The sequence below is a fragment of the Gavia stellata genome, chromosome 38, assembly GCF_030936135.1.
Source record: "Gavia stellata isolate bGavSte3 chromosome 38, bGavSte3.hap2, whole genome shotgun sequence".
Lineage (NCBI taxonomy): Eukaryota > Metazoa > Chordata > Aves > Gaviiformes > Gaviidae > Gavia > Gavia stellata.
The window spans coordinates 941,722-996,844 of NC_082631.1; the positions used below are offsets into that span (position 1 = coordinate 941,722).

At 51.5% G+C, this 55,123-nt stretch overlaps 1 protein-coding gene across 1 annotated transcript; it reads left to right on the forward strand.

Moving 5' to 3' along the window:
- The first annotated feature begins 5,312 nt into the window (after window positions 1–5,312).
- Window positions 5,313–25,674, forward strand: AKAP8 (A-kinase anchoring protein 8). The gene is made up of 14 exons (XM_059833065.1): window positions 5,313–5,406; window positions 11,195–11,233; window positions 11,917–11,949; window positions 13,626–13,914; window positions 14,845–15,451; window positions 15,880–16,024; window positions 16,427–16,471; window positions 18,487–18,583; window positions 19,247–19,388; window positions 20,056–20,149; window positions 21,050–21,180; window positions 21,549–21,644; window positions 24,860–25,428; window positions 25,657–25,674. The coding sequence occupies exons 1-13, from the start codon at window positions 5,313–5,315 to the stop codon at window positions 25,406–25,408; spliced, it is 2,361 nt and encodes a 786-aa protein (XP_059689048.1). The 3' UTR covers window positions 25,409–25,428; window positions 25,657–25,674.
- Window positions 25,675–55,123: the final 29,449 nt, after the last annotated feature.

The window sequence follows — 55,123 nt, forward strand, 5'->3', positions numbered from 1 at the left end:
AGGTTTGTAAGACTGGATTTAAATTTGTATGAAAGAAGTTTCCCCCAGCGATGGGCAGAAAGGGAGATTTAAGCATTAACATAAAGACAAAAGTGCTCCTGACCTCAAACTCTTTCCTCCAGCGCGGGTCCCTGGTGGCAGCGACTTGCCAGATGCTTCAGCCATGCCTGTGAAGTTCTCCGTGAGCTAACGAGATGGAGAGATGGACAAGACGAGCTCCGTGAGAGGGAACATCTCACCTGCTTCGTGCTAGGAAGATTTATTACCCATGAAACTACCAAGTTCCGGTCCTGAAGCGTTTATCCCAGGCAGAGGCAGGCATGGCCCACTCGCCTTCCCGAGTGGTGAACCCCTGTCCTGCAGACGGCCATTGCAAACCAATCCTGGAAGATTCTTTTCCAAACGTAATTAATACCCTGAGTCACTAAATAGCTCGTCGGCGCTGTAACGAATTTACCTTGTTCCCGCTTGTGCGGGTATGGCTTGATCCCGAGGTCGACCCTGCGAGCTGTTGGGTGTCGAGGGAGTCGGCCGCCGCTTGCTTCCACCTTTTCTGTGGGTTTAATCAGACATCTACCAGTTTGGGGGGTGTTTTAGCATGTTAAGCCTGATCCCCCAGATCTCGCTTTGATGCGTGTTCGAGCTCAGAGCAGCTTAATCACCCTTGAGCGCTGTCAGTGCGCTGCGGGGACGAACCGTGTGCCTTGGAGGATGCTGGTGTGGCGCTGGGGGATAATTGTGAAGGCTGTGAAAGAGGAGAAGGGGGTGCAGGGTTAGAAAGCTGCCTCAGAAGCGTAATCTTCACACGTTTTTGCTTTGAAGGCAGACGGGCGTTCAGCTAGCCACCATCATCTGTTCAAATTTAGCCTGTGCCAAGAAAAAGAGAGTCTCAATTCTGTTGCTTTTTACAGCTGCTGGTTTTTCCTCCGCATTCAGCAGAGCTCTGTGGTGATTTCCAGGTTTCCTCCTGTTTTTCCTCTCTGTAGAAAGTCTCCTATGTAGATTTAATTAGCTGGTCCCATCCTGATGAAAACAACTGGGCCTGGCTTTGTTGAAGTGTTAAGACTGTGTGCTCTGCTTGCCTTTTACTGTGTTTGAGGACTGATGTTTGAATTGGGGTGGAGTTGCAGAAAGCGTTATAGGGAAATACCTTTGATTTAAGGTTTACTTAAGAAAATGAAGATTCTTTAATCGCAGTAGGCATCTGTAACCTTAAATATTGGGTCCTGAAAGCGGCAAGATCTCCGTGAGCCAGCCATTCTTTTTAAAAACAGACAAAACCCACCTTTATTTGTAATATAGTGAGTTACACCTTCCTTATACCTGCCCCTTTCTGCTTTATTTCCTTAATTCCCCCTTTCTGCTGTCCGTATTTCTCTAACACGCCATTATACTGCCTTGAGAAAGGAATTTTGAGAAGAGGGACCACCCAGGGGTGCAGGTTGTGTGTTAAATATGGAGTTTGGGAGAAGACTCCTCACCTCCTGGGCAGCAGGGTCGGCAGCTCTTCCTGTCCGCTTTCACTCGCTCCAGAAGCGTTGACGTCGATCAAAACATCTGCAGAACTTCCAGCAGGGAACAGCGAGTCAAATTTGGGCTGCTTGCCTGTTGTTTTTTTTCCACCCTGATTATTAACAAGGGGAGGGGAAATCGGCTGTCAGCATGGAAGAACAATTAGTAATTAATTTCCTTCTTGCGTAATTGGGTCACAGCCCAAGGGAGGTTACCTTGGTGTGTGTTCCTGAAGTTTGGGTTGGAAAGAATATCTCTCCTCGTAGCAGAACCCATCTTCCCCTTGCAGACCTGAATTTTTATCCCTTCGACAACTGCTTTTCAGGTCGATTAACAGGCACGTTTTGGATTTCGGACACTCCCCCGTGCCGTTCTGCTGAGCTTTCTACCTTCTGGTGACGGATTAATTGTACAACAGCCCTTCCCTTGGACTCTGAGCTTTGCATTCCCTTTCAATCAAAGGTCTGGCCGAGGAGCGAGTCCTCGAGAGGCAGCTGGTGCGTGTGGGGAGGTGCTGAGCCCAGATCTCCATCCGTGCTGCCGTATTGAGGAGGTCGGGACTCATCCAGCTTCTCAGGAGCGTTTGGGGCTTGATGGCTGCAATGTAACTGGGTCCTTATACTCTAAATATTGCTGTGGGTTTGCGTTATGAGTCAAAATCCTTGAATTAAGTGCAGATATAGATACGCTGCGTAAGAAATGCTCAGTGCTTGTATAGGTAGCATTAAGGTTTTCACATCTTGGTGCTCCTCTAGGATGCAGGCAATAAACTCCAAACATCTGACAACAATTAATTAGTCGTGCTAACTAAAACCCCTTTGGACTGCTCAAAGCCAAGCAGGACGGCCCTCGGTCTGCCCGTGATCCGCAGGAACATCCAAGCACCTCATTCCCGGAGATGCCGCGGACTCGGAGCACGTGAGCGGAGGAGAGGAAGCGGAAACCAGCCAGGAAGGGCTCAGAGAAGTCAGCGAGTGCTAAAATCCTTCTGCGCCAACTTCCCTGTAAATTCTTTCCCTGACTGAACTATCTCTTAAGAAAACTGCTGACAAGTAAGCGATCACGTAGAGTTCACCGCAGCTCCTCCTGCGTGCTGGCTGCTACGAGGGACAGGCTTCAGGATATAGGTGCTACGCATCTGGCCATCACTCGATTTATGCCCGTCACGATGGTTTTCAGACGCTGCTGCTTTTCCCCAAGGAAAGGCGAGCTGAATTGTTGCTTCGGCTTGTTTCCCTCCACGCTCCATACGTCTGCTGGCTGTATCCTGCGTTGATTTGTCGAAGAACGTGCAATTAAGTGCCACAATTCAAATTTATGCGGCTCAGCATAAATAAAGGTGATTTTCTTCTTATTTTTTTTCCCCCAGAACACCCTTATGTCCGCTACAGCTACTGCGATACCCTCAGTGGTGACCCTGGCTTGGGGGTGGTAGCAGATTTAACTTGTATTTTCTGATTGTTCAGCCAAGATCTCGGCTTCGGCTAATGCTCTTGGGTATTTTATCATGTTAGTTAATAATTATAATAATTATAACCACATACACCACTCAACTCCTGCCTGATCACCCCTGTGCCTGGCGCAGCCTGCTTCTGTCCTCTAAAGTGGTATTTTTGTAGCACCTAAACAAGAAGGATCTGGGGAGGACACTGCAGGAAGAATCCAAGGAAGAAACTGCGTGAGGTTTAGAGGCGAGTGTTGGGGTGTTGCGGAGCAGACAGCCCCGTCTCCTGGCAGAATTCCCTGAGGATGTGCCCGGCCTCGTAGCTCTGATTCCTTCTGAGGTCTCTGATGCCATGGGGAGCACCTGGCAGCGGGGAGTTCTGAAGCGCTCGAGCTTGCTGGGGTATCTATCAGTCATCAGCGATTAAGGACGGCTGGTAGAACTTGTTTCTGTGGCGTTACATATAGAAACGTACTGATAATGCAGCACGGCGGCACTGGTTTAACTCCTTGCTCTGATTATCAAGTTGCCAACAGCTTCATGTTCATTTATTTTAATTGTTTTAGATGAGATACACATGAACAAGACTTAAGTGGTATTAAATTGAGGACTTTGTTTAAGAATATATCCCCCAGATCATCGTTTCACAGGCTGAATGTTTCCAGGCTAGAAATCCATATGTAATCCATAAGTATTTCCCTAAGGTATGGAAATAATTGTAGAAGGATTCTGTGAGTCTCCACTCAACCTGCTGAAATGGCCACTGGTTATTAACACAGGACTTAAATCCTTCTGATTTCCTTATAGAATCAGGAAATCAATTTATCTCAGCTCTTAATATCTGGCTGCTGTGATAATTTCCAGATTTAGTGGGTAAAGATTTCCTTTAGATGCCACCAATCCATCTTCCACGTCCTACAGAAGCAGCTCGGGCATTTGTTCAGCCCAAAATCGCTGGCGTTCTCTTCATTGGGCTCTGTATTCCCCGGGATTTTTCCTAATTCTGTTAAAAATCATCCTTAGCCCCTGCCTGTGCCATTCCAGCATCTGAGAGGGATGGAATAACCCCCTCTCTGCTCTGGGAGCTTTTATTTCTCCCCTCAAACCATCGCGCAACACTTCCACTCCTGCTTTGTCTCCTCCATGGCGTTGCGGCCGCAAACTGGGAAGATCAAATGAAATCACGCAGCGGCGGCAGCGCAAACAAAAGGAGGTTGTTCCTCGCGCGACTCAAAACTGTGAAATTTCTTGGGTTTAAGTGGATTTAAACTAAAAAGCAGGAAAAAAATCCCTCGAGGAGAAACACGTGTGGCTGAGCCACAAACTGGGGGGTATTTTGGGGGAGCGGCATTACGCCCTCACCTTGGGTTTACCCTCCGAAGACCTGATGGTCTTACTCTGCCCACGCTCCCCTCTTCCATGATGAGCTGCTGCTGTTCCAGGAATTTTCCTGGTTTTTCCACTGGAATAGAAGATTTTCTCCCTGTTCCATGTATTTTTTCTTTCAAGCTCCATCCGTCGAACCTCGCTAGAGTTCAAGGATTGCTCTCTTCCTTGAAATAAGTAGGTTCAATTTATACCAGGCGGAGCCGCGATGCCACAATCTTTCATCCTTGAGGTAATTTATCACGATTTCTTCTGTGATTTGAAGTAAAAGTGTGTCCTTCAGCTGTTTGCCCTTCGGTTCAGGTAATAAAGGAATGAAATGGGTCTGGAAAAGCCTCTCCTCACCCATTTCCCGCTGCTGCTGGTTGCTTTTAAGCGACTTTACTCTGGTTTTGGGCAAAACCTGAGGAAAAAGCTGCTCTTTTGTTGGGCTGAAGCCTTTGTCGCTGCTGCCCCTCAGGCTCTGCTGTGGCGGTGGCGTAAATTCCGCTTTAGGGATCCTTCTGCTGCCTGAGGCGAAGGGTTTTGGGGGTGATGCCCCGTGGAGCACCGCGTTGTGGGCCGGGGATGGAGGACGCCATTGCTATGGGGCTGGGGTCGAGGGTGAGGGGCTGAGGAAGGGCCCGGTGCCGTGGCTGGGGTCTCAGGGGGCCCTGGGGAGGGTCAAGGGTCAGTTTAGGAGCGGAGGGGCAACGGTGAGGGGTCAAGGGCCGGGTGAGGGCTCGCAGTGTGGTACTGGGCCCGCGGGCTCCATAGTTACCCCCGCCGCCTCCATAATGCACCGGGAGCGGGCGAGCCCCGCTCCGCCGCCCAATCAGGAGACGTAATAGCTGTGATTGACAGGTGGGAACGCCGGCGTTGGCCCACGGAGGAAGCGCCTCCGCCAATAGGATCGGGGGATTGATGCCGGCAGGGGCGCGCTGGCCAATGGGAGAGACGGAAGGGTAGCGCCTCTAGGTGAGCTCGGCCAATGGCGGGCGCGGGGCGGGCTTCTGGAGCGCGGCCAATGGAGAGCTTCGTGGGCGGGCCAGAGCGGCGACGGGGCCCAATGGGCGGCGGGCGTGGTGCGCCTGCGCAGCGGGCGCTCGGGCGGGCAGTGCGGCGCCGCTGGCCGGAGGCGGAGGGGAGAGATGGAGCAGGGATACGGCGGTAGGTGCGGGGCGGCCCCGGGGCGCCGCGAGAGCCGGCGTTCCCCCTCCCTCGGGACGGCGGCTCGGTCCTCCCGCCGCCGCAGCAGCGGCTCCCGGCGGCGGCGGCGGCGGCGGCGGGGGGGGGGGGGGTCAGCCCCTGCGGGAGGTGTTGTGCCCGCCTCCCGTGAGGGGGCGCCGCTGCTGATTGGCTGAGCGCCGCGTCGCTCCGCGCTAGGGCGCCGCTGATTGGTGGGCGGGTGCTATTCAAGGCGGGAGGGGCCGTTCCCTCGTCACCCGCCCCGCCGGGTGTGTGGGGGGGGCGGAAATGGAGCCGGTCCCATTTCTGAAGACGACACAAAATGGCGGCCGCGCGGCCACGCCCCCTGCCGCGTGCGCGCCGGTCCTCCCCCCCACCCCTCTCCTCTCCCCTCCGGTTACGGCTCCGCGACTCCCCCGGGGAGCCCCGTCCTCTCCCCGGTGAGGCCCTCGGCCGCTTGTTTTGGGGGGGGTGGGTCAGCTGGAGCATCTCCTCATGCCCACCCAGGGGATCCCCTGAGCCCCCGCGCCGGGCACCGGCTTCACCCCGTTCGGAGCGGAAAATCCCCCGCCGTTACCCCCGAGAGAAGCAGCAGCGATTCGCTCGGAGGTGGGTTCCCGATTCGGGCACCTGTCACAACCAGAAACGGCGCCATAACGCGCCGCGGCCGCTCGTCCCCCTCGGATACCCCCCTCGGTACCCGCCTCCAGCCGTCCAGGTGTGTCTTTGCCCCCTGAGGTGTTCTTCTCCTCCCCGGTATAACGGCAACCGGCAAAAAGGCGTCGAACGGAACCTAAGGAAGCAGGTGAGAACCCTCCGAAACGCCGGCGAGCGTCGAAACGGTGGAGAGAAGCTGTTAAACGTCATTCAGGTTGTTCGCTGGCATTGGGGAAGTGATTTCTGAGGGGAAAACCCCATCGTCCTTCATCAAAGGAACAACCGGCGTTGAGTTCGTTAGCGTCGGTGCGCTCTCCCAGCTTCTACTGGTTTTTAACATCTCTTCAAACTATGAAACAAGGCTCGCGGAGGTGGAAACTGCAAGGAAGTCGCCCAAATCGAAATTTAACAGATGAATATTGGTTGTTTAAAGGCCCTCGATGAAGTTTATTTGGATGTGAGATGGCGGCACGTGGGTAAATGCTCCCAGATCTGAGCCCGACAGCCCGGATCCTCTCCCCTTGCGCCCGTTTGGAGCACTCCGTCCTCTTCCCACTTGAATCCGCGCTTCGCTTCGCTTCTACTCGTGATCAGGGCTGCGAAGGTCCCACGAGAGCGATTTTTACTTCGCTGTTGAAAACACTTCCTTGGTTTTTAAAACATAATTGTGACTGCGGCAGGATTTTATAAATAATACAGCAGCGATGGCGTTTCTGCATGTGTTTTATCAAGTTCCTAATACCCCGCACGTCGCTCTTTCTGCAGAGATCATTCATAATCCATCCCGACACCGTGTTGATACAGACCTGTTGACAAGTTGCTCTTTCCAGGTTCCCTCTGTCTCCGCTTTCAGCTTGGTGGAGATCTGATGCCCGGCATTTCTTTCGTCATGCTTTTAAATGCTCTTTAAGTGCTTTGTCAGTTCTCCAGGTGTAAAAATGAGATGAGAAACTGTGACAGGATTAAAACCACCCTAAATGTGTGTTAAATCATCCTCTGCGAGTGCTGGTTTCTCTCTACCGGCAACCGAGCGAGTCCGGATAAACAACTCGGAAGAGTTTAGGCAGCTAAAAGTTATTACCAAGAAAGGTTTTCTTGGATTCGTGACATTAACGAGTTGCCTAAGAGCTGGGATCTTCCTTTCACCTTGCAGAGCTATTAATAAATTAAAACCTCCGAGCGTGTTGCAGCTTTAGAGAAGTTTTGTCGTGGATTTTTACCGTTATGTGTTATAAAAATGAGTTAGTTCTTGCATATTTGGGGTTTTATAAATAAACCTTAGGTGCAGTCAGCTCAGCTTAGAACCAGCCCCTTTCTTTTGAATTCTCTGCGTATTGAGAATCGTACGGTTCCACGCGAGCGGGTTTTTTGAGGAGAACACCCTTCACGGTCGAGCCTTGCGTAGGGGCGTGTGATATATAGATTTAATTTAAATACTTTGTGATTCCAGCAGAAGACAAATTTTATTCTCCCTGGATAAAGTCCTTTGTTGAAATCAGTGGGAGAACGTCGGACCTCTGCTTTCAGAAGGAATTGCCTGATCTAACTCCTGGGCCCCAGTTTTTTTTTCCGTGGGTGTTAAATCCAATTTCTCAGCACTTCGGATAGACTGAATGACAGAAATCTCTCGACGTTGCTCCGTCATCTCCAGATTCACGCTGCGTTTATACACACGTGGAGAAAAATGGTTCCCAGGCTTTCCCCCCAGCTCAGGGAGCGCTGTCTTGGGAATCAACTGGGAACGAGGACACACGGTGCACTCAGCTCAGTAAAATTCACCGCTTGGTCCCTTCTGAGTTGGTCTTTTCCTGCTCTGCACTTTATTTTGTGTTTATTTTCCCAAGAGAAGGCAACGATGATTTATTCCGCTGAGTTTTTCTCTCCTGGGGGATGTTCACGGATGTGCTGCACTGCTGCAGAGCTGACAGATACAACCTCTGCTTCTTGGTGCCGAGTCACGAATACCCGAGTGTCTCATTTAGTGGGTTTTTTTACATAACATTTAGTTTTAAAATTAGATGTTGAACTCGTAATTACCACTTTCTTAAGTTGTACCGAAAGCTTGAGGTCTTTGCTTTGAAAGCTTGAGGTCTTTGCTTAACCCAGATTTCTTCATTCCTTGAAAGAATATGATAATCGTGGTAGTATCTGTATGAACGTAACGTGCTCTACATATCAGCAAGCCAGACGCCAACGTATATGCACAGAATTTAAAAGTGGGGAGTTCTGTCCTATAGAATCTGGAGCTATGAAGAGGTGGGACTCTCTTCAGCTGAAAAACGCCGCGTTTCGGGCCAAGCAGCCTCCCTTTTCCTCGAGGTTTTGTGCTGGGGCCAGGCTATTTTTGCCTCCTGAATTAACATACCTGAGGTTTTATCAAAGACGGCTTAAAAATCGAAGGAGAGGAGCTCGCTTTTGATCCGACGTCTGCGTGCGGTCGAAAGCGCGAGGGCTGCTGCTATTTTTAGCCTCGCTGGGTGAGAAACCGAGCGACCTGCCCGGAGAAAAGATTCCCTGCGCTAGCTTTGCTTTCTCTTCCCGCTTTTCTCCAGCTAGGAGCGTGCCCAGATGCATGCGTCAGGCTGGGATGATGCCTGTGACAACCTGAGGTTCGGTGTCACTTGGTGTCACTCGAAACGATCGCGCGCGCTCAGCGGTTTGTTTTCGAGAGGTGAGTTAACGTGCCGGAGGAGGGAACGTTAAAATTGAGCTGTGGGTTTCAAGTCAGGCTTTGGGGTGGCTGCAGTCGATGGATTGGAGGTTTGTCCTAAATTTCCATGCTGTCTCAGCCTGATCCGCCCCACCGGCAGCTGGAAAACCGCATCCCGGCGCCATCCTGCTCTCACTGGAAAGCGAAGCTGAACGGCGAGTGACTCGGCCCAAAAACACCAACGGTGGGAAAGGAAATTAATTGGTAACGAGGCTCCGATTTGAAAAGGCGTTTACGTGCTGCGGTTCCTGTTTTGCTTGTGCTGCGGTTTCTACAGGAGTTCAAAAATACGACGGTAACCGTTCCGCCCGCGATTTCTTTAGGTTCTGCGTGCTTAAGGTGATTTGCCGCGGAAAAAAAATAAAGCCGTTAAGAGGGAGAGGTGCCCTGGATGTCCTTGGTGGGTGTTAGACAGGTTTGTGCAGGGAGCTGGGGGCTGCAGGAGAAAATTGGGGGCTGCCTCGAAGAGTAAATGTCTTGCAGAATTGGGGATTGTTGCCAAAAAAGAAAAGTTTTTGGAAAACTGGGGGCTGCCGCCAAAAAAGAAAAGCTTTGCAAAATTGGGGGGCCCCTCCAGAAATTAAAAAAGCTTCTTGAAATCGGGGGCTGCTGCCAAAACCAGAAAAGTTTTGCAAAATGGGGGGCTGTCTGCGAAAGTATGGAAGTTTGGCAAAATTGGGGGCCGCCTCCAAAGATAGAAAAGCTTTGCAAAATCGGGAGCCGCTGCCAAAAATAAAAAAGCTTTGCAAAATTGGGGGCTGCCTCCAAGAAATAGAAAAGCTTTGCAAAATCGGGGGCCACCGCCAAAACCAGAAAAGCTTTGCAAAATCGGGAGCTGCCTCCAAAAATACGTAAAAGCTTTGCAAAATCGGGGGCCACCGCTAAAAATAGAAAAGCTTTGTAAAATTGGGGGCTATCTCAAGAAAATATAAAAGCTTTGGAAAATTGGGGCTGCCTCCAAAAATAGAAAAGTTGGGCAAAATCAGGAGCCACCTCCAAAAAAGAAAAGTTTTTGCAGAATCGAGGGCTGTCTCTAGAAAAGAAATGTTTTTCAAAAATAAAAAAGCTTTGCAAAATTGGTGGCCACCTCCAAAAATACAAAAGTTCTGCGAAATTGGTGTCTAAGGTGCAGAAAAGCAACTTAAACCTTAAAAAGAGGAAGGAAGGAAGCGCGTGTCGGTGTGATTTTTGGCTTGTGCAGGCTCTTCCTCAGCCGGGGAGCATTTGGAGGGAGGTGAGGTTACTAAAGGGAAGGGAAAACGCAGATCCAGAGGGGGAAAGCAAGGCCAGGAAGGAATCGGGGAGAAGTTTGGGGTGTCGCAATAATTCCGATCCGTAGGAAGCCGGGCGTCAGTAGTTGTGCTTGTGGACCAACTGATTTTTCTGATCAGAATAATAAATAAAGATCAAAAAAGTGTTTTCCAGCAGCGAAGTGGCAGCCAAGACTCGGAAATGCTTTCAGCAAAACACGCAGCGCGTTGCTTTTGATTTCAAAATTTAATTTAGATGATCTCAAGGTTTCGTTGCGGCACGGAGCTTATTTATCCGATGCCCTTTGAGCGCTGCGTACTCGCTGCAGGTCTTTCAGGGAGCGCTGCGGTGCCGGGGATGCTGATTCCACCCTGGAAACTTCGGAAAAGGTTTAAAATGGAGAGGTGATTTATTTTGGCGAGGAGGACAAATCACTGCTGTGAAATAAAAGAGCCGGTGAAGTCACGGCAGGAAGTCCTGCGTGTCGTGGCCCTTTGCGGCTCCTTCCACCTGGGCAAGCGCTTCGTCCTGCCGCCGTTTCAGAGCGAGAGACCAGACCGAAGCCGCCTCATTAGCGCAAATCTTACAATTAGCGCTGAAAAGCGGAGGGAGCTCGATTTATTTTATTGCCTCGTATAATAGCAGCACTCGCCTCGGATCCCGTACGAGGATATCTGATATTCCCTAGGAAAAAGGGAACACAATTGAAACGTCCGTTCTCGACGCTGGTTCAGTTCTTGGGATGATTTTAGGCGGGGAATTATCTCCCGTCTAAACGTAGCTTTGCACCGTCGTTTTGTCGAGCACCTTTTAAAACTAAATTCTCATTCAAAACACAGTGATTCTTATTAATTCAAAAACATCTCGTCGACCTTTAGATTGCCGAAACAGCTGTAATCTGGACTGAAGCATCGGGTGAGCTTCAGGCGTGTTTCCCAAACAACCAAAAGCACGAGTGCAGCTGTGATTGAAGACTTTATCGTTTTTAGAGTCCATTAAGGGAAAAAACAAACCCTGTGATAACAGCAGAGGCGATCCTTCTCATTGCTCCGTTCTTTTTCTTGCAGGTTATGGCACCTGGAATACTGGGGCCACCAATACTCAAGGTGAGTTTTGTGTATATAAAAATAGATCTGGGGAATTGCAATTTTAGAATAGAACTTATTTTTTCTTCTTTCTAGCCAGAGTAGCGTAATAGAGAAACAATTTTTTCTGCCTTTCTTCTCCTCTACCTGTTTTAGTGACTTTCTACTTGGTTTTGTTGGTAAAAGCTTCCTCCCTTATCTCATGATACGCTCCGATCCCCAGCGTATACTGAAGGAACTGGTCGCAATCTTGCGTAGGGTTAATAACGTGCTTTGCTTTATCTCCTGAGATTTATTAGCGCTGCGAAACGAAGCGTGTCCTGGGTTATTTGGGAGTTTGGGCTCTCTCCTTTGAACTCCTTTCCAGCCTAAACAGTAAAAGCAGCGAGATGTTCCGGAAAGTGATGGTTATAACGAATGTATTTGCTTTTGCCGTGGTTTTACTGCTACCTGAGGGGTTTTGTTGAATCATTTGAGTTGTTTTCAAGTGTAAATATTTGAAAGTGTTTCAAAAAACACATTAAAAAAAGTTTATATTTTCCATTTCGTTTCCGTAATTAGCTCTTGGAAGTCCCAACTTCTTTCTTTCCCATTCTGTGGGGGAATTTTTACCAGCAATTAAACTGAATTACATAGATTTACTCTCTGAACTTTTAACTTCGTTGCTTTTAGAGCTGAAACACTTTTCTTTTTGTCCCGTTCAGGTACATACGCGACGAACGCGACGAGTTGGCAAGGTATGTGCTAAAAAACCTCCTTTATCTCTGGGTGTTGGGGTGCCCTGCTCAGCCTCTCGACTTGGCTGCGGCGAGCCGAGCTGTTTTCTGGCTCATACGCTGGCTCCGCTTGGAAGTCGGTGTGAAGTACGCAACGTCGTGCTCTTAAACTGCTCCTCCGCGCTAATTCCTTTATTTATTTTTACCTTGCTCCGTGATTGCGGCTTTTTCTTCTACCAGGGGAACAGCTCTGTCCTGATGACTGTCAGCCATCTGTTCCTTAAAGCAGAAAAATTAGCTCGCGGATGAGAAAAATTCATTTATTTTACGTCTCCATCTCTCGTTTGATCTGGGACAGCCAGATGTGGGTATTAATAAATTGATTTTACCGAGATTATATCGTTTTCCCCTCGAAACCCAAGGTTTGCCCTTGTAATTCCGGCAGCTTGATGGTACACAAATGCAGTTCTCTACGTGCAAGCTGGCGCTTCCTCAATAAAACATGCTGTGCTGTCAGTAATAAACTTTTCCTCTCGGAGCAATTAGTTAATTGGCCTTGATTTGGATCGTATGTTTTGAGCCGGTCTTAAAACATTCGCAAACGAAAGCCCAGGATTCTTTTATAAAATATTATTTCTTTGGTCCTCACAATATAAAATTGAACGCTGCACGTCAGGCTGTGGATTCAAACCTCTCACCTCAAGTCACTGATGAAAATGAGGGTTCTTTTTTTCTTCTATTACTCCTCTTTTCTGTAAAGCCTGGGAGCCCCCATCAAGGACTGGCGCCCCGTTGTGCTGGTATTCTGCCGGTGCAGAGCAGAAAGGCTGTTCCTGCTCCGGAGAGCTTCTAATCTAAATAAAACCACAAGTCACAGGCAGATACAGCGGCAATACAAAGAAACAACGAGGCAGTGCCGGTCAGCACAACCGGCATCAGCACACCGGCAGCCTTAATGATGTCAATTTTGTCACAGGCATCACGGAAAAGGAGAATTAAGAGGGATTATTACGGCGGTCGCTTTACGAGAGCCCTAGGAGTGATAATAACGAAGGGTTTTGCAGGTCAGAAGCAGGGAGAGGAAGCTTGCCGCGTAGCTCATGGCACTGCCGGAGCGACACCGGATTCGAGCCGGGGCCGTAGAGCTGCGTCAAGGATTGCACGTGCGCATCCCTCAGTCTGGATCTTGGGGTCGCGTGAAGCATCCGGCAGTTTTGCGAGCGCGGCCGCAACGCCTTGCTTTTCCCGCCGTGCCGTGGTGTCTTGCCACGAGGTCCTCTTTGAGCACAACTCGCTGCTTTGATTTTTCTGAGTTAATTTATTTCATCATGGACCTTTTTTGATGGATGTGTGACGATGTGCCCGGCGGCACACCCGCTTTGGGTTTTCCTCTGTCGTTTTGCGGGACCGTGTGATGTAGACGGCTCAGGATTTTGTTCAGAAATTGCAAATACAACCAGCAGCGCTCCGTCTCTGCAGTTAGAATTGCCTGGAGGAGGAAGGTCCTTAGTCTTTTAGGGTTGGGCAACAAGAATCTTTGATATTTCTCACTTTAAGAAACCAGATTTCCTTGGAAGGAGGTAAAACCCAGCTGCAGCCTTGCCTGGTAGGATCCTTTCACATCTAAACTCTTCCTCCACGTACCCGCGTCTTTATAATATTGTATTAACACCGATTTTATTTTCTTCTTTTGCCAGGCTATGAAGGCTACGACTACTACAACACCCAAACCACCGCCGCTAACACAGCGGCCACGTACAACTACGCCGCAGCCGCTGCCACCTCCAGCAGCTGGGAAACACCCAAAACTTCGGATATGAGCATGAACGCCGACGTCAACGCCGCCATGCCCGTCGCCTCGTACGGCGCCGAGACTTCGGCGAACGAGAACTCGGATTCCATCATCGCCAAAATCAATCAGCGTTTGGATATGCTGTCGAAGGAGGGCAGCGGCGGGACAGGGGAGGGGATGGAAGACCAGGAGAGGTGACTATTCCCGCTTATTTATTTTTAATAGTTAAAAAAATAATGGCTTTTAATCACTGTAAGTTCAGATTAAGCTGTTCTAATTGCATAGGCACGATCCAGCGTTCACTCCCTGGAAAACGAGCGTAACTATTCATCCTTTACCTGTCCTCATATCCATGTGCGCACGTACACGTACATATTTTTTATATATATCTGAAACGTATCGAACTTGATGTACGCATCAAGCATTAAAAGCGACTTCCAGTCTCAATTCAATTCCTAGATTTTGCAGAAGGTTTTTTATTTATAGTTTTCAGGTTTCTTAAAGCATTTTTTTTTTCCCCTCTGTTTCCCTTTTTCCTCATGGCTGCCTAGTAATTATTTTTCTTTCTCCCGCTGGGTTAAATTATGCCAGTCTGGAGAGTTGTTTTGTATCCGTGCGTGTTTTTCTGCTGAAATAATAATACAGGTCCTGGCGGGAGTTACTGAATAAATGAAGTTTTTGCCTTTTTTTTGCCATTTGGTGCTCGCCGCTGCGGTCGGACAAGATGCTGAGGGGGTTTATCTGTGTTAATTCACACCCGGAGGCGCAGCTAAGAGACAATGAGAAGCAGCTTTTACCTGGGGAAGCTTTTGGGATCTGCTTTTCCGCTGGCAAAACATAATTCAGAGTGGTTTAGTGCTATAAACGTAGTAAAATTATGGTATCTCCGAAGGATTTCTGTTCAGATACTTATTTATTCTTTCTTTGATACTTATTTATTCTCCCTGAAACTTAGGAAGGGGTGGAATGGGATACAGAAAGTGATCAGTGTGCAGGGTTTAAAAATATTTTTATTCCATTTTTCTGGTCAAAAACATCTGGATGGTGATAAAAATGGATGCAAACGCCTGTACGATGTGCAGGGATGTTATTTTCACTGCTGACTGTTGTCTCCCCCTGCGCAGCTCTTTCAGATTTGAGTCTTTCGAATCGTACGACTCGAGGTCTTCAATGAACGACCGCGACATGTACCGATCCGGCTACGATTACGGCGAAGTCGGAACCGATCGGAACGATTCCTTCGTGAGCCAGTTCGACAACCGCAGGGATCAATCTCGCAACCGAGGAAACAACTACGGCCTCATCCGAGGCCGGGGTCAAAACCGCGTTCAAAATCGAGGGCGTCTGAACGCTTTCAACCGCACCGACCACTTCATGCCCTCCTCCAGCTCCGAACGCCTCTCAGCTCGTTGGAATGAGTTGAACTACATGGGTGGGCGTGGGATGGGGGGTGCCGGATCCAACAGGCTCCCTTCCCTCTTTTCCCAAGCCCTCGTTCCCGATTACGGCGACTACGGTGACTACGGTGATTATGGCGACTACGGCGACTATGGGGATTACGGCGACTATGGCGACTACGGAGATTATGGTGACTACGGAGACTATGACTATGGCATGATGGGGATGTCGGGCATGGGAATGGGACGGTATGGGAATATGCCGTATGGAATGGGGAGGCAACGAAACAGAGACAGGATGGGTACGGTGCCCTGGCACATGAACACGCTCATGGTAAGTCGTCACCGTCGGGTTTTCTTTTTTTTTTTCTCTTGTGAAGATTGCTTTTTGCTTGCCTCGGCGGGTGGGCTTCGCTGTTCGGCTGTAGAGCGGCGTCCTTTAGAGAAGCGCCCATCTTAATTCACCTTGCTTCCACCGCGGAATAATTTAATTCTTCCTGTATAGAGCAGAACGTCACCAAGCTTGTATATATACCCATTTGCACCTAAAACAGAGCCTCTGAATGCTTCCCCCATCCCAAATCCGCTCTCTAGGGGCGCCAACCCAGCTATCAAATCCATCCATAGCCAAAAAAAAGTCTGCAGGGTCACAAGAATTGAAACTTTTTTAGCAGTTGTGGTGGACGGGCGGAATATTTTAATTTTTTTTAACTTTTTTGGTGCCTCGAGTTGATTGCTACGACTGATTTCTTCCCGCTTTAGCCCAAGAGACGAGGTTTCCGAAACCGTTCAGGAGGGCGCTCGGATGGCGAGGGAGGAGGACGCAAGCGAAAACAGTCGCAAAGCGGCGATGAGCCCGACAGCAAACAGGCGAAGACCGACAGCGAAGCAGACGACACCGAGAACGGTACGAGCCCGTCTTCACCCGCTAATATCGGCCGTTTCCCCCCGTTTTTTAGTGTTTCATCTTTCAGCTGAATGATAGTTGTTACGTTTCAAAGCTGTCCTATTTTTTTTTTAGTCGTTAGTGTTGTTATAACAATCCTGCAAGCACGCAGGCTTTATGATCTGTGGTTTTTGTGGCCTGGGACAAAATTCAATGCCTCAAGTGAGCATTGTGAAAGTAAGGATTGAGTTTGCAGCAGAGACTGATGGGCAAAGAGAAACCAGTGAGCTGTTTGCCATCTTCACTGGAGTTTTGAGCCGTTATCGCAGTCGTCGGTGATTTATTAGGGACCCCTTGGCGTGTTAAGCGGGAGAAAAGACCCCCCTCCTCCACCAACTAAATGATTTCTCTTTTGCGCAGCAGATGAGGGCGAAGGAGAGGAAAAATCAGGAGATGAAGCTGACAAAGGTGTAAGTAACTTTTTTTTTATCAGTCTTTGTGGCAAACGCGGGAATATTTAAGCACTCGAGCAATTTCCTCTGCTCTTTTGACCGCGCTGAGGGTCGGAATATTTAAAATCAGCTCAAAACGCTGTTTCTGGCCCATATATTGTGACGGTATTTGCTCCTCGTAATTTCCCCGTGCCCTTCAGCGAGGATTACTGGCAGATTCGCTCGCACTGAGGCCTGAAAAGCGCTTGTAGTGGGAAGGTTAGGATCCTGCGCCTGTGCTTCTGCTTCTGGCGAGGCTCGTTAGGGCTAAATTCTAATTAGCGGTTGGTTTGCTGGGTTGGATGGGGGTCATTGCCATTTGGTTTACTTGTGACTGCGTGTAACCTTCGGTGCCGTGTTCCTTGGAGCAGCGACTCGGCTGCCAAGTATTTAAATTTTGATAGCGAGAAGCGATACTTAAGGGTGACATAGAACCTGATAGATGGAAAACAACTATTTTGTAAACGTTTATAAAAACGGACATTTCATCCCCAAATGACACAACCCTTCGCCCGCTCTGCGGTCTGGCTGGCTGGACTGTGAAACCTCCGAACCTCCGTAAATTCACACCAGCGTCTTTTTGTGTTTCTCTTTTCCAGGAGAACGGGAGTTGGGGCGATTTGGTGGAGGAAGACAGGGTGTTACCACCCTTCACGCAGTCCTCTTGGACTACTCCTACTCCGAATCCATCTGCTTCGCCTCGGGACGCTACCGAGAGCTTGATTTTTTTTTTTTTTTGGTCAAAAGCTGATGCAGCTTCTGCCATGACCCATTAACCAGTCCAGGGCTCCGGCACTGCTGTGCCACGCTGGTTAGCAGGGGAGTGCCAAAACGGTTTCGTTTCTTCTGGGCTTCTCGGCACGGATGGTTGCCGCCTGAACAAATGGATATCGGATATTGGTTTATCTCCCTGCCCTGCGTGGAGGACGGCGGTGAGGACGCATGTGTCTCGCAACAGGGCAGAGCAAAAATATCATAAACTAAATAATTTTCAGTGGGGGCTTCAGTCACTGGGCTGAACCTCGCTTTGTTTTGATTTTTTTCAAAGAGATGGGGATATATCAAGGTCTATTAGAACGCTGATTTAAAAACCGTGTGGTCTAAAGTAGCTGAAATCACTTCAGCTGGTTTGGGATTGTACTTTTTTGGTAAAGACACGTCAACCCCAAGCACATTGCACCTTCTGCATTAGAGTGACTTGGGGAAAACTGCATGTAGGACTTTTTGTTGCCGCTTTTAGGTTGGTTTTGGGATTGAAATGATGCCCGGGTCTGATCTCCGGGCTCCTTTACCTGAAGAATTTGCAGGTGAATTATTACCTTGAGTCCTGTGAGGTTGACACACCTCTGCCTCAGAGCTTTCTACCCCAAAGCACTGCAGAGATTAGGTCAGCTGTATCTTTAGTTCTGGGGTTTTTTTTGCTTTCCCGATAATTATCAAGGAATTACTGGGAAGGTGACATGAGGAGTATATCCAAAACTGTCCCAAAGAAGCAGAAGCGCTACTCGAGCACTGCTAGCATCTCTGCTGTTTTTTGTTGCTTGACTTTCTTGAGGAGCTTTTTCAGCCTCGTGAAAAATAGATGAACGGGGGAAAAATGAGAATACGGGGAGAAGTAGCAGCTCCTTCCAAGGAAGGGAGATAGAGCGGTGTCTCCACGGCATCGTAAAAAAAGTCGGGACGTTTTCCACTAACGGCTTGTCCCGTCGCTGCCTACGGAGGCTTTGAGTTGCTGTGGGAAGTTCAGGGAGCTGGAGGAGAGGAGGGTTTGGGTTTTACAACAACTGTGGAGACCTTGGAAAGAGGCTGCTGCTTCCCTGCGGGCGGAAGCTGACTTGGGAGAGGGAGAGCTTCCGGAAACCGAAAGAAGTTGTGACTTTCCGAAGCAGAAAGGAGACCAAGGGATTTGGGTCCCAAAATCCCTCAGCCAGCAAAGTGGGTGATTGTGAAGACAGTAATCCTCACTTATTATTTTTATTTTCCCTTCCCCAGCATCTGGAGATGGCTGTGAAGATGACGACGAGGAGGTGAAAAAGAAGAGGGAGAAGCAGCGGAGAAGAGACAGGATGCGTGATCGTGCTATGGACAGGTAAGGAAAGCGATAAGCCAGTCCGTTCCCAGCACTTCCCGTGAATAATATTGACCAAGGATAGTCCTCTGCACAAATGTGGGATAAATCTGCCGGGCGATCGTGTTTTGGGACTCTGCATTCTGATTTCAGCAGGGTTTTTTTCCCCTTTTTATGTGTTTTGCGGCTGTTTTAAGATGAGGAGAATACTGTGGTGTTTAATACGCAGATCAGCGTAGCGTTACAAGTTCAGAGGGCGTTGTAAGAGGCTATATATGCAGCCTTGCTCTTAAAATAATACCCTAAGTGATTTAAAGACGGACTAACCAGCGAAGGCGGCACCAGCGTTTCTGTATCTCGGGGCTTTCCCCCACCGGGGAGAGGATCTTCCTGTCGAAGAGTGCTGATTCACCTCCCGCCCTGTGCATTTCCCCGGTTGCTTTTAAACTCATGCAGGATTTTAGCGTCCGCTCCCGTAGCATAAAGTTTTATGGAGAAGCAGATGCTGTTTAATCCGGGCAGGTTCTACAACGATTATAAAGGTCCAAGACAAAGTAAAATTGTCTGGGCTGGTACTCGGAAAAAGCTATGAGCTAGAAAACTACAACAGGAGCGCTAACGGTCTCGATCTTCTTGATGTTCTCGTGAAGCTGAGCTCATTTGCCATACGATTGCTCCGTTTAGAATCCAGTTTGCCTGTTCCGTCTGCAAGTTCCGCAGTTTTGAGGAAGAAGAGATCCAGAAACACCTCCAGAGCAAGTTCCACAAGGAGACCTTGCGATACATCGGTACCAAACTCCCGGATAAAACAGTCGAGTTTCTGCAGGTAGGCACGTTGCCCGGCGTTAGCTCAACCCTTCTCTGCATCCATGCTGGGGTTTTTCAGGCTTAATTTGGGGTTTTTCAGGCTTAATTTGGGGGTTTTCAGGCTTAATTTGGGGGTTTTCAGGCTTACATGGAGAGTGGAAGGGGCTACGAATTCATCCACAAGCAGCCCCCTGCTTGGTTAGCTCGCATCACCCGATGACATCGGTTGGCGTGATGCGGTTTCTCAGGCGTTTTCATGTTGGGAGGGAAAGTTAATTGTATGAGTTTGAACAGAAAGGCCAGAAATTAATATTCCAGAGATGGTCGTCTCCGTCTACACATCTAGAGCTGAGGAAGGAGAGATAAGAACTGAGGCATCTCGTTTTCTGGATGACCAGTGTTTGCATTTTGGGAGCAATTTTTCAAGGATCTGGGGTCTCCCACAAGGAATTTGATGGTGACGTGGGAGCGGACTTCTGTCTGGCTCCGTTTTGGATCTTCCCAGCTCTTGCTCTGTTAGAAATGGCAGGGGATGGGGAGGGGAAAACACCCGCCTCGCCTATTTAATTCACCAGCCGCCGTCTTCCCTGTGGGTTTTCTCTGGAGAGCTCATTTCCCTTTTGAGGGAGTCGATCGTCTCGGTGTGTTGTGAGGAGGACAGCGAGTTTCATCCTCTTCCCTTCTAGGAGTACATCGTCAACAGGAATAAGAAAATCGAGAAGCGGCGCCAGGAGCTGACCGAGAAAGAGGGCACAAAACAGAAGCCGGATCCTTTTAAGGGTAAGCGTCCGGTCTTGCGCACTCCCTCGGTCTCAGAAAACAAATAAATATCGCTCCCAGAGGGGCTTTGTACTTCGAATTTGTGCCGTTGTAGCTCAGCCTCTGGTTCTGGGTGTTTTTTTTACCAACTTTGTGAAATAAATCGGCTTGGTGGAGAAGGGGAAATGCCTGTCCTCTGGTTTCTCAAGCAGCAGCAAAGCTCGTGCAATGGCACAGATACTAAAATCGGTTAAACGGGAAAACTCCCAGGTCTTGTTGATTTTTGTGGCTGTTCAGTTAACGCAGCTGGATCCTGCGTTCGATTTTAACGTTTAAAGAAAGTGGCGAAGTTGATCTGTTGTGGCAACAAGCGTGATGGGGAAAAGCGCGCTTACCTTCGTCAGCGTGTCCGGCCCTGAGACAGTTTTCAACACGCAGCCACGTTTTGTAGCGGGAGTGATGAGCTGGAGTTTAGTTAAGCCGCACGTCGGCTATAAAATCTTGCAGGGAGAAAACCTGAGCCTAAGTAAGGAGGAGGAACTAACCCAGAGCTGGGGGAAGCGCGGGTTGTCCCTTCCACCGTTATTAAATAGATTTTTGGAGAGGCAGGCTGGTTTCGGGAGGAAAACAGCCTCGGATATATCAGTTGCTTTGTACCTTGGGCTGTTACCCCGTCTCTCGTCCTCCTACGCTTGGGCACTGCCGCGGTACGGTCTGTTTTAGAGCAGAATAACTCTCCTCCTCGTCTTAAATCAACCTATGTGATTTTTGTCTCTGAAAGCAGAAACTGGAAGGAATACGGGCGTTGAATTAGCGCATTGGCCGTGACGTGGGGTCGTTAGAGGGGGCGGAAAGGCAACGTTAACCGGCCGAACGTCTCCTTTGTTGGGGATTTTGTCTCACGTCTCGTCGTCGCTGTAGGTATCGGCCAGGAACACTTCTTCAAGAAGATCGAGGCGGCTCACTGCATGGCGTGCGACATGTTAATTCCCGCGCAGAACCACCTTCTCCAGAGGCACCTGCGATCTGCCGATCACAACAGAAACCGCAGGGTGAGTAACCCCGCTCGCTTCCCTTTGCATCCCGACTGGTGCGTTTCGTCTCTGCCGGGGCGAGGGGATGCATCCGGGCGCTCGAGGTTTATTTTGCGGCTTCTAAAAGACCTCCTACGGTCTCGGATCGCGACACGAGATGAAGCCGCTGAGCGGGGAACTATAAAGGGTTGTGGGATGCATCTTTCTCCAGAGCTCGTGTTAGCAGAAGAGATGTGGGTCTTCCCTCGCATCCGCTTTTTGTGACCTTTTCTGGGATCAGGCTTCCCAAGCCCTGCAGAGGAGGAGGGAATACAAACTCTCGAGCTGAGCTCCTCGCGTGAACTCTTCCCCATATGAACTGACCCCGACGTTCGGTTCCTTTTCAGATGGCTGCGGAGCAATTCAAGAAAACCAGCTTACACGTCGCCAAGAGCGTCCTGAATAACAAACACATCGTCAAGATGCTGGAAAAATACCTCAAGGTGAGTGAACGAGAGAGTCGGCAACTCCTGCCGAGTTCCCGGAGCAGCACGGAGCCGCGTCTCGCTGTGCGCTGCGTGTCGGTGACGGGACGCCTTGCTGCGTACGATGGGGAGAAGCGTAGGTTCCACTCCGCTGCCTTTTTATCTGTAAATCTTGGGTCTGGTTTCTTTTTCTCTGTAGGCGGTTTACCACTTCTCGTGTTTTTTTTTTTGTTTGTTTTATTTAACTCGCAGACTCTATTGTCGTTCCCAGGCGCGCGTAGATCAATTACGAAACCGTCCAAAACGGAAACGTAATTAAAGAAACCAAAATAGCAAAAGGAACTCCGGTTCCCCAAAGCCGCTCCCAGAGCCGTGGCCTTGCGGGGGGACACACCAGGTTTCCCCCCAGCGCAGGGAAGCGAGCGTGTGGGTCGGGAAGTCACCGCTTGGAGTCCCGCCGGGATCGAATCCGATGTGGATTCCTGGCCCCCGCCCCCCCCCCCCTTTTTTTTTTTTTTCCCCCCCCTCCTCTTCCCTTGGGAAGTGGCAGAGAACACCCCAGCCGATCTTCAGAGCCGAGATGGAACACGAGGAGAGGTCAGGGTAGGGTTCGTTTAAGCCCAAACCGGCGTTCGGAATTACAGAAGGAAGCCCGGAAGGCAAGCGCAGTCTTCGGAGCATGGGGGGTAACGCGCTCCATGCGGGAACGCCGCCCAGCGAGCCAGCCGGGCGGTTGCGCTCGGCCTAAAGCGCCTGGCGGTAACCGCGGGTCCGGAGGCGGCGTGGGTTTAACGGGCGAGGTCCGCATCCGAGAGAGAGAGAGGAAAGGTCGCAACCTCCTCCGCCAGGCGAAGATGAAACGAAGCGCTTTTGGCTACTCGCTTGTTCCCTGGGAATCTGGGAACGGCCCAGGATCCGGCAGGAGAGACGCCCTTGTTTGCGAACCTGGCAGACGAGGGCAGGCAGATGCCCACACACACACCCCCCGCGCGGGGGAGCAGATGTTTCCCCCTGTCCCACCGGCGTCACGCTTTGATTTTTTTGGTTTTTTATGGTCTAAACCCGGACTGAGCTAGCTCTCGTCATGCCCGGTCTCTGCTAAAACCTAGCAAAAAAAAAAAAGAGAAACCCCCAAAACCCTAAAAACTGCGACTCCACCTTCTGGGTCCAGTGAAAAGAGACTTTGAGCTGAGAGTTGATCGGCGTAAGACGGCCGTCTCTCCTCTTAAACCGGCCTCTCATACACGTTGACCAAGAGGGCGAGATTAAAAACCCTGCGGTACCCCACAGGAGAAAGAGAGCGCCCTCGGGGCAGAGGAGGTGCAAACCTCCGGGATCTCTCAGAGAAATTTAAAAAAAAAAAAAAAAATTATATAAAATAAACCCCCAAAAAGACCGGAACCACTCAAGTGCAACTCCGTCTACCCCTGCCAGGGTCCGCAGGCACGTCCACATCTCCTCATGATCAACGGTATCAAAGGCTGCCGGCAGATCTAAATGAATCGGCACGGGCGCCTGACCTTTGTCCATCGGCAGGAGGAGATCTTCGGATCCATCCCAGCACGGTCTCCGTATCATTCCCAGGTGCAAAACCAGACTGAAAAGGGGTGGAGGAAAATCTGAGGATTCCAGGTAATGCCAAGAGCCGCCTCGCCATAAACGTTCTCGGCAAACCTTCCCCCAGAAAGGAAGGCCGGAGACGCAGGGCGATTAATTAATCAAGACTTGGCCGCATCAAGAGATGATTTCTTGACCATCGGCCTAACGATTCCTCCTCGGAGGGATGGCGGGACAACCTCGCCCTTCCCAAGGGAAGCCGTGACAGTCTCCACCACGAGTGGACTTCACATCCCCCGGTAGATTTGACCGGCGATAACGGACGTTGGGGTCCAGATCGCGAGGTAGAGCCCCGTTATTTTTCTCTCTCTCCCCCTCCGTGACCTCCGTAGGTCGCGATCCTCGGCCGGAGAAGATGAACGTTGAGGTTTCTCCTCCAACTTGCATGGATCTTCTCGCGTGGAGGCGGCCAACCCGGTCTGAATCTCTGATCGAGGCAGACGTTCACCCCGGGGGGGGCGGAAATAGAATTAAAAAAAAGAGGAGGAAAGGTCCGGAGAGATGGTTTTGCTTTTGGTTTGGTGTTTTTTTTTTTTGGTCCCCCCCCCTCCCGTTTTCCGAAAATAAAAAAAAAAAAAAGCTTTTCCCCCCGCCCCGGCCGGGGTCGATCAGATTTCAGGCGAGGTTTCGGCACGCCGCCCGCCCTTCCTTCCCCTTCCCCTTTCGCCGCGATGTCCTGGTGACCTGCGGGGCTGGGGAGGGCGGAGGGGGGGGCGTTGGCGGAAAACCAGGGAATTTTTCGGAGCAGGGTTTCTCCTCGGATTGCGACACGGGTGTGTGTGGGGCATCTCTCTGGCGAGGTCGAGGTTTAGGGCAGCAACATCCCGACTTTGACCCCGCAAGCGCTTCCCGCCTCCGCGCTTCCTAACTCTTGGAACGCCGCGAGGGGGTGCGGTGCTAGGATCCGCCGTCGGCCCGAATAAAGGTAACGAGGTCAAAAATCAAACCAAAAAAAACCCCAAAAACCAAATCTGGAGGATCTCGGTGTCCCCAAGAGACCCCTCCGGGTGGGACGTAGCCGGGGAGAGCGAGGGCTGCGAGGTCGGAACCGCCTCTGGATTCCTCCGTCTCCCGAAAATAAAACATAAAAATCACGAAGGTGAGATGAAAACCTGGAAGCGTCGCTGCTCTTCCCAGCGAGGGAAGGGGAAATCCGGCCGCTGGCGGCTTGAAACAGGGGGGGACGGAAGGTTGAGGGAATTCCTTTTGGATTTGAAGCCTCTCGGGTTTAAACCCAAATTCCTCCCGGGCGAGGAGCGGAGCCGCCAAATCCCGGCACGCTTTGGCGGCGACACCGGCGCCGTTCTTCCGTAGCGTAGGGTCCGTCCCCGGTGCCCGCGACACCGCGCGGGAGCTTTTTTATTTTATACGGATTCTTTCCCAGCATGGGATCTTTTTTTCCGGGGTTCTTCTCTCGCTGCAAATCCTTTGGGATTTTCCACGACGGATTATTTTCTTTTTTCCCACCATTTTAAGAGTCGTCCGTCGCCAAGCCGATTTTTTTTCGCTTGCCAAAAAAAACCAACCTCTCCGGCGTTTTCACGGTCGAGATTCCGTTTGCCTCGCCGCAGCTGGATGACTCTCCCGTCTCTCTCCCATCTCTTTTTTTTCCGCAGGGAGAAGATCCCTTTACGGATGAAATCGCGGATCAGGACGTGGATGAAGCTTTGGAAGGCGGAGATGGCGCCGGGGAAGGAGCCACCGAAACCGCCGCCGTCGAGGCTGCCCGGGAAGGAGAAGGAGGAATCGGGGAAGCTACGGAAGCAGCAGAAGCTTCCGAAGAGTTTTCCAAACCTGAGGAATTTCTTAAAAACCTGGGGGAGCACGATCAGCCCCCCAAACCGCTGCTGATGCCCCCGTTCCTGCAAGACGACGAGCTGGAAGCGGAGGAGATGCCGTCGGAGGTGACGTCGGAAGCGACGGCCGCGACCACTTCGGAAGCGACGACGGCGCCGCCGCCTTCGGAAGCCACGGAAGAGCCGCCTGCCGTTGCCGAAAACCCCCAAGAATCGGCGGTTTCCCCCCAAAATGAAACTGAGGGTTGGGCAGGCAAAGAGGAGGAAAACGGGAGCGAGGCGGCGGCCGCGGCCGGCGGCAGCGAGGAAGAGGAGGAGGAAGAGGAGGAAGAAGCTCCACCGGCGGCTGCGGAGCCGCAGCCGGAATAACTGTGAATATTTGCGTGAAGGTGATGGTATAATCCGTGATTTTTTTTTTTTAATTTTTTTTTGGGGGGGGAGGGATTTATTCTCATTTTTCAAGCCCAGCGCTCGTCCGCCGCCGATGGGGGGTTTAATTAAGGGGAGGGACCCGGCTGCTTCGTTAAGGAGCCGCCCCGGCGCTTAATTCACCTCGTTAAGCTTTAATTCCGCTTCGTTTCCGCAAATTCTTTTTTGTTTTGTTGTTGTTGTTTTAGGAGGAAGAGCGCCGGAAGCCGTACCTTCCCCGGAAAACCCTCCGGCTGCGGCTCCGCCTGGGGATTTTTTTTTTTTTTTGGGGGGGTGTGGGGTGTGTGTGGGGGGAAACGGGGAATTTTAGAAAGGAAAAAAAAAAAAAACCAACCCTGAAATTTCCTGAAATTTGGAAAAATAATAAAAGCAGCGATTCCATCCCGGCGCCTCTTCGGGTTTTCAGCGCGGCGGTGCCGCGGGACGGAGCCCGCGTCCTTCCCTCCTCCCTAACGCCTAAAATACGCCATTATTATTTAGGTTATTTCCTAAAATTGGGAATTTTGGGGTTATTTCCTAAAATTGGGAATTTTTTTTCTAACGGGAAATGCATTTCTTTTCGTCCACCTCCGTTACCGCCGGAGAATTCGGGTTGGTGATTGAGGTTTGGTTTATTTTTTGAAGCAGCGGCTTGATTCGCTCGCGAGCCGGAGGGGTGGTTGGCACGGGGTGACTCCGGGCGAAGAAAAGAGGTTTTTTTTCCCCCCCAAAAAAAACCCTTTTCCGGCAAAATTTGCAGGTTGGGGCTGCATCCTCCGTCTCCGAACCCGTTTCCTGAAGGATTCACCAAAAAAAGGAAGCGACGGTTTGGTACTTGCCGGGGAGGCAGGACGCGGAGTGAAACCCTTTGGGTTTTTACCAAAACCTCCCTTTTTTTCCCCAAAAAAATGCCCCTCCAGGCGGGTTTATAGGCCAAACCACAGAATTATTGTTGTACAGCCCCCGGCTGCCGCAGCGGGCAGCTGCCCATTCGTGCACCGAGCTCAGCCCCGGTCTCAGCCTCCCTCGGTGCAGGGTTGGACAGCCGCCCATTCATGCACTGAGCTCAGCCCCGTTCTCAGCCTCAGCACAGGGATGGACAGCCACCCATTTGTGCACTGAGCTCAGCCTCAGTCTCAGCACAGGGACGGACAGCCGCCCATTCGTGCACCGAGCTTAGCCCCGGTCTCAGCCTCCCTCGGTGCAGGGTTGGACAGCCGCCCATTTGTGCACTGAGCTCAGCCCCGGTCTCAGCCTCGGCACAGGGTTGTACAGCCGCCCATTTGTGCACCGAGCTCAGCCCCGTTCTCAGCCTCAGCATAGGGGTGGACAGCCGCCCATTCCTGCGCCGAGCTCAGCCCCGTTCTCAGCCTCAGCACAGGGAGGGACAGCCACCCATTTGTGCACCGAGCTCAGCCCCGGTCTCAGCCTCAGTGCAGAGATGGAGAGCCGCCCATTCATGCACTGAGCTCAGCCCCGTTCTCAGCCTCAGCATAGGGGTGGACAGCCACCCATTCCTGCGCTGAGCTTAGCCCCGGTCTCAGCACAGGGACTGACAGCTGCCCATTCGTGCACCGAGCTTAGCCCCGGTCTCAGCCTCCCTCGGTGCAGGGTTGGACAGCCGCCCATTCATGCACCGAGATCAGCCCCGGTCTCAGCCTCCCTCGATGCAGAGATGGACAACCGCCCATTCGTGCGCCGAGCTCAGCCCTGGCCTCAGCACAGGGAGGGACAGCTACCCATTTGTGCACCGAGCTCAGCCCCGGTCTCAGCCTCAGTGCAGAGATGGAGAGCCGCCCATTCATGCACAGAGATCAGCCCCGGTCTCGGCCTCAGCACAGGGGTGGACAGCCGCCCATTCATGCACTGAGCTCAGCCCTGGTCTCAGCACAGGGACTGACAGCTGCCCATTCGTGCACCGAGCTCAGCCCCGGTCTCAGCCTCAGCGCAGGGGTGGACAGCCGCCCATTCATGCACTGAGCTCAGCCCCGTTCTCAGCCTCAGCATAGGGGTGGACAGCCACCCATTCCTGCGCCGAGCTCAGCCCCGTTCTCAGCCTCAGCACAGGGAGGGACAGCTACCCATTTGTGCACCGAGCTCAGCCCCGGTCTCAGCCTCAGTGCAGAGATGGAGAGCCGCCCATTCATGCACAGAGATCAGCCCCGGTCTCAGCCTCAGCGCAGGGGTGGACAGCCGCCCATTCCTGCACTGAGCTTAGCCCCAGTCTCAGCACAGGGACTGACAGCTGCCCATTCGTGCACCGAGCTTAGCCCCGTTCTCAGCCTCCCTCGGTGCAGGGTTGGACAGCCGCCCATTCGTGCACCGAGCTCAGCCCCGGTCTCAGCCTCAGCGCAGGGGTGGACAGCCGCCCATTCATGCACTGAGCTCAGCCCCGTTCTCAGCCTCAGCACAAGGGTGGACAGCCGCCCATTCCTGCGCCGAGCTTAGCCCCAGTCTCAGCACAGGGACTGACAGCTGCCCATTCGTGCACCGAGCTTAGCCCCGTTCTCAGCCTCCCTTGGTGCAGGGTTGGACAGCCGCCCATTCCTGCGCTGAGCTCAACCCCGTTCTCAGCCTCAGCACAGGGATGGACAGTCGCCCATTCCTGTGCCGAGCTTAGCCCCGGTCTCAGCCTCAGTGCAGAGATGGACAGCCACCCATTTGTGCACTGAGCTCAGCCCCGCCTCAGCACAGGGATGGAGAGCCGCCCATTTGTGCACTGAGCTCAGCCCCGTTCTCAGCCTCAGTGCAGAGATGGACAGCCACCCATTCGTGCACCGAGCTTAGCCCCGGTCTCAGCCTCCCTCGGTGCAGGGGTGGACAGCCGCCCATTCATGCACTGAGCTCAGCCCTGGTCTCAGCACAGGGACTGACAGCTGCCCATTCATGCACTGAGCTCAGCCTCGGTCTCAGCCTCAGCGCAGGGGTGGACAGCCGCCCATTCCTGTGCCGAGCTTAGCCCCAGTCTCAGCACAGGGACTGACAGCTGCCCATTCGTGCACCGAGCTTAGCCCCGGTCTCAGCCTCCCTCGGTGCAGGGGTGGACAGCCGCCCATTCATGCACTGAGCTCAGCCCCGTTCTCAGCCTCAGCATAGGGGTGGACAGCCGCCCATTCCTGCGCCGAGCTCAGCCCCGTTCTCAGCCTCAGCACAGGGAGGGACAGCCACCCATTTGTGCACCGAGCTCAGCCCCGGTCTCAGCCTCAGTGCAGAGATGGAGAGCCGCCCATTCATGCACTGAGCTCAGCCCCGGTCTCGGCCTCAGCACAGGGGTGGACAGCCGCCCATTCATGCACTGAGCTCAGCCCCGTTCTCAGCCTCAGCACAGGGGTGGACAGCCGCCCATTCCTGCGCCGAGCTTAGCCCCAGTCTCAGCACAGGGACTGACAGCTGCCCATTCGTGCACCGAGCTTAGCCCCGTTCTCAGCCTCCCTCGGTGCAGGGTTGGACAGCCGCCCATTTGTGCACTGAGCTCAGCCCCGTTCTCAGCCTCAGTGCAGAGATGGACAGCCACCCATTCGTGCACCGAGCTTAGCCCCGGTCTCAGCCTCCCTCGGTGCAGGGGTGGACAGCCACCCATTCATGCACTGAGCTCAGCCCCGGTCTCAGCCTCCCTCAGCGCAGGGATGGAGGTCGGTGCTGGTCCGGGACCGGTGATATTGGGGGGGGGCGCCCCCTGGGTGTGTCCCCCCATAGCCCCCCCCGTGTGATGTCATCCCCTGTGCCGCGCATCACCCGCTGCGCTGAGCCTCTGCCCCGCCCCCCCCCCCCCCTCGCGCGCGCTCCCTCCCCTCCTCCCGTGACGTCACGGCGCGGGGCGCGAGGGCGGGGCCCGGCGGCCGCGGGTGGGCGGGGCCCGCTGCGCCCTGACGTCAGGCGCAGCGCGGTGAGGTCAGTGCGGCGCCGCTGCCGGACCCGCTGCCCCTCGGTGCCCGTCTCCCCCCTCCCCCCGCCGCGGCCGCCTTCCCCCTTCCCCCCCTTCCCCCTCCCTCCTCCTCCTCCCCCCGCCGCTCGGTGACGCCCCCCCCGTCCCTCCGGGCCCCGCGGGACCCGGCCCCGGCGGGAGGGCGGCTCGCCCGGCCCGGCCCGGCCCCCTCCCGCTGCCGCCGCCGCCGCCTGAGGTAAGAGCGGGGCCGCGGCGGGTGGGGAGGGAGCTGGGGGGGGGCCGGGATTCACCAACGCCTCATACGTCGCCCCGCCGGCGTAACCCGCATTGCGTAATGCGGCCGCTGCGTCAGGGAGGCCTACGTAAACTGCGGCGCGGCGCCCGCCCGGAGGTTTGAGGCCTGCTGCGCAAACGGCGTAAGGTGGGGGTGCGGGCCCGCCGTTGGCGTAGCGGCGGTCACGCGCCGGCTGCGTAGGCCGCTGCGCAAGTGTGTGTGTGTCTGTGTGTCGGGGGGGGGGGGGCTGTTCTCCGCGCCGTACGCACTTTGCGCAATCGCCGGCGCGGCTGTTTGGCGGGGGAAGCGCGGACCCGCGGCCGGTACGGAGCTGCGCGGGGGGCGGCCGGGGCGGGGGGGGCGTCGCTCGGTCCGCGGGGCGGCGGGGGAGAGAGCGCGGAGCGCCCTCCCGCCTGCGCTCGCAGGGTTACGCCGCTTGCGTAATGCCGGCGCGGAGCTGCGGCGTTTGCGTACGGGGGAAGGTGGGAGCGGCGTAACGCGCGCGGCGCACACCGCCCCCCCCCCCCCCCATCCTCCCCGCTGCGCCGTTAGCGCAGGTCCGGGGGTGAGTTGCGCCGTTGTCGTAGGTCCGGTGTGGGGAGGGTTACGCCGTTGGCGGGCCGGTACGCAGAGTGCGTGCGGTGGGGCGGGGCGGCGCGGGGGCACTTCCTGCCGCCGCCATTTTGTCGGCGGACGGGAGGAGGAAGCGGCGGCTCCTGCGCGGAGGCAGCGGCCTGGCCCGGCCCCGCGGCCCGCGGTGAGTGACGCCGCCTCCGCCTTCCCCCGCCTCACCCCTCACCCGGGGGACCCCCACCGGGCTGGGTAGGACCGGGCCGGCTCCAGCGAGGCGGGGGCTCCCGCCGCGCCGTTAGGCCTAGGCCGCCCGCCCCCGCCCTGGCCCTGCAGTCAGGCCCGGCGGTTGCTCGCTTGGAGCTGAGGTGAGGGGGGACGGACGGACAGCGAGAGCCATCGGAGCCGGGGAGCTGAGGCAGCCCGGGCCGGCAGCAGGCTGTGCGTGTGCCCGCCGGCCCGGTGCCCTTGAGGGGGGGGCGGCGGTGCCTTCCCGGGCAGCCCTGAGGTACCGAGCCGCCCGCCCGCCGCTCCCCACAACTTCCCCGCCATAGCACCCGCTCCGCCTCAACGCTCCGCGGTCGCTCAGCTGCTCCTTGGGCCCCCTTTAAGCTTTCAAGAGGGCGATTTGCTCCCCTGGTCTTCAGCTCGCCCGGCTGGTGGGTTCCTTTAAATTTTCAAGCTAAATTTTCTCGGTTTTCCAGGTTGTTTCCTACTTTTGTACGAGTTGTTTGGAAAGTATAAAGCCGCAGGGCTCAGCTCCCGGAGAGGGGAAACTCTTGAGCCGCTCTCCTGCGTTTTTTGGGCGCCGTGTTGGGTGGGAAGGGAGAAACCGCCGTGCTCTTGGAAGCCGGAGCCGGCTGGGGAGCGACTGCTCTTTCCCGGGGGATTTCGTGGGTGAAATCCCGGAGGAGCGAGGTCAGTTTGCACCGTGGGGATGTCGGTTCGCACGGACGCTCGGTTCCTCGTTTAATGCGGTAATTAGCCGCTGGCGTGAAAGTGAAGACTGTTCCTGCTCGCTTCAAATGCACGTTGGCCGCAAGAGATGCGGCTTTACGCAGCTAATTAACAGCGGGGAGTAAAAGTCTGTTCGTTATAAACTCGGGCTGCTCTCACGTTTATTCCCGAGCCCATATCCTTATCCTCCTCTGCTTTTTATTTTCAGCAATGCTTTTCAAACTTAAAAAAACACGAGTAATTCTCCCTCCAGATAACGTTAAAGTTTCCCCGCTCTCTTCGGCAGAAGTTTTCCCAAGAAAACTCTTGAAAGCCCCGTTATTCTTTGGGTACGTACCACGTACTCCATCGAAAGCTTCGCAGTGTCGTTTTAAGAATAAATAGCAGCGCCGTTGCTCGTAGGGCTGTGTGTTATAACGTAAAGAATTAAGCTGGCAATTAAGTCGGTAACGGATTTGTGTCGCCCGGTAGCTTTACGGGGCAGCGAAAGGACCCCCCGGTTGTGTGAGGTGTTGCCGTGGTTGGGTTATTGGCTTCTGGTTTTCATATCTGCGTCGTCCGTCAAAAGTCTCGGGGTCGTTTGAGCGACTTAAAACGCTCGTCGTAGTTTGATGGAGGCTGGGTTTTAGCCGTTTGTGGCGCGGCGGCTTCAGGTTAAGCTTAAGTGCTCTAATTAAGCTCTACTTAAGCTTCTCGTGGCAAAGTTTAGCTCGATTTAGGCAAGAAAATGAATCGAGCTGCTTTGGGCAACCGAAATATTGACGATTTCAACCTTGCAAACGCTTAAAAGGCCGCTGTAACTTCGCTGCATAAGTACTTTATCTTCGGTGGGATTATTACCAATGCAAGCGTTTGTGGAGATTAATGTAAATGGAATTTACGTCGCTGCAAGGTTCTAGTATTCGATTTGAGGCCGTGTGAGCTAAAGGTCGCCCTCGGCCGTTTTCTGGCGTTAGGCGAGGGCCCCTTCGTGTTTGAAAACACGAGGCAAAGGAAAACACTTGAATTCCCTACACCTGAACTCGAGGAACCCCGACAGCGACTGTAAATAACCGTGCTGTACGGGGCGGGGGGAATCCACTCGCGCGAGACCGGCTGTTCCCACGCGGCCTCTCATCTTTGCTCCTTGGCGGAGGACGGGATTCCTCGTTTAGAAGTAGTAAAACACGACTTTCCTGATTATTTTATCCCCCCCTCAACTACGGTAATTGCTTAAAGCTGAATAACCGTTGCTGCCGCTTTATCTGATGATACTCAGTGTGACTTCGGTGGAGGTGACCAGCTATTACCTAAATTACCGCGGGCAGCGAAGCCATCGTTAGCGTAAATCCCGTTTCTGTTTTAAGAGGGAGCAGGGATTGTGCTCCGGTTGGAGGCTGGCTCAGGTAGGAATCGTTCTCACCCCGGCAAACGACCGGCCGGTCGCTCCGGTGCTTCTAATTACTTTTTATTAAGTTCTTCTCGGTCTTCCACGCTTCGGTCGAGGGGAGCTGTAGTCGAATGTACGTAATCAAACGCCCCTCGTTATGTTTTCTAGATATTTTGGAACAGTTTCTCCAAAGTAAACTTTACAGCCTGGTAATTATCTACTGGCAAACAACGTTTGGACCGAGTTCAGGAATGTAAACCATTTATTTGCAGGAGGATATTTTACCTTAACCCCGTGCGAAATCTCCGAGAGAAGGAACCTGGGCGCAGCGAAAACGGGGTGAAATCCGTAGGATTTGAGGCGGCGATAACGCTTAATTAACCTCAGTGTTCCCCGGATCCGGCGGGGAGGATAAAGGCGATGGGTGATGGTTCGTGAAATAATATTTCCTCCTGGTTAAAGCAGCGGGCTCGGTGCGAGCGTTGCCTCCCTAAATATAGAAGGGGCTTGGGAGTGGGACGGCGTCTGGTTTTGGGAGATAGCAGCGGGCAGATCACCGTAACCCGACCGCGTCTGCTTGTGGGGGGCTTCGACAAAGCCCAGATCCCTTGGGAAAGCATCGGATAAGGGACGTTAACGTGCGCGGGGAGGGAAAAACAACCGATGGTGGCTGTTAGGAGGGGGTTTGTGTCGCCTCGAGGCTCGTCGCATGCCATCTGCGTTGGGTTCTAGGGTGAATCGCGTCTCGGCTTCCGCCGAAGCAGCGAGTGGGGAAGAAATCTGTCCCCGATACCGCTGGAGGAAGGGTTTGAGTCCAGGTTTTAATCTGGTTTTTGACCTTTCTTGCTACGAAAAGGAGGAAAACGAAGTCCCTGTAAGCTTAGGAGGGAATTGGTAGGGGTTTTTTTGGGTGTAATTGAATAATAGGTATTTTAAAGCTCTCTAATATCTAAATCCGAAAGCTTTTGGAGAAATATTGGCAGTGTTACTGGGGTTTTTTTGGGTGAGGATTAGTGTGATTCAAAGAGCAGCTCTGCAGAGCGGATGCGAGAGGGGAAGCTGCCCAGCGGAGCCAGGGAGTCCCAGCGTAGGGAGCTCGCGTGCCGCTTCGGGATCCGCCTTCCTCTCCGGGATAAGTCCCCCGGCTGCTTCGAATCTCGGTTATTTCAAAGCAGAATATCAAAGTAACTTTCCTTAGCCAGGATTAAGAAGACCCGGTTGTATACAAGCCATGAAGGAGTCGTCATCCTGCTTTAAAACTTCCAGAACCGAGCTACGGATAAGTCACAGTGATGGAAAAAGGACTGGGATTCTGCTGTACCGACACACAAATTAGTTTATCCGTATTGACGTGGAAGGGTGAAGGGTTTATCGCCGTCGCTTGTGCTGCCGAAGCTCCCGTCGAGCGAGCTGGGACGTTTCGGGGTTGGTTCACGATAAAAACCCTGGGTTTCGTTTCAAGGGAGCGCTCTGCAACCTCTTATTTTTATTAAACACCTCAGAAGGGTTCGATATTCGTTAAATATCACTTTGGAGGAAATACCGAAAGGTCGTTTTGGGTCAAGAGCAAAAGTTAAATTCCAGCACATGGGTTTTATGCTCCGATTTCTCTGGAAATTCTGGGAGACTTTGGTGGTGTTTGGGGAAGGTGTCGGAAAAACAGCGTTGTGTTTCTCTCTGCTTTGGTGACCAAAAGGATTAAGAGTGTTTTTGGTGCGTTACAAACTTGCGGTGTCTTAATTCACGTCTCCCGCCTTATGACGGACACCTCCACGCAGGGCCGGCTCTGTCGGGATGGGATATTTTCCGTACGGCTTTGGATATCGCTTGGAGCATCAAGGGAAAGGTATCGGGATGTGGGAAGGATGCGGAATACCTCAAAGTGAGACTGAAATTCCCGGCTGGGAACTGGGGAGGAGGACCCAAACCCGCAAAGACCCAAAACTCGTCTTTTTAAGCGCGTTTCATCCTTCTTTTGTGACTATTTTTGAGCTTCTTCTGCAGGAACTTCACGCTGTGTGTTGCCTTCGGTTGGAATTGGGGGGAAATTGGGAGTTTTAATCCAGAATTACTGAGACCAAAGTGTTTGGGAAGTGTCGGCGTGCGTTTGAGGAGCAAAACTTGCCTCCTGGGTCTTTCTGATCCCTATTTTAATGGGAGATTCCTGGTATTTTAGTGTGGGGCAGGGGGAATTTTGTCCCTTCGGTAACCGCTCGCGTCCCTGTCACCGCTTGTTAACTGTGAGCGGGAGGAGAGTTACTAATTACAACTATTCCAAAAGGCTCGGGATGATCCAGCCGTGACGAGCAGCTCTCGCTCCGAGATGGCATAGATCCAGAGAAACATAGAACAGCCTTAAAAAAAAAAAAACAAAAAACAACGTAAAACCAACCAAAACCAGGAACTGTTCGGTAGCGGCGAGGACTTGGGCAAACATCCTGAAACCAGAAACACCGTAAGCGATAGCCCGGAAATGGGAAATTGTGGATCGGTCTGAAATTTAAGGGATTTCATGTTGGTTTGTTGCCTTCCAAAGAAATATTCCCGGTTTAGGAAAGGGAGGGCGCCGAGGGCGTGCAGGTTTTGTGTCCTTCGTTAGGCAGGGCTTAGTCCAAACGCTGATTTTTGTTCAATTAAGTTGTTTTTAGAACGTATTTCAAGCCTAATCAAGCTTTGCGACCTTCTAACGCAGCTCAGGAGCGTTCCTGTAATGACAATATCAAACCCGCAAAGTAAAAAACCTCATGGTTCTAAGACAAAATACCCCAAAACCTGATGTCCCGTGGGAAGCAAAGGAGTCTCGGAGCCTGCAGAGCAAACATCCACATCGGACACATCGGACAGCTGCTGAGTGAAATAAGAATTCCCTGGGGCAGGTCTGCCTTCCCCGATTGCAAATTATTTTGCTTTTTTCCGTAATATTTTAACCGACGGGCCGGGTGTGCTGTCAGATCCTTGCGGGTTTCCTTTGGTAAGTCAGCTAAAACCCGAGATTTCGGCAAATCGCCGAAAACCGGACGTTGGGGCGGTTTTCCTCCCAGTTCTAGAAGCATCTAGCACGTCTCGGGGGTTATCAGAAAATATCTATAAATCCGACAGAGTTGGGGATTAGCAGAAAGGTGATCGGAATTCCTGGGATTTTATTCAGAGCGGGCTGACGTGAGCTCGCCCCGCGACTTGCTGGGGGAGTTGTTGGAGCAAAACCGCCTTCACCCGACTTAAAAATGGGTTTAATTGACTTATAAAGCGTAAAGTTGTGCTTTAGTCGTGTGGGTCCTCGTTAGCGCTGATGGATTATTAGGCTTAGCGAGCTGCGAGGGGGGTTGGACGGGCGAGAGCAGCGCTAACGAAGCGGTTTGTGTTTTATTTGAATGGGCGCGGAATTAAATCAAAATGTGAGCTTTATAGGTCGGGTTTTGCCTTCCTTATGTGACGAGCAGCGCACTTAAAAAAAAAAATCCGAATAATGTTAAATGAATACACGCGTAATTAAGCAATTACGTGTTTAAACGAACCTGGGTACTTCAGCAATTAAATAGTCCTTTACAGTATCGTGTCAGCTTAATTTAATTACTGTCTGCCGGCACGTTGGCTTCAATAACTGAGATACGAAAGAAAAACAAGCTGGGAAACTTAAATTATGTCATACCTGCTAATTAAAATAACGTTTCAAACTTATTTGAGCTTTTCTGAGGTGATTTATCCCGGAGATGCGCCGCGCGCTTGGAGCGATCAGTCAGCGGAGTTTCAGATTATGTAAAGAATAATCCAGACGTTTATAATAAATGAATTATAAGAAACGAGCTGCAGTAAATAAACTATTTAAGGAGCTGTAATCGCACGGACTGGCGAAAGGTTTGCGATTCGCTGTTGTATTTTTTTTTTCCCCCCCATCAGTAGCAGCCGCTTCTCGAGAGGCGAATCCTTGCGGTGAAAATTAACGGTAACGAGAGCGGAGAAATAGGAAGGTAGGATGCTGGGGGAAAAATGGCATATTTGAGGTGCTTTCGCAGCTTCTTCTCTACACCGTGAGCAAAAGAATGAGACGTTTGGCTCAGGAATGTGCCGTTTGATTTATTTTTTCAATAAAACCTGTGTTTATAGAGGTGCTCAGCTCGCAGATGTTGGTACTCGGGTACATTCCCACCCCAAGGCTTGACCGGAGCCGGAGCTCCGTAGGGAAGGAGTTTGCAGGTAACCGATGAGCCGCGGTCTCCTGGGGAAGTTTTGGGTTGAAAAGAAGTGGAAGCGGTGCGGAGGAAGGATCGCTTTTTATCCTTTTCCGTTTGCTGGAGTCGCAAGCACAACTCGGTTCATCTTCGGGTAGATCTCAACTTTAGGTAAGATCAGTTAAACCCCCAAAATACTTAATTTTAGTGAAATACGGGCGATCTCACCCCAGGGGGGGTCTCTGCCTGCTCCGCAGCACACCCGCGCGTCGCCGTTCGTGTCAACGAACGTTATCGCCCGATAACTCGGGTCATTCCTCCCTCCGGGCTTTCTCAGCCGTAACCTGCTGTTTTCCCTCCCGCTCCAAAACATTTGCGCAGCCACGTGGGGGAACTGTTATTTTTTATTAACGCGGTTATTTTGGGCTGGGAGAGGAACGGGGCAGCCGGGCGGCACCGCAGCCGGATGAATAACTGCGTCTGTCTTCGGACAAGCGAGGAAAAAGTTGGTTTTCACCTTGTTTTGGGTTTATGCAGTTTGCTTTGGTAAAAAGGAGATGCCCGGGATGCGTTTGCTGCGTCGAAGCGCAGGGAACCTATCTGCGCGTGGTAGGAGTCTTGGTTTATGGTGAAGATCCTCGGTTGATGGTTACGGGTCAACTTTGGAATGCTTCCCCTTCCTTCTCCTCAGCTGCACTCCCAGAGCTCTTTTGATACCCGGTTGCGTCGCGGGTTGTTCTGGAGCAGCCACGGACTCCGTCACGCCAGAAAAATAAGCTTTAGTGGCCCAAAAACTTCCCAAAATAAGTGTGTATTCATAATTTCTTCCTCTCTCTGTAATTTCTGTCGCTGTAAGGTTTTTTTTCTCCCCGCTTCTGGCCGGGGAAGTGATCCGACGGGCACAGCTCTTCCTCCACACCGGCGGGTTGTAGGGACGCCGGCGGGTTGTAGGGACGCGCGGCTGCGGTCTCACCTCCTTCGTGCTTGGCTCAAGCGGAGGTTTTCGGAGTCAGCCTTGGCTTAACCCCGCGGCCACTCGGCCTGCGGGAAGGACTCGGCACGGAAACATTTTCCCTGGGCCTATCCTCAAGGCAAAATTCCTTTTTTCCGGAATATTTCTGCTATGCCCGTCCTCTCTTGAACTGTATTTTTCGATTTGCGAAGCCAGTGTGAAGAATTTAGGATTTACATTGTTTAAATCAAACGCAGGGACAGAAGCTCAGCCAGGCTGGGTAGGCGTGCTCAAATTTTTACTCTTCTTCACATTTTGGGTTGTAGAGCTCCTTTTTCTTTTCTTTTTTTCCTGCATTTTTAGAGAGAACACGCAGTGCAGCAAGTTAAAACACTGAGCACGACGAACAGAGCCCCGTTCCTGAAGCGCTTGCCTTCTTGGAAAGTCATGAGGCAGTTCTTAATCACCCAGTCGCCCTTTTTATGCTAATTTGACGAGCTGAAGAGGTATTAAAACCCTTAAAAAATAATATCCTTGGGGCAGGAAGTTTTTCTGGGCTGAGTGGCAGTGACTGAAACCCTGGGAATTGAGAGCGGCTTGCGAGACGGGCCGGCTCTCCTCAACTGCTTTGCTCCTGAAACTTTAAGCCCGGCTTAAAGCTCGGCGGTGCAAAGTCCCTTTTGCTCCACGCCTACGCCCCTTCCTTGCGTAAGACGGGAACGATGGGAAATGGGACCCGTTGGGTTGTCTTTAATTAATACACCGGTGGTGATTGATCAAATCGAAGATACTCACCAATAAAAATCGTGTGGGGCTGCACAAAAACTGGGACTAAATTGCTGCTGTGAGATTGTCTTCGTAGGTCCAGCTTTCCTGAGCTCAGTGCACCTCTTTTTTTTTTTCCTGAAGTACCTGAAAACCATCATTCTTCATCTTTTACGTATGAACTCCTGTTTCGGAAGAGGATAATTTGAAAGGCGCATAATTTATAGGAGCGTTGGGGTTTTTTTTTTGGCTGGCAGGTCTTGATTGTCGTTATAAAAAATACACGAAACACTAAATTATTTGCCGTGGTTCCTTTATTTTAACGAGCTAGGCGCCGAGTAGCTGCGGCTGAGTCGGGAAATCTCTTCGCTAACAGCATCCCTGCGTTGGAAATCCTTTGCCGGGCTGGTTTATCCGGTTATCCGAGGGCTCCGGGGAAAGGTGGTTGCGGAGGCAGGGTGAGCTTGGGTCCTGCGGAGCTGAACCTTGGAGGGTTCTGATGAAATACGCTGCAATTCCGCCTCGAAAAACATGCCAGCGTTGCAGCCCTGGCATGCCAGCGAGCCGGCTGAGACGTCAGCCTTGTAGCAAGGCTAGAAATTAAATCAGTCTCCTTCTAAAAGCTATTTTCCCTCCTCTTCTGTCTGACAAAAATCCTTAAAAGCATCATGTTTTGTACCTAAACCCTTGATTTCTGGAAGAATCAAGATTTTTAGGTTGAAAATTAAAATTCCTCTTGTGGAGTTGCTGATGAGGGTTGAAAATGGTCAGGTTTAAAAGCCAACACTGAGCTCGCATCTCTCTTCCCCTCCCGGAAAAATCAGCTTCGCTGCCGTCCAACTCTGCTGCCGCACCCGAGAGGTGGAACGACCAGTTCCTCGTCATTTGGAGACGGCGGCGTAGCGGGGATCGGTCACGGGCGCCCGGAGCCTCCTCTGAACCCCAACGCGCTGCTCGTGTTAAACTTAAAACTACGTTTCTGCCGCAAAATTAGGAATTCGGGCTGCTCCCGGTCTCTCCCGATTAATTCCGTGCGTGTATACGGGCTGCGGCGTAGTAGGGATTGAGATTTGCGCTCAAATTGTCTCTATTAGCTTTTTTTTTTGAAGGTGAAACTGTAATAACTCCAATCCAGAGCGCCCAGCCGCAGTTTTGGAGGGAGCTGGCTTTCGCAACCGAGGTGTTCCCCATCTCCTGGACTCGAAGGGCCGGAATGACTCTGGACGCTGCCGAGTAGGAGCTAATTTCCCCCTCGAAGAAAGAAAATCGGAAGAAATCAATTTAAATCACTTGCCTTGAAATCACTTGCCCTAATCCTTGAAGTCCTGCTGCTCGCGGCTCTCCCCTAGATCTCATTCTTTACGAGAGGGGCGAAAACTGCGGCGAGCGCGCTGTCGGCGATGATTTTCTTCAACATAGCACGAGGAGTATTCGTTCCACCAAAGCTGACGCTGAAGTTGAAAGTTTTGGCGCAAGAGGCGGGTTCTTTGGCAGAAAAATCGCTGTCAGTGTAAATTATCATCTCGGCTTGTGTTATATTTGCTTTTATAAAGGGTTTTTAATTCCTGGCCGGTAGGTATTTCCCCGTTTGCAAGATTTGGGTGATAAACCGCTCGTATTTATCTACTGGAATTACAGCAGCAGGAACGTCCCGGTAGTAAGACCTCAAACCCTCTGCGCGCGGTGCCAAATACATTTTGTTTTTACGGTACGAGCGGCGAAGCCGCGTCTTTATTACGTTGCCGTGCGTAGACAAAGTCGCTTCGCAGAGTCCAGAGTTTAATACCAGGGAGAGGACGAGATTAGAGTGCAAATCGCTGGTCCAAAGGTTACCCGAGATGTTTGTGGTTGGTTTTTTTGTTTGGTTTGGTTTTTTTTTTTTTAATTTGTAGGTAGGTTTCCAGCAAGTCAGGGTACGCACCGACCCCGCCTGGAAAACCCGAGCGACGCGAGCCCGGCTGCGCTCAATAACTCGACGTCTTGCTCTGGTTTAGGGAGCTCGGGAAGGATTCGGTGATGGGTAAAAGGGGTGAACGCTAAAAATAGGGTTTGCGCTTCGCTGCTAGCTCCGAACTAAACGTCACCGTGATTTTCGATGTATTTAAGGAGACGATTCGCAACTTCGGGCTGCTCCCATACCCCCGGCGTGATTCTTTCCTGCTGAATTGGGGTGTAATTAGAGTTAATTTGGGCACGGTCCGGTTCCCCGGGGGGAAGCGCGAAGGGGAAAGGTGTGGTGCTGCTCTGCAGGACAAAGTTTGAGCTCTTCTTTTTTTTTTTTTTAATTTATTTTCTGCTTGTGAAGTGGTGCTTACGGCTTTTGAACGCCTCCCTCTGCCCGCGGAGTCACTGGTATGGGGTGGGGAAAAGGAGGATAAAAAGTGAAAAGGGTGAAAAATAAGACTTCTTATCCTGTTGCTAACAAAACTGAACATCTGAAGTGGTAAACTAAGACATCTCTGAGCACAAAGACAAGGGAGCAGGGTCACTTTGTAGAATAAAGGTAGCAAAGAGCCTTTTACTGCTTCTCCCTGCCTGCGTTTAGGGCTGGACGCTGTCCTGGAGAGAAGAATTCCCTCTAAAAACCGTATCAGGTTACAAGAAAAACAAGATTGCCGCTTATTCCTGCTGTTGGGTCGGAGACGACGTATTTACAGATGGGACTGACCTTGTGCCTGTTGACGGATGTTTGTTTGCAGAGCTGCTGATCGCTCTTCTAGTCCGAGGGGGAAAATTCCAACTGTTTGTGGAGCCCGGGGAGTAAAAGGTGGATTTTCGGAGTGCTTTGGTGTCCTCTGACACCCCTTTTAAGGTACAAGCGGCTGAGGGGGGATGTATCGTTACTAGGCAGGGTCTTTGGAGCAGTTTTTTGGGGGTATCTTCTTTTTTAGAGCCGTGCAACTGCGTAAGGGTTAGTAAAACAGGTCTTTGCTTAACGGATACTACTCTTAACGGGACGCGGAATGACTTCTAGGTCTTAGACGTGATCTGATGTCCTTCTCTTCTGAGCCTAGCAGCTTTGCTTTTAACCGCTTTAACCATCCTGCTGGTTTTAATACTTTTTTTTTATATCTCAGGACAGATTTAACCAGTTAAGGGCACTGTGTATTTCACATTTTCAAAACATTTTTTGTTTCGCCTTCTCCTTTTTATCAGCTATTTTTGGTCTGACCTTGGCTTGTCCTTTCTTACCTCAAGCTTCCAGGGAGGTTTCTCCGGGAAAGGCGGCTATTCGGGAGCCCCGTGTTCTTGCTGACTATTGATAGCGCCTGAAAAATGCGATGCTGGGCAGCTGCGGTCTCTCGGTATCTACAGACGTGGGCTGAAGAGGAACGTGGATTCAGCTAGAGCTACGGGGCAGAGCTGTTATTGCAAGGCTGATATTGAAAGGTTTGGCACCCAAAATGTGCTTCTAAAAACACCTAGCCTGAAGGCGAGGTTATTTTAGACTCGGTATTTGAATCCTTACGCTCAACCTGACTTTTTTTAGACAGAAACTATCTTTTAGATGTGTGGTTTAAGCCTGGTTATTGATCAACGACGCTGAGACATCCTTTGAGAGCTTACGTTTAACTGTTTTCTCTTAAAACGAAGCTCAAGGAGGTTGATAGCCCCTCTGTGGATTAATGATTTATTAAGAGACTCGAGGTAGGAATGCGCGGTAGCTTGTAGAGGAGGAAGGTCCGTCTGTTTACACCCGTGTTTTTTCAGTGCACTTGAAAAACAGTGTAGGAAAAGGGATGAATGATCTTGCTGGTTGCAAAAATAACCCCAGAAAAGGTCCCGAAAGGGGCTGAGGCGCGTCGGTAATTGCTTTTTAGTGGTAGAGAGAAGGTGAAAAGGCAGCGACTTAAAGTCAGTCCCTAGCAGAGACGGGGGTCTTTAATTATTTTGAATAATAAGTGTCTCTGAGCCGTGTTTTGGAAGGGTGGAGGGTGGATTTGCGAAGCGTCGCTCTTTCTTTTTCACCAGAGGTGGGATGGTAGATGTTTGATGTGCTCCCGTACGGCCGCTTCTCCTCCTCTCTCCTTATCTCTTATCACCTGGATGGCGTTGGCCTTCCTCACCCCTTGACTTGTTCCACGCCGTTAAGAAATCGCTTTACGAACCCAGAACTGCCTCGATATTCCACCCTGGAATATTCCCGGTGTTCGTTGGGGCGATTGGAAGATGGGGCGGCTCCGTGGAGGGGTTGCTGCGGTTGAACCAAGATCTGCAGGACCTGAGCTTGAGATCTTGGGGAGGTTTCTGATCTTCTTCAGTTAACGTGAGCTCAGGGCTTTTGCCACGCGACGTCTGCGTTGTCTGACCTCACCTACGAGCTCGTTTAGGCTGAAATAGGTAATTTACTCCGTGGTAAGGATTAGCAGGAACATCTCAGCTCCGAGTAATCTTCCTGCGACTCCAAGCGTACCCAGGAGGACGTGTCCTTCCCCGCCTCACCAGAGAAAGTTTATTTTATTGTCAGTGACGGAGTGATTTACAAGTGAGTTTAGGTTGCTCGTTAGCCTGACGACTTTCCAAAAAAATCCCTGTTTAATTTGGGAGGAGCTTGGAGCTGTCTCGCAGCCCCAGCTCTCCTCTAAGCGTGCTTGCGCTTGGGGCACACTGACCCTGAAGTGGATCACTGGGTTTTCTCCTCCGCCGAGTCGCTCGCTCCCATTTTAATTTAAGTGGGAGTAGAACCGTGCTCTCCATGTTACATCGCCCGACTTGTCCGGGCGTTAGTCACGCTACCGGCACCGCAGCCGCTTGCTGCGTGAAATGTCTTCCCTCCTGGATAAACGTCGAGGTTGGTGTTGATTGCTCTGCCTGTAAGCTTTTGAATTCATTTTTACGTGGTTTATAAAATGTGGTGGCTTCGTACGCTCAACTCTGAGAATTGTCGGTACCAAATTATCAATTAGTGGGGGGAAAAATTGGCTTTTCTGGCTGCAGCCTTGTGCTGAAGATAGCTTCTGGCCGAGGGAGGGGAGGAGGAGAAAGTCCCGCTGCTCTAACGGCTCCGTATCAGACTTGTTCTAATAACAAAACTTGCAGCTGCTGATACTTTCTAAACTTGTGATTTTCAGGTCTTTCAAGGCTGTCTCTGCAATTAAGAGAAAGGAAACGGCCAATTTCTGGGATCGGTTAGACTGCGAGACTTGACCAGACAGAAATTTGACTATAAAACCACCTCTGGTTTTTGTTTTGACACAATACTTCTGAGTATTTGCCTCTGGTTTTCCTCTCACGGCTTTGTTTTAGCTTCTTAATCCTTGAAAGAAAAGACTTGGGTTGTTTCAGACTCTGAGCCTCATACTGTAAGTCCAGAACACGTTTCCGAGGTGCAGCACGACTGTAGGGAGGATAAAATACCCATTTTGGGAGTGCACGAGGAGTCAACTTGCTTTCAGACGGCTTTGAAAGACCCCGGGTCCAAGTTCTGGCTTGAAGCTCGTCGCCGAGCTTGAGTGCCGCTGGCGTAAGCGCCCTTAAAATACGAACGCGTCCGGGACTCCCGGTGCCCTGAGCTGCTCGGAGGAGACGGAGGCTCGATAGTTTGAGATGCGTTGGCTTTGCTTTTTAATTGCTCAGTCTGCTCGCTCATCAGAAAATTTTGAGATGGATTTCTGACTTCTGTTCCGTGGTCGAAGCTCGCGTGCTTTGAAGGTCCGAGTCTGATTGCTTGGGGCCCTGAATTGATCTTAGATAAGCTTTGACTATTTTCCGAGCTCTTCGGTGGCTGCGATGCTAAAACAAATTCAAGAATGAGGATGCTTGGAGGGAAGTGGGGTCTTGTTTGGGTTGGGGGAGGACAATTTTTGGGGCACAAACCCTTTTCAGATACAAACTGCTTAAGCCTCAAGGTAAAACCTCGTCGACCTGCAGGTCCTGGCCAGGAAGCACCCAGCAACTTCCTTCTATCCCTGTGGCTTAATTGCGCTTTGAATCCGTGGATCTCTGTTTGTAGCTGGATACTCCGCTTCTCCTGCTGCTAATTAAAGGATTTGAGGCTAAATTGGTCTCGTTGGAAAACTCTTTCCACGTTACGGAGCGCTGATACGTGCAGCTGATGACCTGAATTTAAATCTCATACCTAGCACGTTTAAGCGCTTTACTCTCTATTAAATTCACATTATTAATTTTAAATTATGCTTCTGCCGGACGGGACAGGGCGAAGTTTGTTCCGTTCATCACGAGAATGAGAAATTTAGTCCCTTCCTTTGCAAAAATGTCGAGTATCTGTATGTAACTCGCTGGGAAAGCGGGGAAAATCTGGTACCGGAGCTGGGTAACGTGCAGATTCAAATGGGCATTTACCTATAGGGCATAGAGAAAATTACTAAAAGCAGGAGAAATTTAAGCAAAAAAAACCATTGCTGAAATATATTTTGCATGATAAGATGTTTCCCACTTATTTTAAGCAAAATTCTTGGCTTTATATATTGGATTTGCCTTGTCTGGCCTGTTGGATACCTATACTTGCCTGACGTGGACTAAAGTACCTATTTCACCTATAACGACCGAAACTGTTGATTTTTGGGTAGGTTCTGCTGGGTTTAACATCAGTTTTCACTTCAATTCTGACTCCAGTTGTGGGATATCGCTCATCCCTGTCCTCCCCTCCCTTAAATATCCGAAATCCTCCGCCCGGAGACGCAAAACCTGCTCATGTTTGTCCTCGTTTCCCGTTGGTTTTGTTAAAACAGCTGATTTTTCTATATATTTTCTTGCTTTAAAATCAGAGCGGTTCTTGCAGAGGTATTAAGGTTCTCCTGCTGTAGAAAATTGAGCTTTTTACCCTCAAATAAAAAGGCTGCGTCGTATTTGGGGCCGGCACTGGAGTATTAGCTCGAGCGTAACTGGTTTTTTGGCAGCTCTTCGGTATTACACAGGTCTGAGGATTGTAGACCAGAAATTAGAGGCACAATTTGGTGCGCCTTTACTCCTGGTTAGGCTTCATCCCAGCACAGATTTATTTAAATGCTTAAAAAGCGTTTAGTGCTGGTGTCTGGCGAAGCTCTGTGAACACAGGAGGAGTCTGAGATGAGGGTAAGGAGGAGGAAAACCTTGCCCGCTATCCAAAGCACCGGAAACTCCCTATTTTATTTTATTATCCTCTGTTTTTGCTAGCTCTTCCTAGGAAAAGCCTTATCCGCAGCTTCAGCCCAGGCTGCCCACGCAGCCCTTGGTGAGCAACATCCAACGTACGGACTCGGACTTTGGATCATCAAAATAACGTTCCCAGGGTCGCGTCCGGGTCTGCGGCTGCCGTTGGCTTTGGATATTGGTGTGGAAATTCGGATATCCAGGTGAATCAGGTACCAAAAGTGCTTGGTTTTGATTTCTCTGCCCGCAAAACAGCGCGAGAGCGGCCGTCCTGGGCTGCGACGGCGATGTTTTTAGTTAAATCCTCCCCGTTTCCTTCTGCATCGCTTCTCGTTTGGTGTTTACGGGGTTTATGACAGATGCCTTATCTCTCCGTTTGCTTTCAAGTTGTGCAATCGGACGGCGCCCGCTCGTATCTTTATCGGTGCGGTGGCTGGTTTTGGTACAGAACAGTCTGGTTGTGGAGTGAAAAAAGGAGCAAAAAGTGGTATATTGAAAAATAAGAGGTGGTTTATTTTCCCTGAAGTCCACTTTTCTCGCTCAGTCAGTATCCAGGATGAATTAAGCAGCGACTCTACGAACAAACCGTCCTGTACCGAAGCGTTCCAATTCAATTGCTGGAACAAATTCAATATTTTCCGTGCCTTTTGTTTGCGGTGTTGGGAAGGGCCCTTGGATCAAGGGTCGCTCAGTCGCCGCTTCTTAGTCGAGTGTCAAACGCAGGGTGTTATTAAAGGAGTGCCGAAGTCGAAAGAAGTCGGACTTGCGATATAAACCACAACTATTAAGGGGGAAAAAAGGCTACATGCGAGAATTAATTAATAGAAAAAAACGCTGGAAGTGTCTGAGCCTCGAGCGAGGCTCGTTAGGTGGACGAATTAATTCAGATCTGGAGGGCTGAGATACCCCCATGCCAATACTGAGTCTCGGAAGATAAAGCTGAGAGGTATAGAAGAGGTATGGATATACGGATGGAACTGAAATTCAGTTTTCCGCTGCGTTAGGGCAGAGCTGCACGGGCTGTCGTGGCTCTTAAAAAAAAATCAGAGGGCGCTTGCCGGAAGAAATCAGTGCCCACCGGACTACCTGGCGCTTCCTGAAGCCGTTTTCTGTACTCACGCAACTATTTGGACCCAACACGACCTTGGAATTTATTTTGGGAGGATTATCGCAAATGGAGATGCGTATTTTCCTGGACGCGTACGCTGACTGTTCTCCCTTTTGGGCTTGTTTCGGGTGGGTTTTCCCCACCCGATTTGCTGGGAAACTGAGATTTTAATACTAATTTATACGTGTTTTGAAATGCTAGCAGGAGGTCTTGGTGGTAGAGCACCGCCGTGTGTTAGTGGTGGCTTGGGGTGAGCAAAATCCGACTGCAGCCCGTGGAAAATACTGAGTCTCGTGACTGTTTTCAACTGAATTGTCTTTTCATCCCGGAGCTGGACGAACCCTGCAGAGCGCAGCCTTTGTTTGCTCCAACAGCCTTCATCAGATAAGATTCCCCAGACAAAACAAAAGTGTTTTTGGCAAGATACCTCCTCTCAGCGTCTGTTTTTTGGCGGGCGCGGAGTCGGGTGGCCTTGTGCATCGAGCCGGAGCTGATCTGTCCCACGGAGGTGAGATGTTGAAGCCTGGGATCTCTCTTGGTGGTGACCTCCTCTCGGCTGATGATCGCTCGGCCGCTTAAATGGAGAAGAAACTCAAAGTGGAGAGGTAAGGGATGGTCTCCAGGCTGGACATGATGCACTAGCTGGAAGACGATGTCTTTTTGAGGGTCTCCTGCTTCTTTTAAAGCCTTTTCGGTGACACGGTGAGGAGTTCAGGACACTCCAGAAGTGAAGAAAGAGTGTAGAAACCTTGAAATGGGGAATCTTCTGAGGTTGACCCAAAGCTGAGAGGTACAGAGGGTCTTGGGGGGGCCGTGGAGCTTGGAGAACTGTCCCAGAGTGGACGTCGGAGGTGGGAGAGACCCGCGACCTTGCCTGCTCTGCAGGTCCCAAGCAGAGGGAGCAGCGAGCCTTGGCGACACCTAAATCTGCCTTTTTGCGACCGTATTTATCATCTTGGGGTAACTGCAAAGGTGTTTTTTTGCTTTCCTATGAGAGTCTCACCTGTCTCACCTTCTCCCAGGCGTTTTTCTTCATTAGGGGAACGTAGCTGGGACCTCGGTGGATTTATAGGAATGAAATCAGCTTAAAATAGGAGCTTCCAGGTGAGGAGGAGCACTTAAATGATTTCTGGGGCCAATATTAGCAGGTTCCTCGTTAGCAAGCGCGCTGCTGGAAAATTTGGGGGAGTCTTAGGAGGGGCTGAGGGGTGAATTTTAGTGGAAAATGTAAGAACGCTCAAAACATCACTAATATAATTCTGTTTAGTAAAGCTGTGACACTAAAGATTAAGGTTATTCGCATTATGTACACGCTTGGAGTATAAAATTCCGTGTACGTTGGTTGATTGTGAAGGTGTTTAAATACAATCGGATTTCTCCGGTGTATAAGAGCATCAGGAATGGCCGTAACTCGTTTGGCACACGCCGTTAGTCTTCGCTCTTGCCGCACTTAGAGGTCTGTGCCATGCCGTCGGTTTAGTTGGGAGAGAAACCCTCGCCTGAAATCCTGGGCTGCTGCAGGATGGATGTTCCTCTCCTTTAGCAAACATAAAAATGCCGAGTTTTCGGATTACTTTATTTTTTTTTCATATCCAAATGCCTCTTTCCGAAGAGCCGGCGACCGGGGTTTCCGTATGATACCTTGGATTTCTCTAATGCGGTATTAAAAAGTCAGGATCTGATGGAAAAAGTGAATTTGTAGGAAAACTTTGTAATTTAACAACAACCAAAGTTACGAGTGCCAACCTTTTTGAGTTAAAACCCGCTTTCTTGAAGCGGAGTACCTGCTAAATCCTAATTTTGCCTCTGACTTCCCAGGTAAATCGGAGTAAAGGTATTCCAGCTGTTCTCCCAAGCTTTTCAGTTACGGGATAGTTCATTGTAAGGTGGTTGTTCTAGCTTTAATACAAACCTTTTTGTAACGTAACGCTCTTTTCAGGTACTACATGAATCGTTTGCAAGTCTTGTAGTGTTTGTTTTCTTGGTTTTAGCCTCTTTAGGGGAAAAAAATCCTTATTTTCACTGTTTCTGGGGGGTTTGTGACATCCCTTACACCCCGTCCTCTTCAAGTCTTGACTTAAATTCACCCTTTAACCAGGATTAAAAAGTTTTTCCCCCAACTTAACGCCGTTGCCAGAGGATGCTGGAGAGAAAACCTCGTTAAACAAGTCTGAAAACTTAAATTACTGGTGCTACAGCGCTCAGATCGTGTAGGTTTTTAGAAGACTGAAAATAGCGATTTATTTTTTTCAGTACGTTGCTATGGGAGTGTTTTTATAGGAAACTGGTGAATTCTGCCGCTGAAGGAAGAGTTGCTCTTTGGAGTGACTCCTTTCTTCCTCCCCAAAGGAAATTTAAGAGCCACTGAACATGCAGAAGGTAAATTATGTTCCAAAAAAATAAGTCTTTTAAGTAAGTGGCCTCTTCCTCCAAGCTTCTGAGTTTGGTTATGGGGAACCAGAGACGAAAGCAAGTCCCTTCTGCATCTGTTGGAGGCTGTGGCTGTCACTAGCTGGAATAAAAACAGTATTTGCAAGAAAAATCAACCCGTATTTGAGATTTAATCCATTTTATGTTGTCAGATAAGTCTGATTAGTGATACAGGTGTGAATCGTGGCATTCACAGAGCGGGTCTGTTAACGGAGATACTTGTGAAACATCACTGCTAACAGAATTAGGGGGTTTTTAGGTTTATAATCACTAAAAAGAACCAGAAGTTGCCAGGACGGATCATGAGTTGTATCAGAAAACGTAGGGAGGCAGAAGCACGCAACGCCGCCGGGTGTTTCGAGCTTTCCGTGGATTTACCTGCCTGCAGGGAGCTGCTGGGTCATCTGGGAGAAGAAATGGTGGTGTGAGTATTTAACGAGCTCCTTTAGCCTGGGTGCAGGCTTTGGTGCGTGTTTTACCCTTCCAGCTGCTTTGCTGTCCGCCTTCCTCCGGGGTGGGCTTCCTTAGGAAGGCGACCCGGCAGCAAACTGTGTACGGCACTCATAAGATCAGCTTAACCTCTGAAAAACCAGCGCTAAAATGTCCATTAAAACCTGGCAGTAATTGCAGTGGTGTGACAAAGCCCTGAGCAACCTGTTTGAAGTACTGAAGTCAGTCCTGCTGTGAGCAGGAGACCTCCAGACATTCCTTTCAACCTTCGGTATTTCTCGCCCCGGGGGCAGGTGAGTCTTGCTTTGCTTTAGCTGAATTTTCCGCGCCCGCTTGCTAGGGCTGAGCTTAAAGTTAGTCGGAGCTGTTAAGCCGGTCCTTCTTTGGCCTCTTGGGTTTTGTGTGTGTTAATACCTGCTGAATTCCTTTTGTTGGGGGGGAAAAAAGCGTCGTGTCTTGGTCTGTCCTGCCCCTTAAAACGAAATTAAGGATTTTTTTTTAAATGGTTTAATGTGTTTATTGGCTCTAATATAGGGCGAGCTGGCTCTGGAGGCGTGGTGGGTATTTCACAAGCGCAGGCGATGTTAAAAAGGCGTTGGTTGTGGTTACGGTCATCGTCCTAGAGATTGCCTTTGCCGGGAGGAGCTTAAATCTCGTCTTCAGTGCTTTTTTTAGGTCATTTCTGTGAAAAGCCGGAGCGTGAGCGATTTGCTGTTCTTGCCTTAGGGCTGCGGATGGGTTCGAGACCTCTTGGAAGCTGCTAAGCCAGGCTTTGAGGTGCCTAAAGCTGGGCAGCAGTCCCGGGCGTTGGGTTAAACCCGGGTCTTGGAACTGGTTTAAAGGACTTTCTGGGCTGGAAAGACCTTTTTGAGTAATCTGCAGGTTGGGTTTTTTTCTTGTTTGGGGAAAGGTGCTTGTTGGAGCTCTCAAAGAGGTGTATTGGGTTGGTTCGCTCAAATTAAGTCATTTTTCTCAGTATACTTAAATTCTGAAGCGTGCACGCTTTGAACAATGGTCTGGACCGTTGTCTCGGATCCCTTCGCCCGTCCACATCTGCGTTGCGATGCTTTTCGTCGCCAAGGGTTCCTGGGTTTCTGACTCATACGTATCATTACCTACAAATAAAAACGGAAATCTGGAGAACAGAAAGGCAAAGGATAAAAGTTAGCGACCTTTTTTTGGCTGTAATCCTGCATTAACGTGCGTTTCTTTTCCTTACAGATCTTTCTTTCAATAGTAGCTTCGAAAATGAAGGTCAGAGGGTTCAGCTGGTGAAGAAGAACCGAACACCTCGAAGGGTCAACTCTGATTTCAGGTAATTATCCTGAATTTTACTCCTTTGCTGATAAGTGCGTGTTTTACGGGGTGCAGCTTATTTCCAGCGTTTCGGGGCAGTAATGTCTCTTTTGGGGGTGTCACTGGAGAGAAGGTGATGTAAAAAAGGACCGCAGGAATTAATTACAGCCGGGACTGAGCTGCACTCGTTGCCCTCGAGTGCTTTGGATTGAGTAAATCTCGTACAAGCCGCTGCAAACGTGTCCCTGGATTTGCCGGATTTACCGATAAGTGTTTGCCGGTGCGAGTGAGTAGAGACCGGGTTATGTGAACCTCCGGCTTCGTTAAGGCTGGCTCAAACTTGATTGTCCTGATACTTCATTAGATACCGAATTTCAATCCGTTTTACCAAGGGAGCTGATTCCAGCAGGGAAAATCAGAGGTGGAAACAGCGGAGAGCTGAGGTGAGAGCACAAGGTCAGGGAGAAGCTTCACACGCGTGAAGTAATTCAGAGTTTTCTGTATCTTGGCTTGTTTCCGATATTTAGGAATATCAGACACAAGGTTTTTTGCTCCCCTTCACGTACGTGTACAGCTGTATCTCCCATACCCCTCGGCCGATGCTTTGAGCGAGTCCCGGTGGTCTCCCCACAGCTCCCACCAAGTCCGAATTTGGGCACTTTCCGCTCAGTTGGGTGTTGTTGGGAGCCTCTTTCCCTCTCGGATACTCATCAGGCAGCGCTGCGCGGAGCTGCCTTCTCCTGGGGGTTTGTATTCCACCCAGCTCAGGAAAACAGGACGCAAATGTGATGGGGTTTGGTGTCTTTACCCAGAATTTGCTCTTCTGAGCGTGTTTTGTTTCTGGTAGCTTGCTCTACAAGGCTTGGTAGTAAATGGGGAGAATCACCCCAAATACACAACTATTGTTTTTTCCTGGTTTCAGCTTTAAAAGTACTCGGTTGGCTTTGCGACATCTGAATATTTTGGCAAGATTGGAGCTTTATTATCTCCAATAACTTACTATTTCTAATAATAATAATCTTCAAAGTGTGTGTGATTACAGACATAGCCCAGACACGATGAGCGATCGGCTTTCTGAAGTCTCGGGTGGGAAAGGCTGTATTTTAAATACCCAGCCGCTCTAGGAATGGCTTGATCTCGCAGGATTTTTTTGTTAGTGGACAGCAAGAAGCAAAATTGAGGGGGGAAAACTTCACCTTTCCGGGAGAAAAGCAGCTCTTGCAAGTTTTAGTGGTGTAGTCAGTGGGCATCAAATCTTTTTTATTCTCAAACTGCAAAGGTGGAAATAGCCTCACGCTCGGGTCATACCTGTAGGATGCTTAAATTTGGCACTGTAGTTGAAAAATGATAGTAGAATGGGTAAAAAACATCGTTTTTTCTGACTTGGAATAGATAAACTTCTTTTCAACAACTTTTCTGAGTTGTGGAGTCACCTACATCCAGGTCCTGCCGTCTTCTCCATCCACCTCGGTGCGCCGGGTGCTCTGGGGATTGATGGAATTGAGTTTGGGATAATGATGTTGGGTGCCGCTGTCTTGAAACAGATAACTGGGGGAAGGCTCAGACTTGATAAGTTAACTACGAAGATAACTAGCAGCCAACTAGTTTGGACTATACTCATGGGACAGCTACGGTGAGATGCGCCGACGTGCAAATCCGTATCCTTTGGCACCGTCCGTCTGCCGTAACGAGAGCCGGTGGCAGTTGGGGATGTGCCGGCAGGTGAGGACGCGGTGCCAAGCTTGGATGGTGTCGTAGAGTGGTGGTGGGACCTTAAGTTCACGCCTCTAATCTTGGGCCGGTGGACAGAGGACCCGCCGCTTGGTGGTGCTGGGGACGTCTCCGTTGATCCCACCGGATGGAGAGGCTTTAGGGTTGTGGGTTGACCTTGGCTGGCCGCGGGTGCCCACCCAGCTGCTCCCGCTCCACCGCTGGACCTGGGGGAGAAAAAACGCAATGAAAGGCTCATGGGTCGAGCTAAGGACAGGGAGATCGCTCAGCGATCACTGTCACGGGCAAAACAGGCTCAACGTGGGGAAATCAACTTAATTTATTGCCAATCAAAGGTCAGAGAAGGATAATGAGAAATAAAACAAAATCTTAAACACCTTCCCTTCTTCCCGGGCTCAACTTCACTCCCGATTTCTCCACCTCCTTCCCCCCGAGCGGCGCAGAGGGACGGGGAATGGGGGTTGCGGTCAGTTCATCGCACGTTGTCTCTGCCGCTCCTTCCTCACGCTCTTCTCCTGCTCCAGCGTGGGGTCCCTCCCACGGGAGCCACTCCTCCACGAACTTCTCCAACGTGGGTCCTTCCCACGGGCTGCAGTTCTTCACGAACTGCTCCAGCGTGGGTCCCCCACGGGCTCACGGGTCCTGCCCAGAAATGCTGCTTCAGCGTGGGCTCCTCGCCGAGGGGTCACAGCTTCCTTCAGGGCACATCCCCCTGCTCCGTTGTGGACCTCCGTGGGCTGGCGGGGTGGACAACCTGTTCCACTCTGGACCTCCGCGGGCTGGCGGGGTGGACAGTCTGCTCCGTCATGGACCTCCGCGGGCTGGCGGGGTGGACAGTCTGCTCCGTCATGGACCTCCGCGGGCTGGCGGGGTGGACAGTCTGCTCCACCGTGGACCTCCACGGGCTGGCGGGGTGGACGCCTGCTCCGTTACGGACCTCCACGGGCTGGCGGGGTGGACGCCTGCTCCGTTACGGACCTCCGCAGGCTGGCGGGGTGGACAACCTGCTCCGTCGCGGACCTCCGTGGGCTGGCGGGGTGGATGCCTGCTCTGTTGCGTACCTTCTTGGGCTGGCGGGGTGGACAGTCCGCTCCGTTACGGACCTCCACGGGCTGGCGGGGTGGACAATCTGTTCCACCGTGGACCTCCGCGGGCTGGCGGGGTGGACGCCTGCTCTGTTGCGTACCTTCTTGGGCTGGCGGGGTGGACAGTCCGCTCTGTTGCGGACCTCCGCGGGCTGGCGGGGTGGACAATCTGTTCCACCGTGGACCTCCACGGGCTGGCGGGGTGGATGCCTGCTCTGTTGTGTACCTTCTTGGGCTGGCGGGGTGGACAGTCCGCTCTGTTGCGGACCTCCGCGGGCTGGCGGGGTGGACAATCTGTTCCACCGTGGACCTCCACGGGCTGGCGGGGTGGATGCCTGCTCTGTTGTGTACCTTCTTGGGCTGGCGGGGTGGACAGTCTGCTCCGTCATGGACCTCCGCGGGCTGGCGGGGTGGACAGTCTGCTCCGTCATGGACCTCCGTGGGCTGGCGGGGTGGACAGTCTGTTCCACCGTGGACCTCCGTGGGCTGGCGGGGTGGACAGTCTGTTCCACCGTGGACCTCCGTGGGCTGGCGGGGTGGACAGCCTGCTCCGTTACGGACCTCCGCAGGCTGGCGGGGTGGACAATCTGTTCCACCGTGGACCTCCGTGGGCTGGCGGGGTGGACAATCTGCTCCGTCGCGGACCTCCGCGGGCTGGCGGGGTGGATGCCTGCTCTGTTGCGTACCTTCTTGGGCTGGCGGGGTGGACAGTCCGCTCCGTTACGGACCTCCACGGGCTGGCGGGGTGGACAATCTGTTCCACTATGGACCTCCGCGGGCTGGCGGGGTGGACAGTCTGCTCCGTCGCGGACCTCCGCGGGCTGGCGGGGTGGACAATCTGTTCCACCGTGGACCTCCACGGGCTGGCGGGGTGGACAATCTATTCCACCGTGGACTTCCACGGGCTGGTGGGGTGGATGCCTGCTCTGTTGTGTACCTTCTTGGGCTGGTGGGGTGGACAATCTGCTCCGTCGCGGACCTCCGCGGGCTGGCGGGGTGGATGTTTGTTCCGATGCGGACCTCGCAGGTGAGGACACGGTGTCAAGCTTGCAGGAGGCTGGGCAGGCGATGGACGTGGATGGTGTCGTGGAGTGGTGGTGGGACTTTAAATTCACCTCTAGATCTTGGAGAGAGGACCCGTCACACCGTGGTGCTGGGGGCATCTCCGCTGATCCCACTGGATGGGGGGACAATTTAGAGTTAAGGTAGGGGCTCTTCATTCCTTAAGTCTAGCTTAGCATTTGATAGTGACTGGTTCTGGTATAAATCACCCTTCACAAATGTTTTTTGGCTTCTGGGATCATTCATTTTTCAGCAGAAGCGGATCGTGCCCGGAGTTCTGTCGGAAACTGCACGTGGGTGCAAAGAGGATCGGTTTGAGTTGTAAACTAAAACATAGAACTGTGCTGAGCCAGGGGAGAAAGCCGCTAAAATATTCACCGAGAATTTTCTGTGGCTCAAAAACTGCCTCAAAATTGGGAGGCTGAACCAAACGCAGCTGCTTTAAGCTTCAAGTAATTTCTGTGCCGGCTTAGACACCCT

What these genes read in the sequence shown, in the direction of transcription:
- AKAP8 (XM_059833065.1), top strand. Translation starts at nt 5,313, where the DNA reads ATGGCGGGCGCGGGGCGGGCTTCTGGAGCGCGGCCAATGGAGAGCTTC. An exon ending in AGCAGACGACACCGAGAACG is followed by an intron (nt 16,025 to 16,426) that starts GTACGAGCCCGT and finishes TTTGCGCAGCAG; the next exon opens with ATGAGGGCGAAGGAGAGGAA. An exon ending in CGTGATCGTGCTATGGACAG is followed by an intron (nt 18,584 to 19,246) that starts GTAAGGAAAGCG and finishes TGCTCCGTTTAG; the next exon opens with AATCCAGTTTGCCTGTTCCG.